General features: G+C 40.0%; 1 protein-coding gene and 2 non-coding genes across 3 annotated transcripts; 2 read left to right on the top strand and 1 right to left on the bottom strand.

The window, feature by feature from the left end:
• Nucleotides 1-6,443: 6,443 nt before the first annotated feature.
• LOC128857495 (E3 SUMO-protein ligase ZBED1-like) lies at nucleotides 6,444-8,396 on the bottom strand. Its single transcript, XM_054093247.1, has 3 exons — nucleotides 8,366-8,396; nucleotides 6,687-8,296; nucleotides 6,444-6,632 (listed from the first exon to the last, which is right to left on the bottom strand). The coding sequence occupies exons 1-3, from the start codon at nucleotides 8,394-8,396 to the stop codon at nucleotides 6,444-6,446; spliced, it is 1,830 nt and encodes a 609-aa protein (XP_053949222.1).
• A 24,979-nt stretch (nucleotides 8,397-33,375) lies between these two features.
• Trnag-ucc (transfer RNA glycine (anticodon UCC)) lies at nucleotides 33,376-33,447 on the top strand. The gene has a single exon. It is a non-coding gene; the product is annotated as a tRNA-Gly (tRNA).
• Nucleotides 33,448-38,670: 5,223 nt separating this feature from the next.
• Trnas-uga (transfer RNA serine (anticodon UGA)) lies at nucleotides 38,671-38,752 on the top strand. Its single transcript has one exon. It is a non-coding gene; the product is annotated as a tRNA-Ser (tRNA).
• The last annotated feature ends 33,337 nt before the right edge of the window (nucleotides 38,753-72,089 follow it).

Below are 72,089 nucleotides of genomic sequence, written 5' to 3'. Positions count from 1 at the left end.
AGTGCAATTGCAGTGCATACTCGCCCTCGTTTGTCTATTACACAAAGAGCTCAGCAGTGAGTATATGTGGGTTGTTAGAGAAATTGATAGCCACCTCAAATGAATAAGTTGCAATACGAGGTATTTTCAAAAAGTAGCGCGAATTTTGAATTTTCGATTTTTTTGTGGCGATATGTTGGTACTCATGTCTCTCACTCATGCCGACGAGTTCGGCCATTTGAATGTTCAGTTAATTGTTGACAGCTGCTTTGCTTGCACGTGTTTCGGCTCGTCTTCGATTTTTCGATTCAAAAAGATGGATCAAAAAACCTGTATCAAATTTTGTATGAAAAACGAAATTCAGGGCGCGGATGCATTCCGAATGTTGACTGTGTCATACGGATAAGCTACTTTGGACCAAAGCAACGTTTATCGGTGGTACAAAATGTTCTCAGAAGGCCGAGAAGTTGCTGAGGTCCTAAACATGCTGATTGGCTCATGCCATTACATTTTTTTTAATGATTTGGGGATGGTAGGGGTCGCCGCAAAATTCGTACCCAAACTGTTCAATTTCGACCAAAAGCAGCATTGCATGAACATTGCTAATGAGATGTTGGACTCTGTCTGCGATGACCCAAATTTGCACCAGAGGGTCATAACTGGGGGCGAATCGTGGGATTATGGTTATGGTTATGGTGGAAACCAAAGCTCAATTATCTCAAGCTGCCGCACGAACCAAAACCAAAAAAGCGCGCCACGTTCGGTCGAATGTAAAACTTTTGCTTACCGTTTTCTCAATTGCAGGGGCGTTGTGCGTCATGATTTCTTGCCACAGGGTAAAACGGTCAATGAGGAATATTACCTGCTCGTTACGCACTTTTTGAGCAAAGCAATCCGCCAGAAAAACCCGGATTTGTTGAAGAACAAAAATTGGCATTACGATAACGCCCCTGCCCACACGTCGTTGCTTGTGCGCGACTTTTGGCCAAAAACCGTATTTCCGTTGATCTGGCCCACTGTGACTATTTCTTGCTCCCGAAACTGAAGAGGGCAATGAAAGGACGACGCTACGCTACGATTGACGAGAAGAAGACGGCTTCGATGCCGTGGAGGAGCTGAACAAGATAAAAAACAATTAATTTTTGAAGTGTTTCGAAGATTGGAAAAAACGTTGGCACAAGTGCATAATATCTCATGGGGATTACTTTGAAGAGGACAAAATAGATATCTATATATATAAAAAGAAGTTACATTTCCTTGGTAATCTTATAACTCAAGAACGGGCTCACCTATCCAAACCAAATTTTTAGGCTTTGTTTGGACTATACAGTAGATGGTTTGTGTTTTAAAATTTTAAGAATCGGATACCAGGGTCTCGAGAAATAGGCCAAAACGTGAACCCGGGTAACCCTAGGATGTGTTTGTACAATATGGGTAGCAAATGGAAGCTGCTGATGATTCTATAGTATAGAGTATTTACATATAATGCCCCTCCGTGATTAGGGTCTCGAGATATCGCCCAAAATGTGGGCAACGATAACTTAAGGATGTGTTCGTACAATATGGGTAGCAAATGGAAGCTGTTGATGAGATCTATAGTATAGAGTATTTTTCATACCGTTCCGTGACTAGGGTCTCGAGATATCGCCCCAAATGTGGACCCCGATAACTTAAGGATGTGTTCGTACAATATGGGTAGCAAATGGGAGCTGTTGATGATTTCTATAGTATAGAGTATTTTTCATACCGTTCCGTGACTAGGGTCTCGAGATATAATCCAAAACGTGGACCCGGGTAACCCTAGGATGTGTTTGTACAATATGGGTAGCAAATGGAAGCTGCAGATGATTCTATAGTATAGAGTATTTTTGATGCCGCTCCGTGACTAGGGTCTCGAGATATCGCCCAAAATGTGGACCCCGATAACTTAAGGATGTGTTCGTACAATATGGGTAGCAAATGGAAGCTGTTGATGATTTCTATAGTATAGAGTATTTTTCATACCGTTCCGTGACTAGGGTCTCGAGATATAATCCAAAACGTGGACCCGGGTAACCCTAGGATGTGTTTGTACAATATGGGTAGCAAATGGAAGCTGCTGATGATTCTATAGTATAGAGTATTTTTAAAGCCCCTCCGTGACTAGGGTCTCGAGATATCGCCCAAAATGTGGACCCCGATAACTTAAGGATGTGTTCGTACAATATGGGTAGCAAATGGAAGCTGTTGATGATTTCTATAGTATAGAGTAAAATTTAAAAAATTTTAGAGTTCTTTTCTATCTTTAAGGAGGTGGTTTGTGTGAAGTTTGATTGAAATCGGTGCAGCCGTTCCTGAGTTATGATATTTTATGTGAGTAATGGTTTCCTCTCATACGAAATGCCTGTATGGGAAAACAATAACAAATACACAGCCGCTTATGAGCGTTTCTGTTGTACTGTTGTGGTTGTAAGTGTATTATGTTAATATTAATTTTGGGCGAAAATATAATAAAAACTGGAGCATTCAAGGAACTGGAAAAACATTTTGAACTTTATTTATTTTAGCATAATTTATTTAGCGTAAAAAATTGAAATGGAAATTAAAGAATCAAAGTATAATTACAAGTTTTTGTCGGCTCTTTCACCTTACCTGTATATAGGTGACCACCACAATCAAATTTTAAAAAAGTACAGAAAAGGCTATTGTGACATCTTTAGAAAGTATGTTGAATGAAAAAAATCAACTAATTCAACTGTTTAAACATTTTACGAGTTCTATAAAGAAAACTTAATATGAAAAATTTCTTGCGATATAAAAAAAACATTTTATGTATGGTGGTGCGAAGCCCACTGGGTGATGCTAGTTAATGAATAAAAAAAAAATGCTTGAAAAAACACAAAATTCGTGATACTTTTTTAGCACACCACGTATACGTACTCGTAGTTTCGGTGGCCTGTATTAACAAAACTCGCGTTTGCTGGAAGAATATTGAATAATCCCAAGGATGATGGATTACAAGGTTTGGCCTGCCGAATCAAAATTGTGAGAGTAACTTAGGCTTCCGCTTCATCGGGACTTGGCAGCAGAATTCACACTCTCACCGAATCAGTCGTGATTCAGACAGCAACGATGGCTGCGTTAATTTTTTTCGTATATCACCAAGACAATGTCGTTCTTTTCACAAGCAAATCGTTGACATAGCCCCGGTTTCATCAGCAAATCAGTTGATTACTTCAAAATCGCTGAGAGCCGATTAACGGTCTGATGTTGGCCACACCTTTGCATTCTATGCATCATGAAATAACTGGCCCTTAAATCTTTTAAATAACTTTCGCAGGGAAATCGGCTGATACACGCGCTGCAATCAGATTGAGGTGTTCGGGCCACAACCTAGACTTAAGTTACGGACATTCAATTATTCTTAGAAACTTAGAGTTCATACCCATGGTTCTGGATCAATGTACACCCTCGCTGGACCCGAGTTGTACTTGTTCCATTCATATTCCCTCAAGGGAGGAGTGACCGGGTTTACAACATTTGGAGACAGATCTTAGCAAACATTTTAAAGGATGGCTCGAAGTTGGCAGGCGGCAATTATGGCCAGATTTAGATATGTGGGCTCTCACTCCATACACGTCGCAGATGTCCCGGGCTGTTCCGGCAGCTTTTCCTAATGCTCTCATAGAGCCAATAAAATACTTTAACCGAGAGGTGTCACCCTTAACCAATGGTCCCTTCGCAGCAATAAAGTAGCATTGATGCCTTTATTGAATGCTGATCATAAAAAAGCTTTCTAGGTTAGATTTGTGTCCGAGATCAGGGCCTTGTACTTAACTTTATCAGAAGGCGCGAGTGGAATATTGCCGAATAAAAGAGAGAGAGAGTTTAACAATAGGTATTTTATATATTAGCGCCTTGCTAGGATCAACGATTAATCTGTAATAGGAAGTCCAGTTTACAAAAAAAATCGGGCGCCTCTGCATTTGGGCATACAGAGTACATAGGAAGTTACCCGAACAACAACTGCAGTATATTCTCGAGTGGGCAATGGTCTGGTAGTTCTTTCTCTTTAGTTCCTGCAACTGATCGTTTTTTACAGTGGCATATGGTATAAGCGAGAGATGGCGGTAGATGGCTCATTTTAGATCTATTTCGCCTGCCAGCCTTAATGAGAATCTAATGATTGCCAATCATTCTCAGTATGAAAAAAGGCACACATTACAAAGCCGTTGCGGTTTAAAGCTATGTTTCTTAGATTAGCTTATCCAAAATTGTGTGCCGAGCTAGAGAGCTACGTGAATGAGAGGATGTGTCAGCTATTGCGCTTTTGTTGCGGCTCGAATTTCATAGATGATATAATTTGTTAGCGTACACCAAATTGATGAGACTAACTACTAATTATCCAAAACCTTGAGTCCTACAGCTAAGTGATCATATGAGAAAAGTGCTGCTCTTATGAGAAAGTTCATGTTGCAAGAATTATGGCTCCAGTACGCTTTAAATGTATCATTTCCTAAGCCATCTGAGAGGTGCAAACACTGGCGCAAGGCCAATGAAATACTAATCGAAAACCTTTACTGGTCGCATACGAGAAAAATGCGCATAAACTGTAAGCATTTTGTGAATGCGACAAATATTAATTCTCTGTATAGAATAATCAGCCTCTCAGTTGCTTTTAGAAGGTAAGCAGAAATAGTGAATGGCCTGAAATCCCTAGCATTTGCGAGAGCGCTCTTTGGTGATTTACATTCCGGTCTCAATGATGCACCCTATATGTTAACTATATATGTATGTATGTGCATATGTCTTACACACACATATGCATACATAAACACATATTTAAATTTACGATTGAGTTAACAAGTAACTTCACTTGCCGTCTTATTACTTTACTAATCGCCAGTGGCAGCATTAATCACCCAATCAAAATAAACTTGTAAAACTTAATATTCTCACTAATCACTTACAACCGACTAATCTCGCACAATAGAGAAAAAAAAACAAAAAAGTTAATAAAAAAACTGAAGACTTTTACGGCCATCATCTGAGTTAATAGCTAATGAAGATAATTAATCAGGGCGCTTTAAATGGCTAGCACGGGAGGTGGAGATGACTACTTCAAATTTAATGCCGGTTGACTTGAGGTGAAAATTGTTGTTTTTGCTCCGTTAAACTCTTTCCGTTTGTAAACTGTTCCAACCACTTTGAATTGCATTAATTTTTCAATTTCACAGGCAATCAGCGTTCGGCCTGCCAGCAGTAAAGCGCGAGCAAGCAGAAAGAGGCTCACCCCAGCTAAATGATCCCAATATGAAAATAAAGAAAAAAATAAATTAAAAAAAAAATATGTTTGCCTACATTGTGAGCTCAGCTAAAGCGCCTGCGCTATTTTCCCCATTTAATTTACCAAATTTCTGCTGAAAGCAGGCAGTCTTCTTCTTCTTCTTATTCCACTTCTTTTCCTCCATTCATATAATCATTCAGCTGAAATCGGCGCGGAACCGCCGCAACTTCGCATAATTCATTTGCAAAACAAGCGAATGCAAAACTAAGTAAACTAAATTGTTGTAGGCTGCGCGCACGCGCAAATGGCGCACTCAACGCGCTCAGCATGAAGCATTTGGTCAGCCAAGAGATTATCTTAATTCACGTTGTGGGAGACAACGACAACGACAACGACGACGATGACGATGATGACGACGACACAACTAATGAGTGCAAGAAACCGTGCGCGTCGTGGCCACCAAATGAGACGCAGATGCGCCAGCGTACAGTCATGTCTTGGGGCACATACTCACACACACTCGCATGTATGTGTGTATATGTATAGGGGCAAATATTTAAAGGCTCTTAAATGACTGACTGATGATTGGCTTTTTGACTACTTTGCCTGCAGATTTTAGTTAAAGGTTGCTGGTTGGCTGGCTAATCAACTGTGTTACTTACAAATGCAACAACAAAGAATTTCGATGCGTTAATGAACGTCGCGATAGCTGGAGTTAGCTGCCTTCAAAGTGAAACAAAAGGAAAGAATTTATGTAAACTTTTTTTTTTTTGCCTGTATTTTTACACCTTTTTTCACATGTATGTGTGTATGTGTGTATGTATCCGCGTTCGGTTGCGTGGTGCGTGCGGTGCATGCAACTTCGCAGAAGCGTAGCGCAATTTTTTAATTGAATTAGTTGGCAGTACAAACTGCGTCTCCCAGCATAGTGAATTAAGGGGTATCGGTGGTCTAGTAGAGCTGCAAAACTATCGATGGTTGCAACATTCAATAGTTTCGATGGTTTGGCAACAAATATTCAATAGTATCGATAGTACTATCGAAAATATTTTCAAATTCAAAAACTTAATAAACGCATCCTTAACAATAAAAATTAACATTTTAATAAACATTTCATATGTTTCATATGTTTAACATAATGAGATCCTTCATGGACATAGTAAATCAAAACAAATTTGAATAAAATTAAAATTAAGGATCAGTCTTCTGCCAAGATCCGAGAATTGTGACTAAGAAAAAGGAGCATGTCCACATGCTTAGCTTTTAGGGCAGCTCTTCGTTCCGTTATAATTTGTCCAGCTTTGCTGAACAATCGCTCCGACTCTGTCGATGAAGCAGGAATGCAAAAATATTTCGTAGTAAGGTCTTTTATACTATTTTTGTTATGCTGTAAATACGGAAACATTAAACATTTTTGAAGAATTTTTGTTAAGCTACATACCTGCCAATATTTGAGGGGATCAACATCGCCCAAGGAGTGATGTTTCCCAATATATTGTTGTAAATCAATTATTGCATCGGAGCGCTTGGTCCTAGGCAAATTTTCTATGTTGATTTTTACAAATTCATAAAGAGGATGTCGTGTTGGTTTTGGTTGATCAATTGGTGTTGGTGGCTCTGAGGTGGGAGCTGAAGACTTGCTCAGATGAATAAGTTCTTCAATTAAAAGTTTTTCAGCATTTTTGGCATTGTATTGCGAACGGAAACCTTGTTTTTTAAACCTTGGATCAAGCAATGTAGAAATGCTAGTTACTGTGCGATCTTCGTACTTGTACAACCTTTTGATTACGCAATCAATTAAAAATTCGTTTACTTTAAGGCCAACTTCGGTAAGAAGATTTTTTGTGCTATTTTCCAAGTTGTTTAAGATGCCACAAGTAACTGGAATAACTAGTGATACTGTGACTTTAGAATTCGATGACACTTCTTTGGAAGCAATGTCAAAGGGAGAAAGTATTTGTGACAAGTCTTTTAATATGTTGATTTCGTCAGCTGTGAGAGGCTGTGGCGCTTTCGACAAACTTAGAAGTGTTATATTGATTGCTTCATGTGTTTTTAAGACTCTTTCAATCATTAGGAATGCACTGTTCCATCTGGTGGCAACTTCCTGTATTAGACTATATTTAGTTTCCGTCAATTGAGAATCTTTAAATTTCTTGTAAGCAATCGTGCTACTTTTAAAAAACGCGACAATGGACTTGCAGTTTTTAAGTAATTCTTTTGTGCAATCCAGCTTAAGGCAATCTTGCACCACCAAATTAAGTGAGTGTGCATAGCAGGGTAAATTCCTTTTTTTAAGCAGCTCACACGCTTTGATCATTGAGCTTGCATTATCGGTCACAATTGCAGTTATTTTATCAAAAATTCCCCATTCGTTGCAAACAGCCTGCAGGGTATCTGCTATATTCTTAGCAGTATGATTTGTTTCATCAATTAGCTTATTTGTTGATAAAACAGCAGAGCGAAGACAGTAACTATCTGTAATAAACGAGCATGTGACTGTCATATAAAATTCATTTGCCAGGGACGTCCACATATCAGTTGTGATGGCACAGTGATTTATTTTGCTGAGCAAATTTTTTAATTTAGGTTTCTGCTCATCAAATAAATTTGTCATCATGACATTAGAGAGGGTAGTCCGCGACGGTAGTTTGTAGCGTGGGTCGAATAGTTTGATAAAGTCGCGAAACTCAGGATCCTCAACTATAGAAAAAGGTTGCTTGCCTTGAGCTACAAATTTTATGAGTCCTAAATCAAGCTCTTGTTTGCGCTTTGACGTAGATTCATATGTTGTGTTTAAATATGTATCTATTTTACCAGAAGTGATTGACAAATCGTTAACACGCTGACCGGGATGCGCACGCTTTAGGTGGTCAAATAAATTTGAGGTATTTCCGCTCGTCTTATACATTTTGCCGCAAGAGCGACACTTTGCCGACATACCGTTGTTTATTTTTTCGAAATGGCCCCACACCGATGATCTTCCGACTCGCTGCCTTTTTGCTAGCTGGTTGTCCTCCTCAATTGCCTCAATGCTACTGTCTTGTCCATCTTAACAAAGCACATGCATACATAACATAAATTAGTTACTTGCGTTGCTGAGCAGTAAATGAAACTTACCCTGTGAGTTTTTCAAGAGAAATTTGTCCATCCTTCCGCCACCAACACCAACGAAAATTTACCTACAAATAAACACTTATTTTAATATTTAATTACCTTTTACATATAAATGTATTTCTTACCAAAATTTGCTGCCGACCTGCAAAGTTGCGCCAAAACAAGCGATGTGCAATGTATGGTAATGCCACTATCGATAGTGAACAATAACCATCGATAGCGACGAAAAAATATAAAAATTCGATATATCGATAGTGCCATCGATAGTTTTACAGCTCTATGGTCTAGAGCTCGAAAATTTAGAGTATTTTTAGGCTTTTTTTCACAATAAAATAAATGAAAAACGCTATTTAAATTTCTTAAAAATTTTGTAATTTTAATAATTTAAAAAATGGCGCTGAAGTAGACCCTCCTGCAAAATTGGACCTGGATAGTGTTGTCCATTTTGGCTCTTCTATTCAGCTGAAACAACAAAACCAAAAAAAAAATATTAATCAGTATGACTGTAGGTATGTCCCACTAGCTATGTTCCGCCATGTCCCACTAGAATAAAATAACAAAAAAAAAAAAAATTGACAAAATGGCGTGGTTTTGAATTTGACACTCTAAAACTGGTTTTTTTTTATCAAAAAAAAATACGAAATAATAATATTAACGGGCGATAGTCATTGATGTCGTGAACAACAATTAAAATTTCAGATGATTCGATGAGCCGAAAAAAGTCGTTTCAAGATAAATGAGTTTAAAGTTTGAGGTACAGGAGCTCGCGGACCGCTCTCTACCTAGTTAATGGGTAATAGGCTATAGAAGCTATAATATTGGGAATTTCCGCATGAAAATTTCACAGTACATTCTTAAGGTACTGTACTTTCGAAATATCGAAAAAACAAAAAATCGATTTTTTTTTTATTTTCTAGACCACCGGGTACGGGAAGTTTGTAATGAAAGCGAGATGAAGATTGACATGAAAAACCAGTTTCTAGAGATGTGAGAGAATCAGTACCGAGTTTTACGCCCACAACTTAACGAAAAATAACTTAAGAAAGACTTAAGGGGCTTAGAACAAAATCTTCTTCAAACATAATTTCTTGCAGCTACCTCCAAGGGGTTTATTATTGAAGTGATTTTGTGGTAGATAGTTTTTTTATTTTCCCATCTCCCTTTGGTTGCCCGACTCGTGTGCATGCAACATAGTAACTTACTTACCTCATTGGCCCCAACAATCCGTTATCGAGTTACAGTCTGCCGAATAATGTCTCGCCTGGTGTCTCGGTTGGCCGCACACTTTTTCCTTTCCAATGCCTTAAGCCAAGAGAGGCTAGGCCATCTTCAATTTGGGCCTCCTACCAGACACGCGGGCGTCCTCTTCGCTGTCAACCGCCTATTACCGCTTCAAACCCCTTTTTCGTCGGAACAATTCCTTCCATATGGACGACATGACCGAGCCATCTTAATCGCTGCATGGTGAATCGTTTGGCTATGTCAATATGTCCATGAAGCTCATACAGCTGGTGGCTATTCCGAATGCGTTAGCCGTCATCTACGCGGGCAGACACAAAAGTATTGCGAAGTGCTTTCATCTCGAAAACTCCAAGAGCGGCTGCATCAGATTACTTGACTGTCTATGCTTCAACGCCATAAAGAAGCACCGAGATGTGGAGCGTCTTGTAGGGTATTGTTTTCGTTCGTCGAGAGAGAGCTTTACTACTCAATTGCGCAGTTAGTCAAACATAGATCCTGTTGGCAAGAGTTATCTTTGGCTTGATTTTAAAGCTGACATCGTTGTTGCTGGTAACAGCGGAACCAAGATAAATGAACTGCTTGACCACATGGACTTTATTGGGTTTGATCTGCAACCCTTCAAAACACCGCACAAAAAATTGTGAAAAACCTGCGCGTAAGTCTCGATACTCCGTAAAACAGCGATAGGACTTGTCGAATTAATGGTCATAATGTCCGAATGCTTCTTCTTCTTAATGATATAATCCTATCAATTATTTTGATAGAAGGAGTCAATTATTTCTTTTTAAGTGTGCTAAGCGGTGCCATTTAGAAACTTCTAGTAACCTTGACTTAACCTCTCATTTTGATAATTTTTACGCAGAGAAGTCTTTCTTCTTTCACGATCAGCGCGTGCTACATTGAACACATACTGGGGTATATAACTAAGCTATAACTTATTCGCATGACGTGCAAACGCTCATACAAGTGACTCATTTTTGTGTCTTCTGTCATTTCAGAAGCCGCCTCTTTTTCTTGATTGGCGCGTAGCTGCTTAAGCGATTTTGACCGATTTCTTCCCCCTGCTAACCGTCGCCAATTCGACACGGGAAATGAAGCGAAGTCTTCCTCTACCTGATATTTTCAACTGATAGCAAACCTTCCTCTGCCATCACCAACAGGTATCGCATGGAATACTTTCAAAGTCGCTGGAGTCGCTGAATCATTAGCTGCAATGTGGCCATGCCGCTCCATCTTTTGGAGAATATTGCGCTCGAACACTTAAGAAGTCTCTCTATAACAGAAAGTTCATGGTGAAAGACTTAAGTGCCATCTCGAATCTTTAATATCGCTGTTGAGAAAATATGTAAGCAAGAAAAAAAAGGCTCGCTATGTTGTTCTTGTTGTTGTTGTTGTTGTTGTTGTTGAAGTGGTTGAGTATTTCCACTGGAATAATCCTAATTAGTGACCAGCACCGCTTTACTAAAACTGTCCTCGTGTGATGACGTCTTTTTTTGGCTTCTAAGTCAGATCCATTTAGTGTAGTCCAAGTATAGCAGCAAATTCTTCACCTCGATGTCTGAGATCTCATTAATTTGCTGCAAGAAAGGCTTACCAAAGGAGCGGAGTCGTGCCCTAGCTTGTCCTGGACATTCACATAAATAGTGGAAAAGACTTTCTTTCACCCCTTCCGCTTGATAGCTTCAGCAGATGGGATTGAAGGGTAGCTCGAGTCTGGCTGCATGATCCCCTACTTTCCAATGACCTGTAAGGGTTGCAGCGATGCGTGAAATGTTTCGTCGAGAACATCCTAACAGGTGATTCGACCTTTGAATTTTGTATGACGGCCATGTGTTTTTTGTTGTAATACATGTAGTTAATTGCTTCCATCTTCTTTCGGCTAAGGCATGATAGTGTGAAGCAATGGATGCTGGAGACTGCCACTGCCCCTGCAATGTCTATCGCCGAACCTTTTCTTGCTAGCTCATCCGCTATCTCATTACCCCGGGAACCCATATCAGAGTAATTTCAAGCCAACGACTAAGCGCTTCCAGCTCCTCTCTACACTATAAGACTAGTTTGGACGAAATGGAGTTGGAGTTTAAGCCCTTTAAAGTCTCTCCATTCGTGGAACAACATCAAGACGAACACCACAAACAGAGGGAGGAGCTCGGCCAAACACCCAAAAAGGGTGTACACGCCAATATATATATATATATATATATCTTCCAATCACCTTCCCTTTGTTCCATTCGGCTCTCGGTGGAAAACGTACCGTAAAGCCTTTTTTGAAGTTGTTGTTGGAGGTCGGGGACTGTGTAGTCTGATCTGTTTATGAGCTGCGAGGGTCCCTGTAGGAGGATCTTACTGTGACCGTACGACCTTGTTGTCCAGCTTCCTATGTCTCTGAGTCTCGCCGCTTTGTAAGTAGCAATTGTTTTAATGTGTAAATCTAATGGTAGCAGATGAGTTAGTAGATTGAGCGTTTCAGTAGGACTGGTGCTAAGCGCTCCTGTAGTTAAGATACACGCTGTTCTTTGTACCCTGTTCAGCTTGGTTTGATTGCATTTATTTTCTGTTGCGGGCCACCAGATTAGTGCCGCATATGTTAGTATTCGCCTTACAATGGCTGTGTAAGACCAATTGGATAGTTTTGATGGGAGACCCCATTTTTTACACAACATTATATTACACGTGTAAAGTGGTATATTCGCTTTCTTTTCCCTGTACTCTACGTTGGACCTCCAGCTGAGTTTGGGATCTAAGATGGAACCTAAGTATTTTGAGTGTTGGGTTAACGTAAGACTAACGCCGTTTATTTTTGGGGGATTTAAGTTTGCTATCTTGGTTTTCTTGATGAATAGCATCAGTTTTGCTCGGGTTTACACTAAAACCACAATATGTGGCCCAACCGCTGAGTAATACCAGAGTTCCTTCCATAATCTCACTGATTATGATTGGAAACATTCCTGAAACCATGAGCACTATGTCAACTGCGTACGCCACTATTTTAATTCCCTTTCAGTTGAATTTGGTAAGGATATTGGTGACAACTAATAACCACAGCAGAGGGGATAAGACGCCTCACTGAAGGGCTCCACTGTTGCCAGATTGTTTTACTGTGCTGCTGCCTATCTCACCGATGATTATTCCAGTTTTAAGCATGTTCTCTACCCATTCGTTGAGACCTAACCTAAGCTAACATATTAAGAGTCGCAATTATGGATCTTTTGCTAACATTGTTGAACGCATTGTCGAGGAAAGCGACTAGTGAGTGTTGTTTGCATTCTATGCTCCTCTCAATCGTTCTTACAACCTCATGAAGAGCTGTCTCTGTGGATTTTCCTTTGAGGCAGGCATGTAAATTGTGGTTTTTTTCAATACTGAAAACTGGTGCTATGAATTTTCATGTTTCAAAAAGTCGATCAGCTTCACATTGCTTGCACAAGCCAACAAGCGCGTAGAGGTGCCATTTTGTAGCGTTTCGGCAATTCTTGCGGCAAATCTGCTCTCCTAGGAAATTCGTCAAACCATTCTCAGTATTTTATAAAAGTAACGACTCCCGATAAAACCGTTAGTTGCCCCCTCACATACGCCTCAGTATCTGCATAGTTTCTCACCTTCGCATTGAACTTGCTTGGCTGGAACGTCCAAGGTGCAGTTTATCAGTTAGCCGCCTCTTGTTTTGTGTCATCTTAATTAGGCATAAATTTCGTCCTGTAGCTTTACGGCAACAACAATAATACTACGCACATATAAACTATAGAAGAACATGACGCGCATGCAAATAGAAACAGCAGGAACAAAAGTTCTAGAATTTTTGTAATTTTCAACTAAAAAAAGTAGCAATTGTTACATGCGTGAAATACGCTCAATGAACAAAACAAAAAAAATTACAAAAAATAACGAGAACAAAAGTTTAATTTTACTCAGTGCAAGAACACACGAAAGTCTATGTGGCTCCGTTGCCGCCATTGGTCGCCTTGTTGACCGATTTTTTACTGCCTTTGCTGTAAGTTTTTATGGTCAACATGAACACATAATCTATTGCGCTGTAAGAGCAGCGGCTTATAAGCGTCGCAGGCGAATGCCACCACCGCATTTTATGTTGCATATAAAATACGCAAAATTATCTGCTCAAAGTGTAGAGTAATGTTGCAAGTTGCTGGCTAATTGAGTCATCTTGTTAGTGTAGGCGCTGGTGCCGCCAATGTAAGTCGCGCTGACAACAGCCTGTACGCATGCACACTCACACACCCACATACACTCATCACTCATACACACACACGTGCATAAGCAAATTTAAATATATTTGCACTTTTTTATGCTTATAATGAGTCTTGGCAACCTTACCTTACAACTATGCCACATGCAACAAGCTTCACACAGGCATTCACACCCGTACGCAGCTGTGTAGTATAGCCTAACCAACCGATCGCAAATCACAAACAGTGCAAGCGCGAAAAGTGGGTGCCTCAGTTAGTGTTTTTCCCAGCCGGGTTTGGGTCGCTGAAAAATTAATAATTTTCACAAAATCTTTTGGCACTTTGACATTTCGGTTCGCTTTGTTCCATAGCATAGCGCTCACTTTAATTTGGTAATTTTTCTTGGCCACCCTCTCGCCGTCCATCTCTCAACCTCCCCAAACGCCTCGACATTCATGGCCGTTGCACCCACCGGCTATGCTCGCCACTTTGACGCCCACTATGTAGTATTGCAAACGAGGGCACACTCTTCCAATCTTCCTCTATCCATTCCCTGCCAGTTGTGGCTCTTTTGGTGTCGCTGATTCATTTTTCTTGTTTCCTCAGTGACGCGTCTTGCGTGTCGGTTACACTTTTTCTGCTGTTGTTCGTTTCCTTTACTTACTCAACATAGTAGTTCCTTCCTTTGTCAGCTTATTTTTGTGGATTTCTTGTACTTGGTTTTGTTTTTGTTTCTGGTTTTTGTTATTATTTTGGTTGCACTTTTCACTGTGCAATGCAAGTTTAGCCCGAAATTTATCCAAGATGGCGCCAAGAAAAATGATATGTCATAATTTGTTGGCATTTTCTGTCAACTCTGCGGGTGAGTCAAAGTGAACAGCAAAGTATAATGCATAGTAACTTTGCCTCTGACATGTCCTTCAATAAAAGAAAAAACCAAAAGGCAACCGAACAAATAGAACAAAGAAAAACTACAGCACAAAATTATATAAGGGGCCATGCAATGACTTACAATGCAATTTTCGGAAAATCATTGTGAGAAAATCCAACTTATGGAATGATCCAAGAAAATTGATGGCATCATTCATCGGAATACTATTGGTATGGGATTAAGTTTCCGCACTCGTAAGGGAGGTGTATATGTGAGGTCTCGATCGCAGTAGTTGACTTTCGTTTGAAGCGTCAAGATCCCTTTTTATCTGACGTCAAAAATGCCTGTGTCCGTTCCGAAAAAACAGCATTTGCGGGAAGCCATACTTCATTATTACCTTCTAAAGAAAAGTGCAGCTGAAACGTGTCATATATTAGTCAATATTAACGGTAATCAAGCTCGATCAAATACAACTTGTAAATAGTGGTTTTGACGCATCCAAAGTGGCAATTTCGACGTGAGTGATAAAAATCGAACGAGCGAAAGGGCACCGAAAAAATTGGAAGATACTCAACTACAATAATTATTGGATGAAGACGCATGTCGAACCCTTGATGATATGTCTATAGAGTTGGATGTTGACAGATCAACCGTCGGTAAACGTATGCACGCGATTTGAATGGTCCAGAAAGCAGGTAACTGGGTGCCACAACAATAGAATGAGAGGGATATCGAGAGACGTTTGGTGAGGTGTGAGATGCCTCTTGAACGGCAGAAATGGAAAGGTTTTCTGGATCTATTATGATAAACTAAGCGCCTGGAGCCTGCCAGGTGAACCAGATCCATCAACGGAAAAAATTATATTGAAGAAGCTTAAAGCTTAGCTTAACTAAAACCGCTCCTGCGAGAGGGGGCGCTATTGCGTTGGACCTGAAGAAAGCTTTCCATACAGTCAGCCATTCCACGCTACTAGATGATATTTATCAGTCAACACTCCCGCCAGGGCTGAACGGGTGGTCCGCAAACTACCTGAGCGGTCGTCACTCGTCAGTGATTTTTCGAGACCAAATATCAGAGGATAGCAGAGGAAGATTAAGCAAGGTGTACCGCAGGGTGGTGTCCTTTCACCCTTGCTGTTCAGCTTCTACATCTCGAAGCTCCCCCAACCACCAGAGCGAGTCTCTCTGGTTTCATGCGCTGACGACTGCACGATAATGGCGTCGGGCAATGACATCGATGGTCTATGCTCCAAAGTGAACAGCTACCTCACCGACCTTTCTCGCTTTTTGACTGCGAGGAATCTCCAGCTTTCCCCCGCTAAATCCACGGCAACCCTCTTTACCACCTGGACAAAGGAGGCCAAACTGTCCCTCAGTAATCGTAATCGAAAAAGTTGCTATCGGCATTTAAGGCCGATTGCCCGGCCCGTTTTAAACTATGCTGCGCCTGTTTGATCGCCTGGAACTAATGACACGCAGTGCACAAAGCTCCAAACTGGCCAAAACACTGCTTTTCGGACAGCGACGAGTTGCCTCCTGATGCCTCCTCTTCAGCACCTTCACAACGAGGCACAGATGCACAATAAACTGCTCAGCAAGCAGATTCTCCTTGGATGCTATCGCAGGTTTCACCCTTGCAGACACCTGCTTGAGCCAGAGCCGCCTCCTATGGCACGTCAGGAGACACCTTTTAAGCTATGCCGACGAGATCCAGGACAAAACTGACAGAAATCTACTGGACCAGACACTGTTTAGACAGTCAATAAACGACATTCACCGGGAGACCGTCACCACCTTCTTAAGCTCCCGCCCTGTGAATGCCGTAATCGGAGACCGATCACCACCTATTGCAGATGAAGAGCTTCAGCTTCCCCGTGAGACACGCGTAACACTTTCACAGTTACGTTCTGGATACTGTAGCAGGTTAAACTCATACTTATCCAGAATTGAGCCAGACATACCAAACATATGTCCGGCATGTGAAGATATCCCGCACGACACTAACCACCTTTTCACATGCCCTCTAAAACCTACTCATCTAACACCCCTCTCCCTCTGGGTCCAACCTGTCGAAACAGCATGTTTCCTGAGCCTACCATTATGTTGTGCATATGGTGCGATCAGAAGGGTGCCATCTATTATGAACTCCTTAAACAATCTGAAACCATAACTGGAGCTCGTTACCAACTGCAGCTAATGTGTTTGAATCGAGCTCTCAGAGAAAAGCGGTCGGAATGGGACGGTTGACATGACAAACTGATTTTGCTGCCTGACAACGCCAGGCCACACGTTGCTAAATCGGTCCAGAAATATTTAGAGGGACTGAATTGGGAAATCTGACCCCACCCGCCGTATTCCCGAGACATTGCACCTTCGGGTAACCATTTGTGCGATCAATGCAGTCAGCCCTTATTGGAGAGCGGCCCACTTCTTACGAGAGCATCGCAAACTCACTCAATGAATGGATTAAGTCAAAAGAAATGGAATTTCTCGTCAGAGGATTCCGTATGCTGCCTGAAAGAAGGAGTAAAGTTGGTAAAGCAATAGAGGTAGGCTCCCTGAAAGATAGAGTAAAGTTGTAGCTTCCAATGGCATATACTTCACATAATATCATGAGGCTCTTACTGATACTCTCGCTAGCCAAATGGTACGGGACAGCATAAGCTGATGAGTAGAAATATGGCCGGCTAATTGATAATTGAATGCCTCGCTCATTCTTTGAGGACCTGAATAGTTTAGGCACACTCTTACTGAACCGCTTGATTAGGTTCGCCAAGAGATCGAGATATTTTTGGAGCTAGCAGTGATGGAACAGTGAAAACCTTTCCTGGGCTGTCTAACCAAAACTAGTCTAGGATATTTTTTCTTTATAATATATATTTTTAGTTAAATTCCATACTATCCATACAAAGTGCCACAGTAGCGATGCTTGATATTTAATTTTTTTCGCTTTCGTGCCCAGTTTTTCATACCTTTTTTAAACTATTGGAAGGTCATTTCTAGAATATTCCCTATTTTTTATTCAATGCTTCAATTCATCGCATCTCAATAGTGACGCTGTGGCATTCTTAATTGGAGTCCATTATGTCAGCTCACACATCGCTCACAGCAACACACATTCGCACACATGCACACATAGATCACTCAGTAGATGGCCCAACGACACCACAAACGATACGCAGCTTTCGGCTTGCGCTTTCGGCGGGCTGTCAGCGACCCACTATCTACACGCGACAATACGCTCTCATGTCTCTTCACACTGACCGGCCTCGATGCGTCTGTCAGTCAATCCATCCGAAGCAACATTCATTCAATACTTTATTGCCGCGGAGCACTTATCTGTCCGTCCTTGTAGTGGATCAATGCAACACAGTGGCATTGATGGCAAAAGACAATCAAATATTTGCCAATTGAAACTGAAAATGAAATTGAAAAATTTCACAAAGCGAATCTCTAAGGTCGCATCAGCGCAAGTGACAACAAAACAAGTGACCGCCAGAGGAGACTGGTCTACCGCCATTCGGCGGTCAGCGGAATAGTGCGCATTGCATGCGAGTGTGATGGCAGGTAGGCAGGCAGTTTGGCGATATGGCAGATACCCTCTCTGCGAGTGGGGTAGAGAGGCGGTGGAACGATAGTTGTCGGCGGCGATATGTTGATAATGATGTGGCGAGTGGCAGCAGCAACCATGTTGCTGTCGTAATTACGTGGTGGCCAACGCAGCCACCGTCGCTCTGACTCTTTATTATGCCAGCAAGCGGCTTTTTTTGCAGCTGTTCTGGCAATAGTCTAATAATGGCACTCGTGTTGGCGGTGGTCCTATTTTGACTATGCCTAACGCAGCGCCTGGCTACATTACGCAGTGCGCGCATCAATTGAACTATCGACTGCCGCCAATGTCGACGCCGACGCCACACGAATTTTGCATTTTGCATGTTGCAAGTCACGCGCTCAGCTTAAAATGTATTCGTGTGTGTTCGGCAGTTGTCACTGTCATTTGGTGCCTTGTCAGCATCAATGCTGGCATTGTTAGACAGAGAGTGGCGGTGATGCTTGTCGATTTGAAGCGCCAGTCAAGCGATGCTCGTATAAGTGGTGATATGTGCAACATAAACGCGTAATTTTGGTTGCAACTACTTTCGTTTGTATCAACGCAAATGCAATGAAATCCATGCAACTCTGCAGCAAGTGCCTGGTGGCACCACTGCGTCTGTCTATCATCATGTCAACGCGCTGAATGCGCGTGTCAATCAAGATGAGCCACAACGATATGGCGATATGCGAATTATTGCCGCTTCTGCAATTGTAACTGCTGAGTCTACTGGTGTTCACTGAATGCGGTTTTCCGCCGCACTTTCCCACTTTCACTACTAAAACTGGCTCAGGAGATATACACAGCGAGTGTTCGATGATAAGATGTGGTTAAGGATTTCTTTGGAGAGTTGCCAAATTGCACTAATATAAAGCATAGAAGAAAATTGCTGTCAAAGTATATGCCACGTGTGAAAAGAAAAAATGTGGCATACAGATTTGAAATTTATTATTATTCACCATTCATGTCTATGTACAAATTCATATGAAGGATGGTTAAATTTCATGGGCCGATGTTTAATGTGAACCACACCTAAACGTCAAGTTCTTTGTGCATTCCATTTGACATTTTTCAATTTTGGACTAACTCAATTTGAACCATGGAAAGACACACAATCGAGCAACGCGTTAAAGTTATTCAGGCTTATTATGAAAACGGGCGTTCTAATCAAAATGCATATCGAAGAAAATCATCTTCAGTGATGAGGCACATTTTCACCTCACTGGATTCGTCAATATGCAGAATTGCCGCATTTGGGCGAATGATAATCCAAGAGTGATTGCCGAAAAACCAATGCACCCACAAAGAGTGACTGTTTGGTGCGGTTTATGGGCCGGCGGCATCATTGGGCCGTATTTCTTCCAAAATGAGGCCGGTTAGGCAGTTACTGTGAATAGTGTTCACTATCGTGAGATGATAACGAACTTTTTATGGCCCGAATTGAAAGATATGGATGTGAACGATATGTGGTTTCGACACGACGGTGCCACTTGTCATACAACTAACGAAACAATGGCTGTTTTGCGCGAAAAATTTGATGGTCGAATAATCTCACGACGCGGCGATATCAATTGGCCGCCAAGATCATGTTATTTGACACCGTTGAACTTCTTTGTTTGGGTTATTTGAAAGAAAAGGTGTACCTCGATAAGCCAGCAACAATTCAAGAGCTGAAGGATGAGATAATTCGGCACATTAACGGCATAGAACCTCAATTGTGCCTCAGCGTCATCGAAAGTTTCGACCATCGGTTGGAGGTGTGCCGTCAAGGCTGCGGCGGTCATTTGGCCGATATTTTGTTCTATACGTAATTGCGCCATACCAATATTATCATAATAAGGAGAAATGACAATAATTCCCTAAAAAAATTGTATTTTATTGAAAATCAACACCGGCCCTTGAAACTTAACCACTCTTCACCAAAAGTAGAATTAGAAATCTGAAAAATTTGCATAAACAAGTTTTCAAAGCGTGGCACTCAAAATTATCTGCTTGAATTTTAAGCAAGTCGCATTTTTTGTTTATTATTTCACTCACCTAGCAAACATTTCTGCAATTCTCAATGGGCTTATGCAATAATTTCTTTAAAGACCATCGCGTGCTTTTTTCTTATAATCCCTAAACTTAAGAGAAAGCCTCTATCCAAAGATCTCTCAAACCATAAAGATCATTTTTTTGAATGAATGGGAATTAGCCACACGAAGTGCTATCATTAAGCCCCTATCTCCACAGTTCTCATTAGACATCCTTATAAGGCGAATACCAGACAAATACTGTCGTAACAAATACCAGAGAAATCAATGAAGACATTGGGTAAACTCATTGTAATTAAAATGGAAAACCATAGCCGGCGTGCCAAATGACCGAAAAAAAACTTTTTATCTAGGCAAAATCTATAAAACTACTGTGTGTCCTCCCTGTTATATGGAGGCGTATGTTGGCCTCTAAAAAAACTACATGAAAACAACTTTAAACGACAGAAATGAAAATGCTGAGATGGTCAACATCGGTCACAACGCTGGACAAAGTACCGAACCGATATATCGGTTGAAGCCTTCAAATAGCGCCGATTGAGCAAAAAATGCAAGAGAGCCGTCATCGTAGGGACATAAAGAGCGTGACTTCGATATGAAAAATAAAGTTTTGGACATCGGTACGGCGCCGAGGAAACCAGGGTGACCCCGAAACTCAGTTAGAAAGCGGCATGAAACGTGCGAGTTCAAACACCGGGACGAGCGAAAATCGAAAAATTCTGGCGATTACGCACGAGGAAAGCTGACCCCAAGTAAAATGTGAAAGAAGCAAGGCAGAAGAAGAAAAATTGATATCTATATACAGGGTGCATACGCCATTTAAGGACAGGCAGATATGTGGCTATAACCCCCCAAAACCATTATTTTTCTTTTAGCTCTTTTTCAGATAAGACATGGACGACTACCTACAGCAGTTAAACGTGGCTTTATGTGCAAATCACACCGATTTAGAAATCTCTAATTTTTTAAGTGTCTCCATTCATGAGGTTCGCCGTGAATTAAAAGTAATAGGCGGCGATGCAAAACACAAGAAAGACGAGGAACGTTCTGACGCTGTCTAATCTGCAGAATTTATTCAATAAGCGCAAGCCATCATTGACGAGGATCCTTCAAAATGAATGAGTGCCTTTGCGAGAGAGCTTAAGCTTAACGTTTCTGAGAGTCTTAATCGTCGAGTTGTCCATGAAGGTTTCCGGTATAAATTTACATTATGCGCAATAGACAGTTCATGTCGGAGCAAACACGAGAACGGTGAGTTATCCGAGATCAAAACATCTTCAAAACAAAATTAAATCAACTCAACCATCTGAAATGTTTTCCTGATGAAAAAAATGTTGGCCAATACCAAAAGGTTAACCGCAGGAATGTCCAGAATGACAGAAGACTATGTTCCAATCCTATAGAGGCTGCCGCTCTTACGCTTACGAAGTTTCCTGCCACTGTTATGGTTTTGGGTATTGTGAGCAACAAAAGTCAGGTCGTGCCCCCACTCTTCTTTACTCAAGGTTTCGGAGTCAATTCTGCTCCATATATCGAGGTTCTGGAGATAGTAGTGAAACCCTGGATTGAAAGTGTACGCGACGGTGATTGCAAAGCGGTGATGACACAAGATTGGATGGCTGAAAACTTTCACGGCCACATAACACCGAACTTATGACCGCCTGCCTCTCCATACCTTAATACTCTGGATTACTACGTATGTGAAGTAGTCGAGCGTGAAACCAATATGCATCTTCCTAGCACCATATCTTTTCTGCATACTGCAACTAATACCGTTATGGTCATTATGAATAAGGAGCATTTAATTGTTACCGGACCCGAATCGATGGGACTATTGAAGAATAATATGCACCCTGGAGTATAGATAAGTATTTACAAGATCAGCCACTAAAATTCAAAAGAAGTGGAGGCCTGTTAAAAAAACAAAATTGTAAAAAAACGCGTTTAAAAGTTCGAACTCAAAGTTTTTACTCAATCAACTCCAAGTTTTTACTCTGAGTTGGTGGTGTTTAAGTCTTGTAAATTTTATACGTTTTCGATTATTGGAAATTCAGCATATTTTCAATATGTTTAAGTCTTGTAAGTTTTATACGTTTTCGAATATTGGAAAATCAGCATATTTTCAATATTTTAAATCTAAATCTCTTTATGAATAAATCGATAAGGAATGGTAAATTGAAGACTTTAAGGCTGGCTTCCCTGTTAATTTGATCTCTTGGAATATAGCGTTCTTCCAGTAAGCATGCGATATTATTCGTTGTGAGTTTCCTTAGTCCGCATTTATACAGGGAAATATTTGGAAGGGAAGCATTTTGTTCGTGGGAGAAAGACGGACTCGGAAGAGAGAGTAGTTTTTGTTTCTCGCACTAGCGACACGCCTTGAGCGTCTTATTTATACTGTCCAACGTAAAGAAGTAAACATCAAAAGCAAAGAGTGTTACCGAAAACCATTTTGCTCTTACGACCGCGAATGAAACACCAAACGAGAAGTTCCAGTGTCTCCCTTACAGATGTCTCTGTGTGTAAATCGGTAGGTAGGTGAAATGGTTGAAGTGCCAGTCTGGCACTGCTCAAGTAGCACTAAAGCGCCGGTTTGACACCATTATGAGACCTCCAACAGGCAGATATCTACAGCCAGCCAGAGCTGTTGATATAATGGAGATGATTAATGGGATTTAGGTTGGCGCACTGCCTCAGGCTGTCGAAGAAAGGAGCATCCAGTGATCTTAATCGTCTAGCTGCCAAACCCGGACATTTACAGAGAAAGTGTTCAACAGTCTTCTTCTCTGAAAGGTCCCCACAGCTTCTGCAATGGGGATTAAATGGTAACCCCAGCTTTTCCGCGTGCATGCCGATCATCCAGTGACCGGTAAACACAGCTACGAGTTTGGAAACTGAACGGCGAGGAGTCCAAAGAACTTTATGAGTCTTTCGCTTCATCTTTTCTGCGCTTTGCTGAGTAATAATTTTTGCAGTTTCCCTTTAATAACTGTCAAGAGGATTTCGATTACCTGGTAGGAGGTCTCTGAGACCAATTCAGTCCCCTTCCTGGCAAGCTCATCAGCAATTTCATTTCCCTCTATGTTCCTATGTCCTGGAACCCAGATCAGAGAAATGTTACCTGCACTCCCAAGAGATTTGATCTCCTCCTTAAAGGATTTTACTAAGCATTTTGCATGCCTGCAGGATCGCACAGACTTCTGCTTGAAAAACACTAGCAGTATTCGGCAGTTTAAAGGAAATAGATAAGTTGGCTTATTTAGAGAAAACCGATGCTCCGACTCCCGATTCCATCTTGGTACCGTCAGTAAAGACAGAGGTGCAAGCTTCGGTGCAGATTTTCCTCCCGATGCAATCCTGTCTATTTGAATGATTGCTGAGATTGCGCTAGCACGGCCCTCAAACTCTAGTTTGCGGAGAGAGAGATCTGTTCGCATTTCGGAGAAATATGGTGTTAACTGCCCGAAAAGCGTACCATGTCTCTCCAGGGGCCAACTTCATTTAATCTGATTGCCCTTTGAGTAAGTCTGGACTTAGAATCAAACTTATCAAACTGCATCAAGGAAAAACATATTCCTGCAAATTAAAAAAAAAATACAAATGCATTAGACCGGGTCGATTTGTGGGGAGGCAAAAAAATCGCCCATTGCTCTGTGAAAGTCATATTCTAGGGATCAAAATAAGAAACTTTGCCGAAGGAACCATACCTCTAAAACGAATTCTGATGTCCCCCAATTTGGGTTTTCATGTAAAGGCCAAAAATGGTGATATTTTGAAATGATTGTATAGGGAACCCCCAGGGGAGTTTTAGGAGGTGTGCCACTGACATGGGTGGATCGGCCGTCCAAAGTTAGTGGGGGTCGGTCATACATTTGGACTCGATTGGAGCACTCTAAATGGGTCAAAGTGGGATTTTTTGTTCGACCCAAATTGGGGGACATCAGAATTCGTTTTAGAGGTATGGTTCCTTCGGTAAAGTTTCTTATTTTGATCCCTAGAATACGATTTTCACAGAGCAATGACCGATTTTTAAATCGACTCGCCCTAATATGCAGATACATAAATATTTATTTTGCACATTGCAATTTTTCTTGCTCTATTTTGCCAGTTCACGCGCCTTGTAATCTCGCTTGCATCTTGAGAAAAGTTGAAGTTGTCATGTTTTTATCGCATCACGGCACCACTTCAGTGTCGGTGCTGCCCATACAACATACCATTTGCTACTTTTGTTGTTGTGAATAATTGTTTATTAAAGAAAAATAAAGAAGCGGCAAGTAAAAAACAAGTCAAAAACTATACGGAAACATAAAGAAAGTGTAGTGATATCGGCAGGCAAAAGTCAGACACAAAAATTGCAACGAAGACATAACGGCGCCATACGCTACTGCAAACCAAACAGCTTCTCCACCTGTCGCATGAAAGGAAAGAAAAAAAAAACAATCAAATAACATAAATACCGCCAGAACGTGCCACTGGCATTGGCGCAAAACACGGCGTTGCAATGACGTTTGTTCTTGCCAACGAAGACAGAAGTCCGTAATGCCTACCTCGCAGCTTTCACTTGCCGCTTGTCGCCTGCCGTCTGCTGATTCAATAACACAATGCAAAGCACACTTTAGGCCATTTACCGGGTCCATATTTGCAAAAACACCAAACATCGAAAACTTGAACGTCGTCATCATCCATCGGCGTCTTGACTCGCGGTAGCGGCAGTGGAGCAGCAGGTATGATGGCGCGTGTTTTTCGGCAATTCGACAGTTGCTGCCTGGTGCTGGGTGCTCGTTGCGAGTTGATTGAGCCTGCAAGCGCGCGCGCCACTTGCTTGCTGCCTTTTGCTTAATAGTTTCGGATTTTTGTTTCTTTTTCTTACATTTACTCGTAATAGCTCTTTGACTTGTTTCTCCCTACTCCCTTCCTTTATTACATTTCACTCTTTTATTATTATTATAATTTTTTTTTTTTTTAATCCTTCCATTGGCCTTTTTTTGTCTTTTGGCAATTGTACGCTGTATCGACCCGCCGCCACTCGCTATTTTCGAAAACGCAAAGCTTTGCGGGTGCGGGTGTGGATGCGGGGAGACGTCCAGCGTGCTGCACTACTTCACACTCCTCCCCGTCACACCTTAGTTCGCTGCGCTGCGCCGCGCCGCGCCGCTTTGTTTATTGGTGGATTTTACATATGTCAGCTATAAACGTAAATTTTACTGCTGAATGACGTCTAAAGTACGCGAAATTTTTGGCAATTCCACTCAAGTGCTCGCGCTCGTGCTCGTCCCAACGCACGCTTATTCCTCCTCCGCCGTTGTTAACGGTGGCTGCGCGCTGCCATTTAGTGTCTCAAAAATATTTTTGGGCCGCTTCCATCGCTCCACACTCGTACTCACACACACACCTTCACAGGATTTTTTGGATTTTTTTTTGCTACGTTCCCCCTTTTATTTGGTTGTTGGCATTTTGTAATCCTTTTCCTGTTTTGGCGGTTTGGTTTCATTTGCTTACAGTCGCTTTGGTTCGTTTCAGTTTGGTCTGGTTTCATTTGTCGTCTGCTGTTGTTGTTTCCGGATTAATTTTTGGTATTCCGTTCTGTTTGTCCGCCAACCCGCGCTTCTCCGACCGCTCTGCAGCGCTTAAGAATGGGCTGATTTTATTCCTTTTAATTTAGTAAAGTGGCTTATTAAGGCATATCACGACGTTCACTACAACAACACAAATGACACTACATTGGCGAGTATGGGTACGAGGACGAGGACGACAACGTTGAAGACGAGGACGACAAGGCTTATCGCTTGCACCATTACCATTTTACTGTATGCACACTCACTAAAAATATTCTCTGTTCTATAATTTTTATTTCCAACGTTTTGTGACTGTTGTTTGGCATTTGTGTTTATTTTTAATTTTTTTTTTGTATTTTTTGTTTTTCTTGTAGCTTGTTTTGTTTTCATTTGGCTTTGTTATTTTTTGTGCAAGTTTTGCCAAATATTCACCGGATAATGTGTCGTCGTCGACATCGCCATTGGCTGCCTAACGAAGGTTACAAAAATCCCAAAAACCACAAACTACAAGAAAATGCGAAATGAAACCAAAAGAGGGGGAAAGTAAATGATTTAAAATTGAAGTGCCCCTCGAGGTATGAAGACGTTAAATTATTACTATTCAGAAAGTTCTTTAAGTTCAGACGTAATAAAGTATATTTTCAGGTGGAAAATGCAGAAATTCTCGAAATGATTCAGAGTTTCGTGAAATTTTACGGGCTTAGCTTGCATGCCGGCGTGGCGAAATTTGATGGATGAATATTACTTAGATGGATTAATGAGAACGAAGAGAAACTGCAGCCCAAAATTTAATATTATTTGAAGGTAATAAAGATATGGAATACAACATTGCACCAAGGCGAATTCGTTAAAGGGGTGTGGCACTAGGGCAACAACCACATTTTGTACATTGGAATGTCACGGCAAAGTAGAAAAAAAGAAGTTATTTGTTCGTGAAGGCAAAATAGAAACAAATAATAAATTTATTTTAAGGCGCTTTTATTAAAGGTGGTGGCACTAGACCAACAACAATGTTGTGTATGTTTGATTGTCACGGCAAAGTATAGGAAAGTAGAAAACAAAAAATTAATTCGCCTTGTTTTATTCTGTGCTGACAGCCACATGGACACAGCGAAAGAAAAACAAATCAGCTGATTTGCCAACACCACCTCTAATAGATTCGCCTTGTATGGAATACAATATTGGACCAAGGCGAATTCGTTAAAGGGGGGTGGTACCAGGCCAAAGTAGTAAAAAAGAAGTAATTTGTTCGTGAAGGCAAAATAAAAACAAATAATCAATTTATTTCAAGGCGCATTCATTAAAAGTGGTGGCACTAGACCAACAACAATATTTGGACGTTTGATTGTCAAAAAAAGAGTATTGGCAATGAAGAAAACAAAGAATGAATTCGCCTTGCTTCATTCTGGGCCGACAGCCACATGGACACGACGAAAGGAAAAAAAAACAAATCAACTGATTTACCGACCTTTACCACCTTTAATAGATTCGCCTTCATTTATTTGTAGTGCTTCAAATTTCAAGTAATATATTTTTTAATTAAATTTTGTGCTGTTATCCGAATATGCACGAGGAAAGAAAAAAAAAAACAAATCAGCTGGCCTACTGCTAACACCTTTAATAGATTCGGGTAGGTAGGTAGGAGAAGCGGCAGTCGGTGTCTAAGCCAACTCACGTAGACCGTTGCCGATCTATTGTGATTCAGCGGTTAACCTGCTACGCCTCGTTAAACCACGTTAGACGTTTTGTTTTAAGTGCAAACCCATTAATCTGGCTAAAACTTATATCCGTAAGGTCATCAGTTTCATTCAAGAACGATGAGAAAAAGTATCTAGAATTACTGGCATGCCACGGGGAACAGTGAAAAAGGGAGTTGTCTGGCAGACTCTTCCTTCTCCTTATTCTTGCAGTTCCTGCAATAGTCGAAATGAGGTACATTCAATCGACCTAGAAGACAGTGGCCTGTGATCAAAGCAACTAACATGGAGACTTTGTTTCTTGGCCGATTCAGTAACATGACGTCTCACACTGGCCTGATGTCTCATGCTGGCCTGACGTTTGTAGGTTAAGAAGGGTATACCTGCCTACCTATGTTCTGGTACCCATGTCTAGTTGATGCGGAAACATTCCACCATCTCAGAATTAGTGAAAAAACCACCAAGAGCCTTATACGCCGCTTGGCTATCGGAGTGGTGGATACTGATTTGTTACAGTACATTTCCCATACTCCTCCAACCAATCGTTGTTTAGACGAAGTGACATGGGGAAGACTGCGATTTTTCTTAAGACCGACTTTACCAAATTAAAATTCAGAGACGCTATTGCAGAAATATGTTGAAAAAAACTACCACTTATGGTGTCCGGTGGCAGAATTAGTAATTGCAAGCTAAATTAAAAAATAATTACTAATGATAAAAGTTTATTCAATGCTGATTTTAAGTTTTCAAAATTACTTCCTCTAAATGGAGGGGTGTTATCCTCGCTGGAGGGGTGTTATCGGGATGACATTAATGTTGCGAACAATATTTTCTTTCAGTGCTGAGTTTTTTGCAAAAAGTCCAAAGGGATAAGATCGGGGGATCTGGGTGGTCAGGTTACGTCACCGAAACGGCTTATAAGTTTGTTAGAGAAGAAATCACGCAGTATCGCCATGGTCTGGCCATGTGGATGCGTCTCGCCTGAAGGCGGGATATCCTCTCATTATTGGCAGAAAATAATAGTTCAGCATGTGCCGACAAAAGACAACTTTCACAGTAATTTCTTGCCCTCGGCAAAATATGGAACTATTCCACTGGTGGAAAATGCGCACTAAACCGTCACTTTGGGATTGTGTAATGATTGATATTTTAGTAATAGTAGGTCCTGTCCTTTAAGTGATCAAGAATGGCTCATGGTGATTTTTTCCGTATACCACCAACACAATCTCAGTTTTTTCGTAAATAAACCGTTGTCATAACCCCGGTGGCGTTAGCCAATATGCTGTTTCTTTCCAATTCGCTAAGTGGCAGTTAACGGTCTGCTATTGACCACACCTTCTGAATTTTTTCACAATGAATTCAGTGCATCAAAGATGTGAAGAAGTCATAAAACAAGCCTGAGGTGATAAGAAAAACCAAATTAATTTTGCATATGCAAAAATTTGTCTTTTTTAAACAATCATTATGGTAAAACTTTTTGTTTCTATTATTTTTTCCAGGGTACGTTTCTTAAACTTGAAGAAATTTTATTATGTTGTCGTATATTTGGAGAAGTCGATTTTTTTTTTATTTGTAGTAATTTTTTTAACTTCTAAGGCGCAGACATTTCAAAGAAGTAGAAGTAAAAACACTCTTCTTCCTCCTATTTCTCGACAGGTGAGTTTGACAGGCAGTCGAGTGTGTGATGGTGTGAGTGCTTGGTCTTTTTGCTTAAGGCATTGGCAGGGAAAGTCCACCATCGACCAAATATTCACAATACGCCAAATCTTGGAAAAGACCCATGAAAGGAGAATCGACACACACCATCTTTTCGTCGACTTCAAAGTTGCATTCGACAGTACGGAAAGGAGTTATCTGTATGCCGCGTTGTCTGAATTTCGTATCACCGCAAAACTAGTATGGCTCTGCAAGATAACGTTGCTCAACACCAGCAGCGCCGTCAGAATTGGGAAGGACCTCTCCGACCCGTTTGATACCAAGCGAGGTTTCAGACAGTGTGACTCGCTGTCGTGTGACTTCTTAAACCTGATGTTGGAGAGCATAGTACGAGCCGTAGAACTTAATCGCTCAGGCACAATATTTTATAAGAGCGTACAATTGTTGGCGTATGCCGATGATATTGACAGTATCGACCTTAACACCCGCGCGGTTAGTTCTGCCTTCTCCAAACTGGATAAAGAGGCAAAGCGAATGGGCCTGGTGGTGAACGAGGACAAAACGAAGTACCTCCTGTCATCAAACAAACAGTCGGCGCACTCGCGTATCGGCAACCACGTCACTGTTGACAGTTATGATTTCGAGGTTGTAAAGGACTTAGTAGCATGAGAAAGAAACGACTGGCGCGCTTTGTTAAACTCGGTCAAAATCGCCTAAACAGTTATCGCGCCAATTAAGAAGAAGGAGAAGAGAATTGGCGGGGTTGCTATGCCAAATTAGAATTTTTATGGCAGCATTACGAATAGAACATCATCAAAAATAAAATAAAAAATAATATGTTTGACTTGGAAAATTTACAGTAACAAACATTTTCAATATATTTCTTAACATAGCTTTTTCATTGAGAAATGCCTGAGGTTTTTCTTAATTTGTAGACTTTTTGATATGATTTTCCATGAAATTTCATCAGTTTTTATGCAACCATGATGCCCTATGTGCCTCGCGGGGTTAAAGGCCTGAAGAAGAAGAAGAGTATTACCTAAAATAGTGTTTTAGAATCAGGTGATCTCAGCTGTGGGCATTTTTTGACAACCACCAGAGAGTGTTTTTACTTATGGATCTGCACAATGGACCTAACATATATGGAGTATTCAAAAAAAAAAAAAAAAAACTTGTCAGTAATTGCATGAAAATATTTATTTCTATTATATTTTCGAAGTTTATATACACATGCCCCACAAAGTCTGCGTTCACCCTACAATAGCTTTTTAGTGAATGAAACACACAACCTGATTTTATAATTTTTATAAATTTGTATATATTTATATGTTTATTATATGTTTAAGTTTCAAAAACAAAAATTAATTTCAAGATTCCTCACATAAGTTTTTAGATAACGGTGAATAATGGTTGTAACAAGTAAATAAACGCGACCATAAAGTCTGCGTTCAGCCTTAAAGTCTAATAGAAAAACATGATATGCTATATGCAAAAATTAAATCTAATATTTGGCATAGAACTTACTAGTTTCTCTGTTTCCTCTGCTGTTATCTTCCTCCATTCTGCCTGCATGACACTCCGCAAAACCTCTTTACTAGTAATCACTTGCTGACGAATTCTTTTTTCCAATAGATCCCACAGATGCTCGATATGGTTAAGATCTGGGGACTGTGGCGGTGTTTTAAGCTGTTTTGGGGCGTTGTACAAGAGCCAAAGCTTAACGATTTCGGCTGTGTGCTTCGGGTCGTTATCTTGTTGACACCAAAATGTTCTTGATAAGCTGAGATTTTCTGCACTTTGCTTTAAATTCCGTTTTAGTATGATGAAGTATTCCCATTTATCCATCGTCGAATCAATAAATTCTAACTGACCCACCCCATTTGCCTCCATGCAGCCCCAAACCATAACCCCGCCACCTCCGTGCTTAACCGTGCCAACAAGATTTTGCTTTTCAAAAGCAGTTCCAGGTTTTCGCCAAACAATTTGACGGCCTTTTATTCCGAATATACAAAATTTACTTTCGTCTGAAAATATTACTTTTTTCCAGAACTCGGGAGGCTTATTTATGTATCTACTCATTAGCAAACTGAATCCGTTTACGTCTGTTCACAAGAGAAATGAAAAACTTTCAATGTGCGACTCTACTATGGTATCCAGCTTGACGTATAACTTTTCTGGCAGTGTCAGCGCAAATATTTTTTTTAAATGTTTGATTTATGTTTTCAACTAATTTTGAGGATGTAATCCGGGGGTTAACCTTTGCCAAGTTGATTATAGAACGCTCTTCCCGGGTCGATAATTTTTTCGGACGCCCTGACCTGGGCTTAGATGTAAAAATTCCAGTTTGTCGAAAATTTGTTACAACTCGCTGAATAGAGGAATAGGTTCTCCCAATAGGTTTTCCAATATTTTGGAACCTTTTTCCGTCTTTCCACATTTTTATAATTATTTTCCTCTCAGAAACGCTTATTTCTTTTCCCTTTCCTTCCATGTTCTTTAATTATCTCCAGTTATAAATAAAATGTTCAACAAAGCTTTCTTAATATTCAGTCGAAGTAATGCGCAATCAAAAATTAATATAAACAAGGAAAAATATCTTAAAATTAACGGTATCATTAAAATAAACAGGCTGAACGCAGACTTTTTGGTGCCACATTTACATGCTGCTGAAATTATTTTCCCGTTATCTAAAAAGTTAAGTGAGGAATCTTGTTTTTTGTTTGCCCTTAAAAGCTGGGAATGTAGTGAATAAACAAATTGTAAAGATTTCAATTTAATCATAATACTCGTATTCTATTTTGTTTTTAATAAATTTAAGAAGGCTATTCGGGTGAACGCAGACTTTGTGGGGCATGTGTACGTACATATATATCATGATTCAATAATAAAAGGTTTGCTCAGTAGGCAGCTTTCTCGTTTCCTCTTGACAAATCGGCTCCCTTAGTAAGACACTGGGTTGCAAACACCAGAAATTTAGAGTAAAGTGTAGGAAAAGTATAATATGTAGGGGAAACATTTCGCTTTCAGAAGGATGTGCTTATGAGCAAAAATTTGCTCGGTACGTTGAGGATCAAGATACATCAGGATATCATAGATGGGGCAATAAGCGTGAAAGATGGACATTTTGACAAACTGATTTGTTTTAATCCATCATACCAAAGCCCCATATAGTACAATAGGTCTTACCATTTGGGTGTAGATCCTTTGGGTTTAGCATGTTGCTTACCCATTTTACAATTGCTGGGTTGGCTCCTCTATTGGAGAGTGCCAGTTCTATTGCTTGAAAGTTCACCTTTTCAAATGCCCCCTCAATGCCCATAAAAGCACAGAGGGCTATTTCCTTTAGGCCAAGGGCCTTTTCTATATCGCGAACGATTGTGTGTGGTGCTGTAACTGTGGATGTCCCTTTCTGATATGCAAATTGAAGTTTATGGAGTGGGGTTATCGAGATAACAGTCCAGTAGCTGTTCGATGGTTTTCAACATGAAAGGCATAAGACTGATTGGCCTATAGAATTTGGGAGATTCAGGAAGCTTATTGCCTCTGTTTAGTGAGAATAATTCCTTGACCTCCCGTTAGGAATAATAACCCAAACCAAGACTTGAGTGGCCAAAGCATAGTAAAATTAGGCATGAGTATGTTCAAAGTTTATTTTTAATCAACTAAATTAATGATAAATCCATTTCTTCTATGAAAGTATTCATTAGGGTCATAATGCTTAGGCACCACAATAACATCATATTGACGAAACTTCGCGATCAGTTTTGAGTTTAAAAATGCATTCATAAAATATAATTCTATAGTCCTTTATTTATAATTAAAGCAATTTTTACCAAAAACGTATTTAATTTTTCCACTTTCTTCGCCATTTTTAAATGCGACCTTTTGTGAGGGAGTGTCAGATTTCTAATGTCACAACTGAGCAAACCTTTAATAATTGAATCATGCGTATATATGATCTTTTAATTTAATGTCAAAAATGTCTGTTTTAAAATCCTATATAGCCTATATCTGTACATATTTATGTATAAGTACATAACTATCGCTGTTTATAATTGGATAGTACCCATAAGCGCCTTATTTTCTTTTTTTTATTATGTATGACGATGCAAATATTAATATTATATTTAATATAAAAAAATTATAGTTGTAGATTTTAATAAACAGGTGATGGAGTCTCAAGAGCGTCGGTGGTGTAATGGTCAGCATAGTTGCCTTCCAAGCAGTTGATCCGGGTTCGATTCCCGGCCGACGCACAGTTTTTTTTTAATAAAAATCGGGTAGTTTAAAATTAACCAGATGTGGGGAAAAAGAAATCAATATTTTGGCGCTAATCATTCAAAACTCGTTTAGGGTCGAACCTTACGCCTTTACGAATACGAACACGACGCTCAACTTCGATTATTTATCGACTTTTCAACATTATTGACATTTTCTTTAGCAGCAAAAATGCCTGAACGGAATCGACGAAAATAAAATTACACGTAATTAGCTGTCACTGTATCGGCACCATAAACTGCACTCACAATTTCAACGGCCTGGCTTGCATTTTCGCCTTTATCAAAGAAAATCTGTAAAATCAACCAAGTTTTCTCTTTATGGGCTTCCATTGTTAACACCCTGTAACTCTCAACTGTATGGAACAAACAAAAAACAGCAAGAGAATATTTTTAGTGTGAAATGTCACCTTAACAAGGAGCATAAACTTTGAATTGTTTGATCGATACCTTACGATATATCGCTCACTACCGCCATTTACCGCGAAACTACTGGATCTCTTTTTCCCTAAACTAATATTATTATAAGGCCTCTTCTATTCGCCATTTCCCCGCTCGCATGTTCGATTAACATGACGAAAAATTTGCATGCCAAAGCAAGAACAAAGTTATCGAGTAAGATTCGCCGCTAGCGAATATGGCTATACATCATTAGACGGGTATAACTCACTGGCCCTTATTATAAGCAACATTCGATCTTCAACTGTAGTCGAAAGTGCTGATCGAACGAATTTTCATTTGGTATTATGGTGCTCATTCGCTGAAGAATAGGACTATTGTGAATTTCGATCGCTCGACTCATTTACAATAGATAATTTTTTCTCAGCTAGAAATTCTTTGTAAACAACATTTTTAAAAGTTAAAAAAAGTATTTTTTGTGAAAATGAGTACCACGGAGTTGTGGTTCGACGATTCATCGGGCGATGACGGATTAGTGGAATTAGCTAGAAGTATAAAAAAACGGTTGAGGGACGCATGCAACGCCCTAGAAATGGTTTTCACTGAGTAAGTTTAGAATTTTCAAAATGTGTTGACGTACTTAATATTACAGAAATTTCCTTACAGATTTTTAAAGAACTTTAAATTATCTAAAGAAGCGTTTATGAACCTACTGTCCGGTACAGAAAACCAGTTGCAGCACCACACCCGAGCCAAATCCATTCCAAATATCTTAAAGCTAGCCACAGTTCTGCGATTTTGTGCTCAGGGATCGTACCAATTGAGTATTGGTAATGAAGGTATGCTAGGACTTGCTCAACCCACTGTGTACGATGATGCTGAAGATATTGAAGTGGAGTCAAATAACGGAGAAGCAGAAATATAAGAAATGAAATTCTTAGAATATTATAGAAAAATCTAAAAAGTATTAAATAGAAACCTTTACACCACAGTTTCTGTTTTATTTTTGTTATACATTTTCTTTATTCAATTATTCGTCATTCGAAAAAAATATGTATTTCAGTTCCTCTACGTATTTCAGCCCCTGCCTGCCAATGGAAAATAAAAATTTATTTCTATAAACATCACAAAAAAAAACCATTATTAACCTTAATCCATTTTGCTGCCGTTCTAACTGGTGGTCCCAAGCAATTCAGCTCCGTCGTAAACTCCTCACATTTCTTTGCTGCTTGAACTTTGGTGCAAATCCCTTTTGCGAATTGTGAATTCTCTTCCATTAATGCAACCAGCCTTTTTAATTGCAGTTTGGTACTCACGACTTTCGGCCTGCATAAAATTAACAAAATTAGTATATATTTATTATTTGGTTACTATAAAACAATAAATAATCGCAAACAACATACACTTTAACAAATTTTCCCACAATACGCTAAACAATCGAAAGCAAAATTGCATTCGACTCTGGTATACAACGAAAATTTCTACTGGGTTGCACCGCTTATAATACTAAATTGACATTCGATTTTCGATCTTCGACAACCAGCGAATATCGAATCCAACTCATAATAGGGGCCACTGCCTTACAAACACATGTAATTCAAGGCAGCTCTATTCCCACTTTGCCAATATATGCTCATTTATGGGGTTAAGGGTAGTCAGAGGCTTGAAAAAATGATGATTTTCAATATTTTTGATTTTGCTAGTCAGTTGCTTTATTTTGCAAAAATGAAAACATAGCATTAATACATCCTGGTTCGACTTGACTGTAGCAAAATTAAAAAAAAAAATTAATTATCAATAATTGTAAAAGTTATCGCTGGTTGTGTAGAGCCCGTTTCTCCAGAAGTTCCATGTGGTGATCATCACAAGTCCTTGGAGATTCATTTAAAATCAATCGGACAAGAGAAATTAATTTTATTAATAGACAATCTTGTGCCTGATCGAAGCTTTTTTTGTTGTCAAAATTAACAATATGGCGGCCTCAGAAAATATTTTTCAGATTTTCGAAAAAAAACTGACAATTAATTGTTAAAAAAGATCGAAATTTTGGAAGAAAAAAAATTCTTGGATCAAACACGAGTTTTATATGTTTTCAAAAGCAGTATAAATTTTTTTCAAATCTGCCAAGCGGTTGTTAAGGGGACATATTTTCCCTGATTTTCATTAAAATTATTTAAAATAAAGAAGTCAATATATTTTTTTTTTAAATTGGCATACAGTATATTTATACATTAAACTAATATAAAACTTTTTTTTATTTATTTTAATCACTTAAAATGGCGGATGTACACTCAATTCTTCCAGATAGTCGCAGCGGGGCTTCTCAATCGGCGGGCATTGTGGCATCGGCGTAAGTAACCTGAATACAAAAAGCCAAATATTTTAATTAATGCCATAATTTCTATATGAATTAAAAACAAATGAAGAAAAAAATTCGCGGAATAAAATCCTTCAAACAAATAAAATGAATTTTGGAGCAAATTTTCCTACTATTTTTGCTTCGAAAAAATTATTTTTTCGAAAAATTTTCGAAAACTTGAAACACATAGAAAGTAATATCATAAAAAATATATGTGCAAAATTTCAGGGAGAGCGGTCAATAACTTTTCGAGTTATCGCGTACGCCAATTCGAAAAATATAGTTTTGAAAAAAACGCGTCTAAAGTCGGCAACGTAACTATACCTCTTCCAGCGCTCGAACGCAAAGTGTAGAGTCGTCACGGGTGACGATCTATAATATAAGAAATACTTAAATTTACGTTCTAAATTTTGTTTTAAATATTCTTAAAGGATTATGCAGCGCACGCTCGATAGTGAACGCTCTAAAGCGTGAACACCCCAAAACGTGAACAGACATTTTTGTGCATTGACTATTCTAAAACGTGAACAAACCCAAAAAGCTCTATAACGTTAACAATAAACGTTACAATTATTTGAATGTAGTTTACATTGATCTCAAGTATTCTGAAATTGGCGAATCCCCTAATTGTAAGATAGGCATTTTATTCGTAATTGCATGTAAGGAGTAAAATATTTCAGTCGCGGTTTAGGTTTTGCAAAGAGTATTTCGTCTTATGTTTTCTGGTGAGAACGAGTTCTAAAAAACCCGTGTACTTGACATTAAAACAAAAGGCTAAAATTCTTGGCTTTTTAAAAAAAAGGCTATTCTGTCACGATTTTAGCAAAGAAATATAATGTTGCTAAAGCAACAATTTGTAACTTTAAAGCGAAAAAGCAAGTGATTTTAAAATGCGTAAACAACACGTATTGTGGACCTGGAAATAGAAAAACACTGCGAGATAAAAACTGGCCAGTAAGTGCTCTAATGTTGAAACAAAAGGCAAAAACACTCCATGCAAAATTTAAAGAAAATGAAGCAAACTTCTTCGCTAGCAATAGCAGCGACAAAGTCTGATTTGCTCGAGTCGTTGAAAAAAATTTACTTAAAAATAGCTATACATCTTTTGGATGCGGCTTGGTTTCGTGTTGCTGAAGCAACATTAGCTAAGTGCTGGAACAGTATTTTAAATTTTGCGGTAAACAATGATGATCCCGAAGATAATGTTCCGTTGGCGGTTTTAAAAGAAAAATGGAAAGCTGAACTTCGCACCTTGATTAGCAACACCGTCGATCTCCTTAGTATCATAGTTTAAATCCTGTGGTTCGTTCGTGCTCGCAGATATGCTCAAAGATACTATATATATGTTGGTTATTGAAAACACTATTTTTTATTAAAAATTTCAGATTGAATTCACGTTACCAGCCATTCATGAATGGAACGAAGATATCGAGGAGGGCAATGCACATGACGATCATCAACAAGTTGACGAATCCGATGATGACAGCGTATCAGAGCAACTGGAGAAAATTAAGCCGACTGAAGCAGTTGAAATTTTCAACAAGGCATTAATATGGGCTGGTCATGAAGACGTCAATCAAAATGATATGAGGGTGCTAAGACGGTTAAGGGAGAAAGCTGTGCTTCAAGTTTTAGAAAAACAGAAGATACAAAAAAAGATGACTGATTTTTTTAAATAAAACCATCGTATGACTTAATTTTCAATTAATATGCAACGAAAACAAGAATAAAATGTGAATTTAAATGTGAAAAAATATATTTACTTAGTCTTTTTGGGCATTCCAAAACGTGAACACTTTTGTTAACGTGAACTGCCTTGGTTTGAATTAGTTCATGTTATCGAGCGTACGCTGTATTAACATTTTATGAAGAAAAAAAATTTGTTTTTCGTAATTTTACAGGTATCTGTCCCCTTAAGTTACAGTGATCACCAGTTCATTAAACATAGCTTTGAGAAAAATGCATTTAAAGTTTTGCTATCGATTACCGGAGCGCCTAAGCGCCGTTTGTTAATTGTTGAATAACTCGAAAAGTATATCAGTATACCAGTTGCTTCATCTATTCGCCACTTGCTCACGATTGGCGAAAAGAAGACAGATGGACCACCCTGTACAAATGTATGTACGTACTGTTGTTGTGCATGGAAGAGTGAAAAAACACCCAACTAAACATTTATTAATATTTTCTGTGCTTAGCAACAATCTAAGTTCATATTAATGTGGACCAAAGCAAAGTGCGAACACGTGCAAAATATATACATACATACATACATACACACACGTTCGACTATAGGCAGATATAAATTTTTAACAGAAAATAATTTATTTATCACTGCTAAAACATTGCTAAAAGCCATATATTTCGTAAGCTAGCACGCACGCATACACACACACACACACACGTACATTGTGTGAAGTGAACACTTTGAAAAGTACCGATCAAGAGCTGCGGTGTCCGAGTGGTTAAGGAGATGGACTTGAAATCCATTGGGTTCTGCCCGCACAGGTTCGAATCCTGTCCGCAGCGGAGTTTTTTTATTTAAAATATAAGCCAATTTTGAATAGAGCAAAAGGTAAGCAGATTAATTCCATAAAATAGTGAATTTTAATGTTATAGAGATATTTTAAAAAGCAAATATTACTAATTATACGAATAAGCGAAGAATTATAGGGGGGCGCTGACGTAGATATGTCTCTGTCTCTCTCGACACCGCTCAGCTGTGTTAATGTACTTACATATATGCATGTGAGATATTTATGTATGTATGTATGTAAGTGTATGCAGCTCTATTATATAGCAACATCTGCTAAGTTGCGCGTTTGGCCAATATGAGCGAAGTAACGACAAAATAAAGTAAGCTATAAATATTTAATATTTACACGCGCGCATGTTTGTCTACGCTTATTTGTCGAGTGGCTTTTGAAATGATAATACCTAAACTACGACTATAATTGGTAGGCGGTAAATAAATTTAAATTGTAAAAACAAGACTTTGAGTGGTTTCGGCTTTAGCATTTCGTTATCAATTCAAAATTCATTATCTACGATCAATTATGTTCAATTCAATATGTCAAAATTAGCAATAATTGTTCAATCCGATATTTTGGGAAATTTTGAACTTAATTTCGCGATACCGAATTCGTTACGACATATATGTAAATGTCTTACATCTTACATATATATAAAATGAAGTAAACTTTTTGTGAGTGTTCGCTAACCGGCCGTGTCTTTGCACCAAATTAAACCAAACTTACACACATTGTTAAGAAGGTCTGAAGATGGTTTCCGTATAGTTTGGATACCTATTGGTGGATAGGGTTCGAGATAAAGGTCAAAAGGTAGACCCGGGTAACCTTCGGATGTGTATGTACAATATGGGTATCAAATGGAAGCTGTTGGTGAATGCTTTAGTTCAGAGTATTTTTCATGCCGCTCCGTGACTGGGGTCTCGAGATATAGGTCAAAACGTGGACCCGGGTAACCTTTGGTTGTGTATGTACAATATGGGTATCAAATGAAAGCTGTTGATAAGTGCTTTAATACGGGGTAATTTTCATACCTATTGATGACTAGGGTCTCGAAATATATGCCAAAACGTGGACCCGACGTGTCTTTGCACCGAATTAAACCAAACTTACACACATTGTTAAGTAAGTATTGAAAATGGGTTTCGTAAAGTTTGGTTGTAATTCGGAACACTGGCAACGGGTACAGCGTTCTTTTGAACCAGCCATAATGTCGCTTACTTTTTTAAGGGGGTAGTATGGTTAATTCGGTGTAAAACAAGCATATTTTTCGAAATTTTTTTTGTCGACACAGTTGATTTATTCAAAATTTTAAAATTACTTCATTATAAAGTCATATTTAAAGAATATTGTGTGAAATTTTCATTGATTTTTATGAAGAAATGAGTTGGTGGCAGCGAATCTTCGCGGACGTCTCATAAAAAAGTTTTATTGCGGTGTCCCTCAGAACTCATTACTGGATCAACTAAAATCAAAAAACCAAATTGATTTCATCAGCTAATAAAGTTTCGCAGGAACAACGTCGAATTTTTTTTTTTGTTTTTTTTTTTTTAAATTTTTTAAAGCGCTTTGAAGTCAAAACACCGATTTTTCATAAAAAAAACTTGAAAACTTTGTTGTTTTAAAATATGACAAAATTTAAAAAAAAAAAAAACTCGACGTCATTACCTCGTAAATAAAGTAAAGAAACAAAAAAACCAAATTTGAAAAGAATCGGTGCAGTAGATATGAATCTACAGTGGACACCGACCGTAAAAAAGGCAAGTGTGAGAAAAACGCGTTTAAAGATTTGTGAAGATTTTTACAGCGTGAAATCCGGTTGGAGAGGTAGATACTTAATCCTTTGTGTCTTTGTCAATTTTACTCTAATGCACTTCAAACTTTCACACAATAATCTTAAGATGTTATAGAATAATTTAAAAAAGAAAAAAAAAAAATGAAAAAAAAAAAAATACCATACTACCCCCTTAACGCTTGGGGTGGAACTGAACTGTCAAATTGACAGTGTGAGTTACAATGTGTCAATATTTCTTTCTGATTTGGATGCCATAAGGAGAAGACGTAAGAGCAAAGTGTTAAAATTTTTTGTGAATTTTTTTGTGAATTTTTTTGGAGTGGATTTTGGAACAGTGAATAATTTCTTACGAAATTTGAGAATTTAATGTGAAATGAAATTATGTAATTATGTAATGAAATTATGTGTTCGTGGAAAAAAAAAATTGTTTCGTTTTTTTTTTTGAAAAATATAAATGGATAATGGTTAAAAAAGCTCCAGTGCTTAATAAAACATATAAATTGAAACGAAAAATTCATGGATGATCAGGAAAAAAGACGATTGTTTCTTAGTTATTCATTTGCGTTGATTTGAAATTTAAAAACAATCTTCTTTTTTCCTGATTTTCAATTTATATTTTATATTTACTCAAAAACAAATAGAAAAACCAAAAATATTGTTTATGCCAAAGCGCTTGAATAAAGAATAAAGAAATAAATAATATGAAAACCATATCTTTTCTGTTCTAAACCATATCTATTCTATTTGAGTGTGCCCAGCGAAGCGGGCCGGATTTGCTAGTTTAATATAAATTCATATAATAATGTATACACTCTGTCATAAAGTACCGGGAATTATTCAATAAAACGCAAAATAATTGCTTAATCATCAACATTTATTTTGTCACCTTCCAAATAGGCTCCATTCGAAGCAATACACAAACAAGTATTTGATTAGTCCAGTCATCAAAGCACCTTCTAATCGCGTTTGAAGAGATCTAATTCAGCTACAGCAGCGAATTCTTCTTAATGGCCTTTATCGACTGAAAGTGGCGACCGCGGAATGGCAGTTTAAGTTTTGGCAAAAGGAAAAAGTCACAGGGGGCTAAATCCGGGGGACACGTACATAGGCTGTTCGGATGATATGTGTCGAGTTTTTGGTCAAAAAAGTGTTCACAATATGAGCCTTGTGAGACGGTGCGTTATCGTGGTGCAAGATCCATGAGATTTCTTTCCACAAATTGGGCCGTTTCCTACGCACATTCTCTATCAAACGTCACACAACTTCCAAATAATATTCTTTATTTACCGTAGAACATTTTTTGCTTTGAAAGGAATTTCTTAATGAAAAACTCTTCTAGACTGAAATGGTAAACGCTATTCATGAAGCCTTAAAGTGGTTAAAGATAAGCAGAACATCATCAACAGATATCTGCATTCTACGAGTATCAGACAGCCAAGCTGCCCTACGGACGCTGAACGCTTTCCAAATAACATCAAGGAGCGTCTTATAGTGTCGCCAATCTCTTAATGACATGGCCAAACAATATCGCATCATCTTATACTGTTTTCCAGGCCACAGAGATATACCATTGAACTGTAAAGCTGAGCAACTTGTAGGAGTTGGAATCAATTCAACACCTTTTTCTCCCGGCTCTAGCCAGAAACAGGATATTTGAGATCCTACTTTTTGATGAATATACAATAGATAATCTATACATTTTAGGTATCAACAACCTTTTACGCTTTGTCAAAAGCTCAGGACGGTTCAATAAGGAAAGGGAAATGTAATCCAGCCACTGCGGCTCACGAGTAGCATGACCTTCACTTCTGACCGACTTTGTCGTGGTTTTTTGGGTTCCGGCTCATATGGATAACGCCATTCAGCCGCCTGTTGGCTGGTTTGCATGTCACGTCTCATCACCTGTTATCATGCGCTGGATAAACTTTGGGGCCTAATTTGCATGATCAAGCATGGCTTCAGCCACCTTCTCCCGATGAATTTTTTGAAAGAAATTCAACTCTCTTGGAACGAGTCGAGCAGCCACGCGTGCAAAATGTTGCAAATATATTCGTGAGATATGCTAAGGTCACGTGTTACATCCCTTAGACTTAAATTATGGTTTTCCAGTACCATTTCCTTGACTTTGTCGACGTTTTCATTCGGTGAAGACGTTGATGGGTGTTTTTGATAAATCACACTCGCCATAGGCTTTCTGCAACATTTTCAACGATTCGGCACACGAAATTTCGTTCAAAACACAATTGAAAATCGCTGAGCCCACCTGCGATTGACTGATATAACTAAATGCCAGAAGCAAACTAATTAACAGATCACGCTTGAACTCTACGCCTCTATAGAGGACAGTTGTACCAACATTCCAGCAAGAAAAAATTGAGGCAGGTTACCGGATCATTGCAGTGTGTTACAAGCAGAGAAGGCCACAATCAAAAGGAGCAGCTTATTGGCTACTCACTTGCGTGGTAACTGCGTAAAAAAGTAAATATTTACTTCTATAGACAAGCGGCAATTAGGGCTGGCCAGAGAATGCCTGGCTTCTCTTTCGATCGCATCCGAATACTTCGCTCATCTGGGTACCTGGTCATAGCGACACTGCCGGAAATCTCGAGGCGGATGAGCTAGCAAGACAAGGGACCTGTGAGGTAGTTACCCAGCGAAAGGAGAGTATTGAAAGCCCCTTGACCACCTGCGCTCTACTCCTGGTACGCTGGGCTTTGTGTCAACCCATGCATGCCGTTGGGCAAGTATACAAACTTATAAGATCGCGAAATCCTTCTCGACCCGTGTGGATAGGTGACATTCGAGGGAGCTTCGGAAGATGACAAAATCTCAGCTCCCAGTTTCTCTTAGCTGTCCTGCTCTCGTGGGAGTAAAATTTAGGTATCTTGGTTCTCACTTCTTCCTGTGGCTGCAGATATAGCTGATGAGCTTCATCAGCAGCATAAAGCGGCTAACACAACCGTAACTCAGTCGTCGTTCGTAATCCACAAAATACTCAGCCCCTCCTTCGCCCACCCTCTCGTCTCTCTCCTTTCATTCTATCGGGTTTCATCACCTTATTTCCCTGGCAATGGTATCACAAAGGATGAATTTGATTCTTCGTCCAAGTGTGGCCACTCTCTGGCCCATTCTAACCTAACCTAACTTAGCAGACTGAAGCTTCTTCACAATGAGATTTGATATGCCGAGCAAAATCTATCTATCTATCTATCTAGTATTATGAGGAAGTTCACTGTGAGAACATTTGGGTACCCACTTATGAAACTTGAATTTTTATTTTAGTTTTGCAACCACTTCACATTTTGGTGTATAAGAAGGTCTTTTTATCGAATCAGACTTGACATGAAACATATTTGGCGGAAGTATCAGCGCGAATAGTTCCTTCATTGATAGATATTCTATTTAAGAGGGTCCGGATCGCAATTTCGACAAAAAATGAGAACTTCAAAGGAGCTAAAAAATGCCCAAACTTAAATAATCCCCTTATCCTTCACAAGTACTACACTCATATGCCGCTAAGCAAAAACTTTTTTCGTGAAGCAATTCAGGCTTCTGGTCAACGTATGTGCGCAGCAGCTACCAATCATCCGTATGCCAATGGATGCTCCAGTTGCGCGTAAAAATACACACAACCCTGAATAAATACGAGTACATACACCAATACCACGAATGTGGAACTAAAACACCCAAGAGGCCTTTGGTTACGTGTTGTCCATATTGCCCCATGTTGCATTTAGTACTTACCAATACATGTGAAGGCTGCTGACATTTTATGTTGTTGCTGCTGCGACAACACAAAAGCTGCCAATATGCATATCGACAGCCGGAAAGAGCCAGTGAAAAGGAGTGAACAAAGGTGCAGAGGCAAACGCAGCAGTACCGGCAGCGGGCAGGGGATGGCTATTATTGAAGGGACACAAATTTCGATGAGGTTGCACTGCGTTGTGCTGTGCAACAACCCCAGGGAGGCCTATTTGCTGTGTCAGCAGCTCGATTTTATCCTCTTCCGTGCGCTTAGCGCTCGTGTGTGTGTGTGTGTGTTGTGTTGTGAATGTGTGCTGCTGTATTTGAGGGCACCTGCATTGGAATTTGCGCAGAGATGCTGGTCCTTCACGGCACAAACACACAATGTGATATACGCATATATGTAAGTATGTATGTACACACAGATGCAAGTACATGCGATTATGCCACACAGCCGATTTGGCATGTGTTGCACATCGATTGTGGGACTCGGTGGCGCAACAAAGAGGGATTGCGACGCAACGGACAGGCCAACTAACAACGCCAAAGTTCAAATCTATGAATATGCGCACACACATACATGCGCACACTCATACGTATGCATGTTTTTAGATTCGTATTGTGTTAGGTGAATTCGACGCCGCCACCGCCACGGCCTCTCCCTCGACGCTTACATTTTTCGCTGGCACACACACACAAAATGTTGCACGTGCGCACAACAGAGAGAGCAAATACCTATGTAAGTGCGCAACAACATGTGTTAATTAAGCCAAAGGTAACCCCGCCAAGCAACCGAAGGGAGCGGAACGACAGGCGAAAGCCGAGAAAGAGACGAGACGAGCGGCCGGACGCTGGACAAGTGTAGGCAATGCGGCAGCAATTGACGGCAAGTGGTGGGTTGTGGGGTTAGTGCTGTTGGTATTGGTGTTTGTGTGTGTGGAGCCCATTGCTGACTCACAACGAATGTTAAGTGCGTCTGCATTGCAAGCTTTCGCACACCCCTCTTGCACCACTAGTTACTCAGTTACGCCTACGCTTACAATTCGGTTTGATATTATACAAAGGGCCTACCAATGCGTCGGACCTTTGTTGTTGGGCGCTAGGTTAGGTGGGACTATTGGCGGTGGTTTCAACGTGGCAGGGTTGAATGCCTCTGCAACGGTTGGATGCTTGATTGGATGGACTGACTAGCCATGCAACGGCGTTGAGTAGTGGTGATGTATGTAGTGGTATGATTGTGTAGGGGCATCCACTTTCACAAACACATACTAACATATGCATATGTGCTGTATGTGGATGCAGCAACAACCGAATCGATAACAATCAAGCAGAATAATTCGAAATTGGAAACTACACACAAAATGGTGATGTGATAAAAAATACAAAAACAACATGCATGCAAAGCACAAGAAGCAGCATAAGAACAATGCTATAAATAGGGAATGAAGTGATAAATGATGGGCGCAGACAATGGCGTAGGTGATGCAGAAATGAAAGTTGGATGGAGTGGAGAAATTATTGGCAGGAAACGGAATGATTCTATGCTCGCACTCATTTGTATGTGAACGAATGTGCTTGAGAGTAAGATTATAAGTGATGCTCGAACATGAGTATACAAGTATGTATGTGTAGCTTTTGGTATGCACCATTTTTTTTTGGATTCTTCCGATACCGTAATTTCGGGACCTCGTTATTACAATCCCGCAAGCTCGCGACTAGTTCCGGGATTGATTTATTCATTATTTTGCAACAAAAAGAAACTCTTCTGCCACATAATAAGCAAAAAATTAAAGTACTTAAGTAAAGTTCCGCAATATAATTATGTGCCGAGATTTGAGGATGCAATTAAAATGAATCCAAAAGCATTCTGGCGGTATGCACGGGACCGGGGAATAAGTTCATAGCCTTTTTATACATATGTATATTATTAGGGCGGGTCGATTTAAAAATCGCTCATTGCTCTGTGAAAATTGTGTGCTAGGGATCAAAATAAGATGCTTTGCCGAAGGAACCATACCTCTAAAACGAATTCTGATGTCCCCCAATTCGGGTCGAACGAAAAATCCCACTTTGACCCATTTAGAGTGCTCCAATCGAATCCAAATGTATGACCGACCCCCACTAACTTTGGACGGCCGATCCACCCATGCCAGTGGCCCACCCCCTGGAACTCCCCTGGGGGGTTCCCCATACAATCATTTCAAAATATCACCATTTTTGGCCTTTACATGAGAAAAGAAACTAAAAAGTTCGATCCAAATTGGGGGACATCAGAATTCGTTTTAGAGGTATGGTTCCTTCGGCAAAGTTTCTTACTTTGATCCCTAGAATATGATTTTCACAGAGCAATGGGCGATTTTTTTGCCTCCCCACAAATCGACCCGGCCTAATGTGTATATACCAGAATTGGTACACCCTTTTTGAGTATTTGGCCGAGATCCCCGTCCTATTTCTGGTATGTGTCTTGTTGTTGTTCCACAAATGGGGGGTCCTACGGTTTCAAGCCGACTCCGAACGGCAGATATTTTTATGAGGAGCTTTTTCATGGCAGAAATACACTCTGAAGTTTGTCATTGCCTGCCGAGGAGTTTGCTCTAGCCTTTTTATATTTTCTTTTGTTTTACAACGATTTGTTTGCTGTTTGACAAAGGGTTAGTATTCATTCGATACAACTCCTTTTGCTCTACAAAACTATACCAATTATATCTTTGAGTTCTTTAATCTTTTATGCGTATCGGCACCCACGTCACTGTTGACAGTTATAATTTTGAGGTTGGAAAAGACTTCGTGTATTAAGGAACCAGCATCAACACCGATAACAATGTCAGCCTTGAAATCCAACGCAGAATCTCTCTTGCCAACTTTGGACTAAGTAGGCAACTGAGCAGTAAAGTCCTCTCTCGACTAACAAAACTAATACTCTACAAGATTTTTGGACCTTTGCACGTTGGCAACGGCGAATATCGCATTCGATGGAACGATAGCTGTATGAGCTTTACCACGATATAGACATAGCGAAGCGAATAAAGATCCAGCGGCTACGTTGACTGGGTCATGTCGTCCGAATGGATACAAACGCTCCGGCTCTGAAAGTACCAGCTGGTGGTAGCAGAGGAAGAGGAAGGCCTCCTCTGCGTTGTAAAGATCAGGTGGAGAAGGACTTGGCTTCACTTGGTGCGTCCAATTGGCGCCGGTTAGCACGAGAAAGAAACGACTGGCGCGCTTTGTTAAATTCGACCAAAATCACGTAAGCGGCTATAGCGCCAATTAAATCTTTTATGAGTTTTGAGGCTTAGAAATGGAATACTTAGAGGGCGAAAATCAACATTTTCGTCACCTGCTTTTCTTTGCAGCGAGGTCAAAAAGTTGCCGAAGCAGTCCGGGACATTTGCGACGTGTATGGACAAGGTGTCATAGGTAAGTCTACAGCACGGAAATGGTTTGCAAAGTCTCAAAATGACTACTTCGACGTCGATGGCACGTCCCGCAGCGAAAGGCCTTTTGAATTCAATGAAAATAATTTTTGAAGGAAAACGGTCGCCAAACCAGTCGAGAACTGGCGAAAAAAGTGGACTGCGATCATAAAACGATTCTCAATCACCTTCATTCAATGGGACTTATCGAAAAATTGGGAGCGTGGGAGCCTCATGAGGTCAACGAAAAAACCTAAGAAAGTCGCCTTCAAATTGCAACTCAGCATCTCGCCCGCCATCGAGCAACATGCGGTCATAAACAGCACTTTTTATAGCGAAGCGTCACGGGAGATGAGAAAAGGTGCCTATACATCACTATGAAGCAAAGAAAGGAATGCGTGGCTGCAGAAGTCACGTCGGATCTTCATCCAAAGAAGATGATGATATGTATTTGTTGAGGTTAGAAGAGCATGGTGCACTGGGAAATGCTCGAAAAGAATGTCATGGTCAACGAGGAGCTCTACATTGCCCAGGGACATCGCGTGAATGAGGCTATTCAATTGAAAAGACCTGTTCGATACGGTCAAACCAAACTCCTTCTCGACAACGGTAGGCCCCATGTTGCAAAAGTCATCAAAGCCGCACTCCAAGAGCTCCATTGGGAGGCAGCATGCGTCGTATTCTCCGATTCTCCGGACCTTACACTGACCGATTACTACCTTTTCCGCTCCCTGTCAAACCATATGAAGGGCGTTACCTTCGATAACAAGGTCGTTAAAAATTGGCTCAAGAACTTCTTTGACACTAAACCAGGTAAGTTTTGGCGGAATGACATCAACAAATTGGTCGAGAGGTGGAAAGAGGTTGTAAACAGCAAAGACGAAAATATAATCGATTAACTTATTGATTGTATTTTGTTTAAACAAAAGTCTTCGGGAAAAACGCAGCGAACTTATTCCCTCCTTCGGTTAATTTTGGTGCTTTCCAGTGAACTGTTGATGTAATTTGGAATAGTATTCAACATCAAAAGTTGAGGGCAAGTGGATGTTGATGGGTTATCATCTTTTTTTGTCAAAAAATGTTCTATTCACTTCTGCTAATCTTTAATAAATCGTTAGCTTATGGCCACTTCATACATAGATGCTTGGAAGTTACTTCTATCACACCCATATTCAAAGTTGAGAATAGAAAAAACTGTCACTAGACTTGCTGTTTTTTCCTCAGATTTCGGTTTTCAATAATAGTATTTAAGTTGTTGCGGATTATGCAAATTCTTCCAAGGCTTTCGATAAAGTCTGCTAATCAACCTTAATCGTAAAATTAATAAGTTTAGGTTTCGTTCTATTTTCCTTAAATGGATAAAATCGTACCTTTTCAATCGTGACTGTGTAGTCGTTGTCGATTATGTATCTTCTTATCCTTTTATTGCTTCTTCGGATGTCCCTCAGGCAGCATCTTTGTAATTCTTATTAATGACATTTCTAAATGGTTCCACTTCTCTGAGTTCTTTTATATGCAGACAACTTAAAAATATTAAAAACTGTACTGAGCCTGTCTGATTCGTACAATCCTCAATCAGACCTCAACAACTTTGGGACATGGAGTGATAGGAATTTACTTCAACTAAATATTGAGAAATGCTCTCCCATTTCATAAGTCTAAGCATTCAATCTCTACCTCACATTTTATGAAGAACTCGCGTCTAAATTCTCCTAATGAAATTAGTGATTTGAGGGTAGTCTTCGACACCACTTTTCAGTTTCTTTTGAATTTTGTCATTGACAAACCGCATTCTACATACACTACATACATACAATGGCCTTTATACGGGGCTTTGCTTCCGACTTTTCGTATCCATACATTTTAAAGCCACTATTTACTTCACTCATAGGATCCGAGCTGGAGTATGCCGTATCATCAGTGCAAAGACAGTAGTCTTGGACGTATTCAAAAGAAATTTCTTCATTTTGCACTCAGATCTTTAAACTCCACTGATTCGATTCTTTCATACAATGCAAGGTGCGTATTACTAAATTTAAAATCATTACAAAAGAGAAGAAGTAGAATTTCACTCTACTTTGGGGCAATTGACTCGACTTTACTCTTAGAAGGCATCCAATTTCACTTAACTCGAAAAAATCCTCGAAGTAATTTATTCTTCCTAGCGCAGGTTATAATTGCTTATGCCCCGAAAGCCCCTTTGATTAGAACATTGAATGAGTTTAATCATATTTCAAGTTCTTTCGCTTTTCGCTACCTAAATAAAGGGTGCTTAATTTAGAGGTATCAGATTTTAGATTGAAATAAAACAACGAAAATTCAAATTTATTGGGCAATCTTTATTATTTTTGTGCAGAACCATTCATGACATTTCATTTTTAAGGACAATCCCCTTCAAATGTTGGCCACAACTGCGCCGTAATTCGGCTATCCGCAAACACGAACTTTGAATGACTCGCTGGAGGATTTCGGTGGGTATCTCGTGAATAACTTTAGTAATGTTTTCTTTCAATGCCTAAATCGAAGCTCGTTTATCCTCAAATCATTAGACTTTACATGCCCCCACAAATAAACGTCCAGAGGTGTAATATCACACGACTTTGGTGGCTAATCCACTGGTCCGAGACGAGAACGAGAGATAAATTGCGCACCGAAACGACGACGCAGTAACTCCATTGTTTCATACTATAGGCTGTATAGCAAGGAGCGCCGTCTTGTTGGAACCAAATGTTGTGGAGATCACAAGCTCCGATTTCCGGGGTCACAACGTCATTTATCATGGTGCGCTAGCGTTCGTCGTTGACTGTTACATTGGCGCCAGCATCGTCTTTGTAGAAATATGAGACGATGATTCCTCCAGCTCATAGGCCGCACCAGTTTTTTTCAATGGATGTAAGGGCTGTTCTTGAATGGCTTCGGATTGCTCGTCAGCCCAAATACCTCAATTTTGCTTATTTTCCATGCTTGTTTTTCATTTGCTTCGCAAGAAATTACAAATGCCGAAAATCTCGGGATTGTAGACAAATAATGCAGGAATTTTCGGGACTTAAAAAATACTCTAGTGGCCTCCCCAATGCAAATACATCTAAGCACACAAGTCCGTAGCGTTCTGATAATAATTTAGCAGGAAAGCTTAGGGGAGTGGGGCAGGACTAGCTACTTTGCAAATCAGCGGATACTTCCAGCTGTAAACTTGAGAACTTAAGCAGATGTCGACTTGTACATTCTGATGTACATAAATACATTTGTAATAATGATTCAACTTATCTTACCTGGCGCAGTGCTTTGAATTTATGCGCAACATAATTTCTTATCTCGCAAAATCGTCAATGGCGTTGATACAAAGTCGAGTGCATTACACACTGACAGGAAAAAATGAACGGAGCGTATCACAAAAAAATTCCTAAACTTTTGATTCAAAAATACCACCTGCAATTAATGTAATCCTCCACGAGGGTGGGTACTTAAGTCCTGTCGAGCACCTGTCGTTGCTTAGGAACAACGCCATCAAACTGTTTAGAGCGCCATCTGTGTTTCACATTTTTATGTCAGAAGGATCACACAGATGTTTGAGGACTTCGCTAAATTTTGATGTATCTACGCTATTATCGCGATTGCCCGCTTCCTCTTGCTGGCGCCACTAATGCAATGTGTAACTGTGTCTTTTTCTTTGTCGTTGTTTTTTTTTTTGTGTTTGCTTGTTTTAGCAGCCACAGTGAAAGTAATGCGCTGACTTTTGTGCGAGAGGAAGGATAAGGTTCTTGGGCTTGAGGAATGATTGTAAGTTTTGGAAAGAAAAGAAAGGAAAGAAGGTAAGTTTTTGAAAAGTGAGAACACCGTGCTTTACGTGACATTCCAACCCACAACCTTTGGGATGGCAGGCTAGGCTACCTAGGCATTTTGTATGCACTTGAACCAATTTTCAAAGCGCTCACGCCAAGCTTCTTTTTCAGGGATTGTTAAATTATGTGGTACCCAAAATGCACAAATATTTACTCCAATGACCTCCGTAATGCAAATGCTCGTTCAAGTGGAGCTAATGCCCCGGCATAGCTCGAGCTCACGATATGTCACATTACTATATTCCATTCTCAGTTCACGCCCAGCATCGATTTTTTCTGGGACAACAACTGTTTTGCTCTGAACTTTACGAAATTTGTTTCATAGCGGAATTTGCCCCATAGCGGAATTTGAGTGGAACTGTTGATGTTTGGAAAATTTCCAGGCACTCAGTATTCATTGTGCTTAAAACCTTGAGCAACTTCCCAGACGGTTTGTCAATGCCAAAACAGTGTAGTTCGTTCGTTCTCAATACATTCAAAGCTGGCAAAAGCCAGACAGCGACAGGTAAATGCCCTGCACTGTCTTCATTCTCCCTATAAGCAGTACTCAGTGGATCGTCGAATATGTATGTGGTGATCATATGCCACCCCTATGAATTGTGCCTCGTAATTAGTCCTACTAGAGCTCGTAGCTCATTCCTTCCCGTTCTGAAAAGGAATTCTGCAACCTTGCCTTTTTCGGAAACATTTGGTTATTTTGCAGGTATCAGTACTGTATAGCAACGTTTCTCATGAGCTTTATTAATGAAAGTCTTCACGTATCTAAAAGTACCCTCAAATTCTCTTTTTTCCGCTTAAACAAAACTAGAGTTTTCTCTCTGTGGTATTCATAAATCTTATTCAGAGACCTCTATGATTTCATACAGATCTTCCTGAAAGATTTTCTTGCTGATAGCGCACAACCATCAACCCCGCCCCGTAAGCTTTGCTGTTAACGAAGTCTTACATTTCTGTGAGTAGGCAATCAGCTACCAAACATCACAAGAGAGGTACAAATGCCAGTTTCCTGCCCTACAGTTGGCAGTTTTATAGATAGCATGACGTGAATCCACTTTATTGTGTCTTTCCTTCCATGCCTCCTGATCGTAGAGTACAGAGAGTTCAAGTTAGTGTTGCCAAAAGTCCCTCAGTAACAGAAAAAAACTCCCTTTCTAGTCTTTATTCGATTTTTGTCACAAGATCATGCAGAGCTAAATGACAGTATTTCTTTCAGCATGAAGGAAGTCTGAGTGATAGGTCTGAAACTTTTTGCCAGTACATAGCAAATTTCACCGGTTTGAAACTCAATACCACACAGACTTTCCTGCAAATAGTGAGAATGTGGCTAAATACCAGACACATTCTAAAATCTTATTAGAGTTCCTAAACGCTTGAAAGCGCCGTCCTGCTGTTCACTTCTATGTATATCTCGGCCTATGCCAAAAATTATTTTGCTACCTGGAAAATGAGATTCAAAGACAGTGTCTCATGTGTCCAGCAACATACTCCCCTGACGCAGAACTAGTTTCATCTGATACTGGGTTTCATCCGATATTCGCGGTTCTTCAACCATCTCACTTGCATGAGGAGCTTGGCAAGTGGGCAGTTGGATCACGCGTGCGGTCATGACCATTTCCGTTCCAGAGATTCTCATCTTCTTTGCTATGCCATTTTTGCCTTCTGCTCGCATAAACCAGTGGTTGGCAACGGGATAGAGTTGCTGAACAGTCGAATTTCCGTTGTCATTTCGGGTGTGGGGCAGTGGCTAATGGATATTGAGTATTCACCTTGGCCACAGCTGCAGCTTTTTTCTCATTTTTATCTCCTTCTCTTCAGTTGTATTGTGGTTGGGCTTTCGCCCATTTGGGGATCACTAAGGCGGCCGCCGTAGCCGAATGGGTTGGTGCGTGATTACCATTCGGAATTCACAGAGAGAACGTTGCTTCGGATATCGGTGAAAGCAAAATTAATAAAAACATTTTTCTAAGAGCGGTCGCCCCTCGGCAGGCAATGGCAAACCTCCGAGTGTATTTCTGCCAACAAAAAGCTCCTCATAAAAAAAAATATCTGCCTTTCGGAGTCGCCTTGAAACTATAGGTCCCTCCATTTGTGGAACAACATCAACACGCACACCATATATAGGAGGAGGAGCTCGGCCAAACACTCAAAAAGGGTGTACGCGCCAATTATATATATATATATAAGGAAAGATTTAATACCAGGCTTAACCGTTGTTGGCTTCATCTTTGATATCAGTGTCCGTCTTGAAGAAGTACGGGGACCATCTAGCATCTCCATACCTTACACAATTTTGGTTGCGTACTCTGCCTCTCAAAATCCGACTCTGTATTGACATCATCATGTGCGTTCAGCCACAAGTAGTTTGTTTCCACCGATACTCTGGAATCTGGGTGCCAATCTCAGTCATAGTGAACGACGAGCTCTGGGCTTGCCCATCCGATGCCCAGACCGCCGTCCACTTGGGAAGTATTTCTTATTACAACATTTAAGTGAAAAAAATTAAAGGAAAGTAAGCTTGTTAAATTTTCATTGACTCGATTTTATGGACATTTCGTTTGAGTAGTGGTCTAAAAAAACTGTGACTATGTGCTGCATATGCTATTATCTGTATTCGAGACAAAAAAGCAGTGTTACTTATGTGTACATGCATATGTACATATGTAGGTACCCACACTCACATTAGCAAATAAATGTCGAAACAGTAAAAAAAGGGGAAAAATCATACCATAAAATATATATTTACATATGAATGGATGTGAGCTTGCACAAGCACATACCTAAGTGCATACATCCGACACGCAAAGGCTTCTATTTCGTTAACAAGCTTAAAGCCGCATTTGTGCAGTCGTCTTCATTTTGGGCGCACAACCGATGCGACGCACCAACAAATCGGTGAACCAACTCACAAGCCAACCAAATAACCAGCCAACCTACCAACCAAATATAATCCACTAACGGCTCTTAGCTTGCACATTTCTACAATGCAAACATACACACACACACAAGAGTGCACATAAGTATGTATGTATGTATGTATGCATGCACATATACGCGTACGTAATAATACAACAACGACCACCTACGCAACGCATGGAGCCAACGTTGACTCTGACGTTGGTGGCTAAAAGGGATTCTACGAATCATCAACAAACAACTAACTGTCGAACGGCAAGGAAGAACGCACCAACTCTGTACGTCAGTGCGGACGACGGGTGCGCGTAGACTAACGGCGACTTCTCTGTTGGTGCCTGCAGTGCCGGCACTTAACTGAAATATTTACGCTCCCACTGCGCGCCCATAATCCTTTACACAAGCAAAGTAAGTAAAAAATACTTTACCATTTAGTAGCATTGCCGGCTGGGTGGTTGAAATGGTCGAAAGGCCAGTATACTGGCTATGCTGAGTTTTGTTGGTGTTGGATTGTGCTGTTGACCAGTGCCGCACAAGGCAACTTGCCACTCGGCCTGACTGCCTATATGTACATACATATATACGGCACTAGCCTGCTAAGCTCGCTTCGACTACTTGACTCTCGTATTCGCATTTTTACTCACTTGATGGCGTTTTTGTAAATTTCCGCTCATCATGCTTTCCTTCTTCTTTTTGTCACGGGCAGCGCAAAGCTATTTTTTTTGTTTTGCTATTTCGGAATATCCTTCATCAATATCCTTTGCTTTGCTTTCATTGCTATTTTTCTTCTTTTTTTAGTTTTTCTAATCTTGTTGTTGTTTTTTCGGTAATTTGTTTTTGTCCACCGCATACGCAATATCGTTTCAACTTTCATTCCCTAGCGTGGCTTGACCCCTTCTATGCTTGCAGCGTTCAGTTGGGCCCTTAAACTGTGCGTCTCCTCTCCTCCTAGCGCTTTCAGTTGACTCCGCGCCGTATACCGTGCATGGGGCAAGTATTATTTACTCGCCCACCCAACGCATAGCGCCGCACTGTGTTCCTCGTTTATCACAACCCCCATCTTGTGCTGGCACCCACTAGCCGTCGCTCTGGCGTTCTAAAACTACCTACACGGCCTGCGCTCGGTTGTCGTCCCATCTTTTTCCATACATTCTTTGATTCCTTCATCGCATCTATGTGCAACACACACGCATACATACAATTTCCTCAAAAATCTGTATGCGAAAGCGCACTTCCTTTTCGATGTGTCTTTCACTCTCCGCCATCCACTCATCCGCCAAACTTTCAACAACCTCTCTACTCCTGCCGTCGCTGCCATCAATAATCCCGCGTTTTCCTTTTTTCTGTTGCAGTTTACAAAGGTCGACTGCGTTTTTGGACAAAAACAAAAATCCGAAATCGTTCTGTGCGCAACCAACTAGTCGGCTGGCCAACCTATAGCATACCATTCCACCCATGTCGCAGTAGTTCATTCCATTGCACAGTCACAGCCCCCAACTGACATCGCTTCCGGCCCAATCTGATCCTATGACCGGCTGTCCGTTCGTCTGTAGTGTCGCCTGACGTTGCGTTTTCGTAAACGACCCACGCACACACACACACACACACCCACCTACTCGCAATAAGCTAAACAAATATCATTTACCGTTACTACGTCCATCAAATGCCCGCTAGGCCGGCTCTTGCAGCCGAAAATTCGGACTGCGCGCACCTTCCTCAAAGTATAGGGCACCCGGTCGCTGCTTAGCTTCGCACGCTCCTAACACGCCGATGGCCAATCGAAACTACGCCTCTTGCGTGTATGCGCCCGGTCGTAGGCGTGGCCATGTGCATTGCGTGCTGACGGCATGTAGGGATTTTCCCCTACTCAGCCACCTTACGCCACGCTCTGTGTTGTTAGTTGTACAGCAGAAAGTTTTTTTTTTTGGTCGTCGATAGTCCATCATCACGTAGGGGCATTCGAAAAGGATTCCAAAGCCGCCTCGTACTTTGGTTAATACTTGACTCCAAAAATCGTTGAGTAGTTGTGGCGCTCTCCTATCATAGTTGTTATTTACAAATTACTCTCTGCCTCGAACTGCTCATCGCAGTCTGCAAAGCAATGGTGGACTGCGCTCTAACAGCAACTGCGGCTGCGACTGCGACTGTGGCTGCAGCTGTGGCTTTGGCTGCGACTGTAAGTGTGGCTGTAGTTGCGGCAACAACCATGCAGAGGTTGTAGTTTAACAGCAATTGCGGCTCGAACCGAGCAACCCCACTGCATTTGACAAACATTCGGCTCACCTAACTTGGCTGTTGCTCTATACTTCGCGTTCTAGTGCTGCAATTGTCGTCTGGAAGGTCTCTTTTTCACATCTATGGCGCTCTTAACTGCACTCTGCTGGTGTTATGTAGCATGTTGCATGCCATTGTTCGCTTGCAACAGCCTGCTGCACAACTTGCGCGCGACGTCACAGGTGTGTATGGCTGAGTGAGTGTTTGTAGTAATAGCTGAGTGCATCTATGTTCAGCGTGCATGCCTCTTTTTCACTCACTCGGATTTTTTGCAACCGGCTACCAGCTGTGTGGCGCTTTGGACTTTGGGAATCGCATATCCTTGCATTTTTTTTTGTACTTTTTTCTTTTCAACCTTTTTGTAGACATTCTGGCAGCAGCTAACCGTCGGCAATTGAGATTTGTTTTGCCGTCGGAGCTTTCGTTAGTAGTAGTGAGTTAGATTTTTTATTGTTTAAAGTGAAATTTCGCAGAAAGTAATGCAATCTGCATTTGCTTAAGAATATACATACATACATACATAAATAATAATAAAATGGTTTCAAAATTTAATATCGATTACAGCATGCAAAAAAGTATGAGCGACAAGTTAGAAATGCAATAAAACATAAGGGGTGCATTCTGCGGCGCACAAAAAGCCAGTCAATTTCTCGTTGATTTCCTCCCTTGATTTTCGATTTCCGTTCGATTTTTCCCCGTGAAAAAATTATGTTTAATCTCAAGGTAACTTGGAACATAGCTCGTCTAGTAATTAATGGACACTTATGTGCTTGAGAGGTGCTTGGTACAAGTTTCTTCTCCGATTCGTGGTCTGCTTTCTGGTGTTGTCGCACAAAATGGATGGACGCACTATTTCATGCTGCATCCCAAAGCCAATTGGTTTTTATGAAAGCTTTTTTATGGGAGAATTGCTATAGGCTAACTTTAATGCCTAGACTGGTGGTGGATCAAAAGGTCTTCTGCTGCTATGTCCGGTATGAGCTTGCTTTAATTAGAAATGTCACAGTTTCCAGTCATCCATTTTCTTCAAATGGACTATGGACCCGCTGAGGTTTCCTTGCTCAAATGTTGATCCAAATATGTGATTCTTTTAAAAATTGGAAGAAAAAACTGGGACAAACTTAAATTATTTTGCGGTGTATTTTGGCCGCCGTAGCCGAATGGATTGCCGCGTGACTACCATTCGGAAGTGCGGAGGTTCGAATCTCCGTGCATAAAACTCTAAAATGATAGAAACAGTTTTTTCTAATAGCAGTCGCGTCTCGGCGGGCAATGGAAAAACTCCTAGTGAATTTCTGACTTGAAAAAGCTCCTCATAAAAAATATCCGGCGTTCGGAGCCGGCTTAAAACTTTAAAAACTTAATAAACTTAAAAACTTTATAAACAAATATAGAAATTTTTTACGGATTTAGAAATAATGTGCAATAATAAATAAATGTGCAACACCGTCAGAGGGAAAAATGATCAAAACTTAATGAAAATTTTGAGCCGCTCACACTTGCATTTTGTTATACTAAAATTTCATGGGCAATAAAACTACGTACTCACATTTTTTTGAAAATTCTGAGGTTAACATCTTAGTGAAAATTTTTTGATATCTTATGATTTTTGCGTAAATTTTTTAATAATTATTTATTTAAATGAAAAAATAATTTTATAATAAAATAATAATAATTTTATAATAAAATAAAATAATAATAAATAAAATATTTTTTTTTATTTATTTAAACCAAAATTTTAATAAATATTTATGTATTTATATAAAGAAGAACTAAATAAATTTTTATCTATTTATTTAAATAAAAATTGTATTACTAAATATTCATTTATTTATTTAAATAAAAAAATTTAAATCGATTTATATGGCTTTTATAAAAAAATAATGAACATTCTAAAAAAAAAGAAAGAAAAATGTTATCAAAAAAGGTCAATATGTTAAGATGCTATAGTTGTTTTGCGGCCCATTTCCAAATTACGTAAAAGATCAGGTTCAAATATTTATTGAAAATATTTATCTAAGCGAAATGAAAAGACTTAAAAAATATAATTAAAAAACATAAGCCGATAAAATATTTTTTGGAATCATCTCATCACCGGCTCCACAGCAGTCCCGCTCTGCTTTTACGAGAATAAAATTTATTTCTTTTCAACAAATCGGGAAGTCATAATTTTACACAGACTACTAAAACCAAAGAATAATGAAAATATTGTGTACAGGGTCCGGCACTCGAAGTGTGACCAAGTAAAAAGGCCTTACATTTATTTTGAAAAATTACTTTAACACAATTTAAAGTAAAAACGTGTGAAAATTATACAAAATTTAGAATCAATTTACTTTTGCTCGATATGACCACCTTTTGCCTTGACTGTGGTCTTGAGATGGTCTAGAAACGAATCGCAAGCTGCCCGAATATGAGTTGCAGGTATTTTGGCCCACTCGCCGACAATGGCTTTTTTCAGCGTCTGGTGAGACTGGTGAATCTTTCCATTCGGACCTTGCTCTCTAAAACGGCCCAAAGAGAATAATCCACCGGATTCGCGTCTGGTGAATTTAAGAGCCATTGTGTGGATGTTATGAAATTCGGAACGTGGTGTTTCAGCCATTCTTGGTTCACTCGAGCTTTGTGAGACGGTGTCGAGTCCTGTTGAGGACTGGTCTGCCACTGAAATATTTGTTTGCCCACAGCTTCCAAACAATCTCCAGAATACTTTCCCGATAATATTTTGCATTTACCTTAACGTCAGGCTCGTTGAAAACGATTCGAGAGCGCCCATCTGCGCTTATAGCAGCCCAAACCATTACCTGTGCCGGGTGTTGCCTCCTGGTGACCACACGATGACTCAATCGTTTTGGGAGTTTACGAATTTGCTCAATTTGAAAACTTTTCTCGTCATAAAACACAATGTACGGAAATTGACCGCTTTCGGCCAAGCGAAGCAACTCCTTCGCTCTCTCAAGTCGGACTTTTTCTGCTTTGGTGTGAGATCATGCACCTTTTGGATCTTGTAAGGTTTGACTTTGAGATTTGATTTGATTTTTCAGTATGAGGTGGATGCTACGGTCAGATATTTTCAGTTCTTTCGCCATTTGATTGACACTTCCTCGGGTATTTCGGTGAATTCGCTTCTTCACTTTTTGAACCATTTCACGTGACGTTGCAGTCTTTTGATGACCACCTCCATGATGTTCCGCGAAGCTACCAGCACCATTGTAACGAGTAACGGTGCAATAAACAAAAACTTTATTTACTTTTCGGTGCTCAAGCTCACGACTAATAGCTGGTTGTGATTTTCCAGCCAAATATAATGCAATCCCACTATTACGTTAGAAATCTATTACTGATTTTCTGTTTTCGCGTTTACTCTTGGCAAAATGCTTCCGTGCGCCTGTAAACAATACTCTGGGTTGCCGTTTGGCCAACTAACAGACAGATTATGCCCGTGCATCAGCTGCATGAGCGGTCTGAAGTTGATTACACTTCGAGTGCCGTACCCTGTATAATCATTAACTCCAACAATAATCGCAATGTGACCAGATAATAAAAAAAGTACAAACTAAATAGAACTGACTGAATTATTGACCTAATTAAAAAACAAAAAACTATATTTTACAAAGTTATCACATTTAATTAGAAGAGGCTAGAAAAATGTCAGGAAAAGAGAACAAAAACTAAGAAGCTAGAGAGCACAAAAAAATGCTTATTTGGTCACACTGATCCCCAGTTAGGCTAGTGTAAAGACATGTAAATCAGCTGATATTGTCGAATTCGCTGAGAGCAAAGTAACGGAACCACGGTAGGTGCCACCTCATTATTCTCTCCATCGTTTTTATACATAACTTTTCGAAGGGTACAAATTGGTTGCAAAACAAATCATAAAAAACTTTAATACTTCCGCGACTGCCATCCGTATTAAGGACTTACTATCCTTGTGTTGGACTAAAAAATCAAAATGTTTTTTATGGCATATTCTAAAAGTACATCATCTAAAAAATATAAATTCAAAAAATCATAAAGATCGGAGCACTAGAATCAAAGTTACAGACCGTGGAAGCGCGCGACCTTTCTTGGAACGAGAAGTGCACGCAAAACTTTAGACGCGATTATCTCGAAGTCGTGTTTTTTGAAAATTACCGTCGCGGTGATCATTATTTATCAAAAACTATTTGACCGATTTGCATAAACTTTTTTTTAATTATTCGAAGTTACAACCTTGGAATCCGAACGGTTCACTTTTTATAAATATTTGCATAGTTCGCTGGAATTAATTTTTTTTTAATTCTTCAACCCCTCAAAAATCGTTTTTTTGGTGCAAACGGTTTTCATATCGAGAAAATTTTTTTTTGGACAAATAAACCGTTCAGATTCACTAAAAAACATTTTCCTACAATAAGAATTTATTTTTTTTGATTTTAGTTCAGCTGCTCATGCGCTACCGTGATCACCGCAACCCTCTTCTAAAAAACGGCGTTTCGGGGGAGGGGCGATATCAAACATAAATAATAACATTTTTTAAAATAAAAACACCAAAATGTATTCTTCGAGAGTTACCATTCAGTATGATATATGGCTCATTTGAATAAAAGTTCTAAAACATATTTCAAAAAAAATTATGACAATCGTGATTTTTTCAGGCTCGCAAGGTATAAAAAAATAAATAATTGGCGCGTACACTTCTGTTAGGTGCTTGGCCGAGCTCCTCCTCCTATTTGTGGTGTGCGTCTTGATGTTGTTCTACATATGGAGGGACCTACAGTTTCAAGCCGACTCTCCGAACGGCAGATATTTTTATGAGGAGCTTTTTCATGGCAGAAATACACTCGGAGGTTTGCCATTGCTTGCCGAGGGGCGACCGCTATTAGAAAAATGTTTTTATTAATTTTGCTTTCACCGAGATTCGAACCGACGTGTGAATTCCTGTGAATTCCGAATGGTAATCACGCACCAACCCATTCGACTACGGCCGGCTCACAAGGTATATAACCCCTTAAATACTGTCGTATTTTCATATACTTACACTAGAAGTTCAAATTTGTACCCAAAGAAGCAAAATCAAAAAAAAAAATTCAATTGCAGAAAGAAATTTTTTTAACCAGCCTTTCCCATCCGTGACCATCAAATTTCGATAGTTCTTACCGCTCGGTACTAAACCTTTTCGCTGCCAATTTAAAGACCAAAGCACCAATTCTAAATACATTTCACAGCTGTTTCTAAAATCCGTGCAGATCTTTTGTAGTTTACCGCTTTGTCGCTCGCTCACCTTTCACTACATAAATCACTTCGTAACTAATTTCAATTATACGATTTAGTAAATAGCGGCAATTATCCATTTATGTCTCCTTTTCAATATTTAACAGTTTGTGTGCCTAATTGACTTCAATTGCTGCCACATTAATGGTAAAATTAATTATTAAATATGCAAATATGTTGGTGGCTTGGCAAAATCTGGCCAAGAAAATGCGGTAATAAAATATTAAATCAGAGAAAATTATGCTCGTGTATTAGGCAGTCAAACTGGGCAAAACAAGGAACTGCATAAATAAAATTATAAGTGGAAATTTATTGATATTTGTCAAATACGTTTGTAGATGTACAGGGTGTCCGGTGGTGAACAACGTGCGCTCGCATCGAAGCGTATTTCCACTCCAATTATTCGTGTGCAAATGCTCGTCGTGGATTTCCCAGAGGAGGAGAAAATTTTGAATTTGCACCGATAGCAAATCAGCCTTGGACGCCATTAGGAACCACACAAGCGATAAATCACTAACTAAACGGTGGTTAAGTTTCAAGAGCCGATGTTGATTTTGAATAAAATACAATTTTTTTAGGAAATTATTATCACTTCTCTTTATTATGATAATATTGGTATGGCTCAATTACGTATGGAACAAAATATTGGTCAAATGGCCGCCGCGGCCTCATCAGCACACCTCCATCAGATGGTCCAAATTTTCTATGACGCTGAGGCATAATTGAGGTTCTATGCCGTTAATGTGCCGAATTATCTCATCCTTTAGCTCTTGAATTGTTGCTGACTTATCGAGGTACACCTTTTCTTTCAAATAACACCAAAGAAAGAAATCCAACGGTGTCAAATCACACGATCTTGGCGGCCAATTGACAACGCCGCGACGTGAGATTATTCGGCCATCAAATTTTTCGCGCAAAAGAGCCATTGTTTCGTTAGCTGTGTGACAAGTGGCACCGTCCTGTTGAAACCACATATCGTCCACATCCAAATCTTCCAATTCGGGCCATAAAAAGTTCGTTATCATCTCACGATAGCGAACACTATTCACAGTAACTGTCTGACCGGCCTTATTTTCGAAAAAATACTGCCCAATGATGCCGCCGGGCCATAAACCGCAGCAAACAGTCACTCGTTGTGGGTGCATCCGTTTTTCGGCAATCACTCTTGGATTATCATTCGCCCAAATGCGGCAATTCTGACGAATCCAGTGAGGTAAAAATGTGCCTCATCACTGAAGATGAATTTTCTTCGAACGCCCGTTTTCATAATAAGCTTGAATAACTTTAATGCGTTGCTCGATTCTGTATCTTTCCATGGATCAAATTGAGTTAGTCTGAAATTGAAAAATGTCAAATGAAAAAAACTTGACCTAAATGTGGTTCACATTCAACATCGGCCCTTGAAATTTAATCACCCTTTATTCATTCTTTCTGCTCTACAAAACCATGTTAAATTAGGTTTTGAGTTCTGAAAATGTTTATTATTGTAGTTTTGAGGCTTAAAAATGGAATACCCAGGAGGCAAAAATCAACATTTTCGATACCTGCTCTTCTTTGGTTTTCATCGAGGTCAAAAAGCTACCGAAGCAGCTCGGGACATTATCGACGTCTATGGAGAAGGTGTCGTAGGCGAATCTACAGCACGGAAATGGTTTGCAAAGTTCTAAAATGGCGAATTTGACGGCGATGACACGTCTCGCAGCGGTAGGCCTTCTGAATTCGATGGAGAACGTCTCAAATCACTTTGAAGGAGAACGGTCGGCAAACTAGTCGTGAATTGGCGAAACAAAATGTGCTGCGATTATAAAACGATTCTCAAATATCTTTATTCAATGGGATTTATCGGAAAATTCGGCGCCTCGGTGCATCACGAGCTCAACGAAAGAAACATGGAAAGACGCCTTTAAATTGCCACTCAGCATCTCGCCCGCCATCGAGTAACACGAGGTCATAAACAGCGCTTATTGTACCCAATCGTCACGGAAGATGACAAATGGTGCCTGTACATCACTATGAAGCAAAGAAAGATGTGGATGGCTCCAGAAGATACGCCAAAACCGAAAGTCAAGTCGGATGTTCGTCCAAAGAAGATCTTGATATGTGTTTGGTGGGACTGGGAGTGCATGGTGCACTCGGAAATGCTCGAGAAGAATGCGACGGTCGACAAGGAGCTCTATATTGCGCAGTTACACCACGAGAATGAGGCTATTCGACTGAGAATACCTCATTGACATGGCTAGGCTCGACAACGCTAGGCTCGATGTTTCACAAGTCGTCAAAGCCGCACTCCAAGAGCTCGAATGGGTGGTACTTCAGCATGAGCCGTATTCTCCTTACTGTTCACCGACCGGTTACCATCTTTTCCGCTCCCTCCGAGAGTTGCCACCTTTGATAACAAAGAGGTATTTAAAAACTGACTCAACAACTTCTTTAACACCAGAACAGGCGATTTTTGGCGGAACGCATCAACAATATGGTCGAGAGATTGGAAGAGGTTGTAAACAGCAACGGTGAATATGTAATTGATTAACTTATTGATATAATTATTGTTTTTGGTTTAAATAAAAGTCTGCCGTAAAAAGCCTATCAAAAATAAGAAAAGTGTAAAAAATATTAGCAAATTTTGGCAACATTCTCAGCACATACACCAAGGACGCCGATCAAAACGCGGCCCCTCAGCTACTAACAATAAAGATATAAAATAAAAAATAAATGTATTTACTGCAATTTCCCCCATCATTTTCTGCGCCTCATTGCATCTTTTGTATGGCTTTGTTATTATGGCCCGCTGTTACTTACAACTGCTGCAGGGAGCTGTCAATGTGCAACAAAATGGCTATCGTCTGTCAAATAGTTACCTTACGTTTTGAATATCAATTGTCTGTTGTATTTACATTAATCGCCCTAATAGCCCGTTATGATTCCTTCTACATATGTATGTGTTTATATGCATGTTGATTGCCACTTAGCTGCTTTTGAAAATATAACAAGTACACATTTTGTTGTTGTTGTTGCATGTTATTGAAGCTTAGGCCGCCGTTTCAATTGCTACCAACCGAAAATCGTTCGCTTATTATTGTAATTGATTTAATAGGCTATTAGTTACGAAACGGCAATAACAAAAACAACTATTGATGATTACCAAAAGCAAAAATAATGAAATCACATGTGCACATGAAAATATACTTCTCAGGTGTCTAAATGCATACACATGTATATGTGTGTATATGTATATGTATGCATGTATGTGTGTGTGCGCTTGTGCGCAAATGAAGTACCTTTCAGAATTTGACATGCAAAATAAACGTGACATGCCAAAACGGAACAGAAGCAATAATACTAAATTGTTTGTACTCCAGCGGACAATCGACAAATACAGCAACCAAACTCACACACACACATCCTTGCATACTCACACTCGCGCACACAAATTCATTGCATATTTGCATGTGTAAGGACGAAAAGGAGACGTTTTGATTGAAACAAGCCATTGAGGTATGTTGTATGTGGCATGTGAGGCATGTGTGGCAGCAGCGGCGTCCATTTTGTTGCAGCACCAGCTCCTTGTATGCACTTTATTAATAATTTAGCAGCAAATGCATTGTGTCTCATCCCTGCTAACAAATCCTATCACTTCTGACTGACTTCAGCCACTTGAGGCAATCTATGACTGCTCCTGCTCCTGCTCCTGCTCCTGCTCCTGCTCCTACTCCTTCTCCTACGCCTTATTGCTGTTTCTTACAGCTCCGATTTGTTATTTTTGCCACCAACTGCCGCGTGAGCCTCACGAAACTATTGTACGAAAACATTTCCGGCACAGACATGGGTGGAGCAAATGCACAAATCGAAACGTAAACCCAAACAACTTGTCAAGTCATACGAAGTATTGAGTGCAGCCGGATTTCGTTGAAGGGGTGTCGGGGCAGTTGTGGCAGAGAGCGCTGGATTGCATTCGAAATACGATTACTCGTAAATTTGTTTTCAATTAGTGTGGAAGAAATAAATAACTCACCAATGAAATAAATAACGAATAAATTGTAGCAATTTGTGACTTTTTTTGTTTTTGGGTTTTTCGCTTTTGTATAGATTCCAGATTTTTACTACGTTAAAACTCACTCTTAGCTACCGACGCCAAGCTGCCTAATTTGGGCTCGTTAAACTTTTATTAGTAAACAGTTCAGTGGAAAATTTCAATTGGTCTCTCAATTACCTTTAATTGACATTTTATAAAAGATGGAGTTAAATTAATTGGATTTTCCATGCATAAATCAGAGGCATTAAAATTACGCCTGATTGTTAAATTAAATTTATATTAGCTGAATTCTTTTGTATACGAGTTGGAAAAGAATACTTGTTAAAATGTCGAGCAACAGAGTCCAACTCGCATGAGGGTCTACGGCTTGGTGTGATGTGCTGTCAAGTTCAATAATGGGGTTGGGGGTAGTCAAGATTCTCAAAAAATTGGGTATTATTTTTTTTTCATTTTCTTAAAGTATAATATCTTAAAAATATTCTGGGAAAATTTGAAGTGAATCCGACAAATACTTTTCGAGTTATTCAACAATGAACAAAGGGCGCTCGGGTGCTCCGGTAATCGATAGGTAATTCGATCAGCTACAAGATTATCTATTCATAAAACTAATTCCTCTAGTGCGACTGATTTTAGAAGAATCTCTAAGGACTTGTGATGATCACCGCAAGGGGCTTCTGGAGAAATGGGCTTCACACAAACCGCGATAACTTTTACAATTATTAATTTTTTTTGTTGAAATTTTGCTAAAGTCAAATCGAAACATGATGTATTAATGCTATGTTTTTATTTTTGAAAAATAAAGCAATTGATTAGCAAAAAATGATTAAAAATCATCATTTTTTCGGGCCTCTGACTACCCCTAACTCCTTATGGCACTATTGTGATTCCTCATGAAAGAACTTGTAAACCGTCATTTTAATTTGCTCTTGGCTCATTTAATTTTGTGCCTAAATGGCAGTTCACCTCAATACTGCCATTGTTGTGTTAACCGAGTAGCAACTCGTATATAAAAGAATACGGCTATGAAACGTAAATAAACTTTCAAATGTGGATATCCCTGAAAGATATTTGAGCCGAGTTGCTTCTATAGCTTCTGACGCAGGTTTTGATGTTGCTCTTCGAATGAAGAGACACACAAGTTTTTGCTACCTCCAAATGGCATATGACTTTTTACGAAAAAAAATTTTATGTTAAGGTGCACTGGAGCGGTATTCCCGAGAGGTCACACCTATTCGAAAACTTTTGTATTTATTTTTTTTTCTTGTTCACTCTACTCGGGAACATAGGGCCTCGACAAGACTCAGTCTTGCGTTGGTTTCGTTTCTATTCTATATTTTGATTTCTGCCCTCAAAAAGGTAAGTGAAATTGATCATTTAGTAAAATTTTTTCAGAATTCAAAAAACAAAAGATTAAACGGTAAATAAAGAATATTTTCGGGGCGTCAAGTGGCAGAGCTGTATTGAAATACAGTCGGTTCCCTTCTATAACCCATATTCCTGCAAGTTCTGCTGGATTCTAACTTCTTTCTATCATACGAGAGTCCTTTGAAAAATCTGTGCAAAACTAAAAACTACTTAATTGTACCATTTTGTTTTAGGTCTCCTTTTGGGCTCATACACTTCGTCCTACGCTGTCGTACCTATCGATCCCTTGCGAGTAATAGAATTTGTCCAAGCCTAAAAGCCATAGCCACTCGTTTCTGCAATTATCTCATCGTTTTTCTACAAATTGGAGAACAAATAGTAGATCGAGAGCTCCAAGTCTAGAGCCACAGCTACTAAGGTGCGAGCTGGTTCGTTGACGGGATGGGAAAAAAGAAATTCACTCGGGTGCATCGATTCAAATGAATGCCAAAAATTAAGAAATGTATCGACCTGGCTGAAACTTTGTGTGTTTCCTTCCGAGAGATACTACTAACTAAATACAAACAAGAGGTGTCTCTCTGTCTTTGCGCGGACTTTTCAAACGACCCTCGTATATATATAAATGGGTGTTTGGTTGAAGGTCAACAACAACACCAAGAGAAACACCACAAATAGGAGAAGGAGCTATTTGTGGTGTTTCTCTTGGTGTTGTTGTTGACCTGCACTTTTAAGCCGACTCCGAAGAGCAGATGATTTTTTATGAGGAGCTTTTTAATTGCAGAAAGCTCGGAGGTTTGCTATTGCCTGCCGAGGGGCGACCGCTGAAATAGACGCTCTAATCTATGAATTTCGTTGCAATTTCGTTTTGTCCTGTGAAATTACCAGTAATTAGGACAAAAATGTTATTAAGCCTCCTAAGATAGCTTCCCTAAAGTGTACTGAGTGCATCCGTGTGCCAGACTCTCATTGCCTCAGTTACATCCACCTTACACCAGTCGCCGCAATTTATGATACTTAATTTATTTCTTGCAGTTCGTTCGACCACACGACTGTTGACAGTTATGATTTTGAAGTTGTAAGAGACTTCTCTTATTAAGGAACTAGCACTAACACCAATAACAATGGCAGCCTCACAATCGAACACCAAATCTCTCGATGAACACCTTATAAATCTCTCATCATATCCAGTCCATTGTGTGGCGCAGAAGCTTGGACGGTGACAACATCCGATGAGGTGTGTGCGAGAAAGATTCTGCGGAAGATTCTTGGGCCTCTGCACGTTGGCGACCGTGAATATCGTTGGCAATGGAACAATAAGTAGCGTAGCGAATAAACATCCAGAGGTTCCGCTGGCTAAAGTATGTCGTCCGAATGGATACAAATACTCCGGCTACGAAAGTATTGGATGCGGTACTAGCTGGTGGTAGTAGAGGAAGAGAAGAACTTAGCTTCATTTGGTGTATGCAACTAGCGCCGGTCAGCACGTCTGAAAGAAACGAGGTGCGCCGCCTTGTTAAACTGTGCCAAAATCGCTTCAGTGGTTATTGAGTCAATCAAGAAATAAGAAGTTCGTTCGAGTAGGTGTCTGAGACCACTGTGCTGAGGTGGCTTAAGATACCGATGATTTTCAAATAGTAGTATATGACCTGTGAGTGTGAGCATATTTTCCACACTGGAACTCTGGGAATTTATATTATGATGATGAATAAGCCATTCTGGGCGATATACACCATGTTTTACCGAAAGAACCTGTGCAGATGAAAACGGTTCTCGTGGACTTATTGATTACAAGAACAAAGTGAGCATTCCAAGTGAGGGTTATGTCAAGCATCTCAGCAAGATCAGTTGGTTCTGTAGAAAAACTGACCACTGTACTTCGTAGTGTCGGTTTTATCATACATAGTTTCCTTCTCTGCGTGAGTGGTACCACGATTTTATTTTTCCAGATTTATTGAATGAATTTTATTGAAGTGGTGCACAAGGCTTACTGCATGAGGTTTATGTTGCATCACTCATCCCTGAGATGCAGATCCCCATAACGCTCGCATAACCTTCAAGTCCTTCATCCAACGCCATAAGTAGAAAGCGATAGAAACGGTTTTCTCTAACGAGCCCTGTTTTAGAATGGGCACTCTGGAAGACAAGTAATCAATACATTGCATCTGGCTGGTATGATCGGTGCGGGTGTCTGTGGGTCGAACTTAATAATATCAATATTGATGGGATGTTAACCTACAGTCTTTCCAGAGGATATCCATGTCATAGAAATCTATGGCAGAGAGTGCCTTTAGGGAGACACCACTTCGAAGCGTATCCGCATTTGGTCAGGCAGCCTTATGTTCACCGATGTCTCACACAATAACATCCGAGTTCGTAAAGGAAGTATTCACTGTCCCCAATGTCCTGCGACCAAAGAACACAGTTGATGTATGCTGGCATCGAACAAGTGAACTGCTTATCAAAATTTGGCACTGCTTCAAAGCTCCTTTCTCGGCTTACCAAAGTCCACATAAAGAATTAACCACACACTGGATGGGGAGTCCAGAACAGAGGCAGGCTAGACAGTTTATCCTTCACTCCAGAAGAGCACCAATTTTTTTCTATAAAGGGTTATGAGTAGTCAGAAATTTCTAATATCTTAAAAATATTGTGAGAAAATTTGAAGTGAATCCGACAAATTCTTTTTGAGTTATTCAACAATTAACAAAGGGTGATCGGGCGCTCTAGAGCGTTCGAGAGCAAGTAGCTAAGCTTTAAATGCGTTCTTTTAAAAACTATGTATTTTGAACTGGTGATCACTCTAACTGACATCCAGAGCATACTTAAATTATGGAGGGAACACTTGTCGAACCTGCTAAATAGTGATAGCTGCGCATGTCACAGATAATGTGAAGATCCCGATACACCAATCGACGACGACGGAATTTACGTTCCGCTACCCAATCATGACGAAATGAGAATAGCGATAACGCGTCTAAAGATCAATAAAGCCGCGGGCGCCGACGGACTGCCGGTTGAGCTATTCAAACATGCAAAATATGGTCGGATGGAAGCATGCCTTCCGATTGAAATTTAAGTGTGCTCTGCCCAATGCATAAGAAGGGGGATCCTGCAATTTGTGCCAATTACCGCGGGATTAGTCTTCTAAATATCGCCTATAAGGTTCTAGCGAGCGTATTGTGTGAAAGGATGAAGCCCACCGTCAACCAACTGATTGGACCTTATCAGTGTGGCTTCAGACCTGGAAAGTCCACCATTGACCAAATATTCTCAATACGCCAAATCCTGGAAAAGACCCATGAAAGGAGAATCGACACACACCATCTTTTCGTCGACTTCAAAGCTGCATTCGACAGTACGGAAAGGAGTTACCTGTATGCCGCGATGTCCGAATTTGGTATCGCCGCAAAACTAATATGGCTATGTAAGATGACGTTGTTCAACACCAACAGCGTCGTCAGAATTGGGAAGGACCTCTCCGAGCCGTTTGATACCAAATAAGGTTTCAGGCAGGGTGACTCGCTGTCGTGTGATTTCTTTAACCTGATGTTGGAGAGCATCGTACGAGCCGCAGAACTTAATCGCTCAGGCACAACTTTTCATAAGAACGTACAATTGTTGGCGTATGTCGATGATATCAACATCATCAGCCTTAACAACCGCGCTGTTAAATCTGCCTTCTCCAAACTGGATAAAGAAGCAAAGCGAATGGGTATGGTAGTGAACAAGGACAAAACGAAGTACCTCCTGTCTTCAAACAAACAGTCGGCGCTCTCGCGTATCGGCACCCACGTCCCTGTTGACAGTTATATTATCGAGGTTGTAAAAGACTTCGTCTATTTAGGAACCAGCATTAACACCGATAACAATGCCAGCCTTGAAATCCAACGTAGAATCTTTCTTGCCAACAAGTACTACTTTGGACTAAGTAGGCAACTGACAAGACCCCGTCCTAACGTATGCCCGTCCTAACGTATGGCGCAGAAGCTTGGACGTTGACAACATCCGATTAGGCGACGCTTGGAGTGTTCGAGAGAAAGATTCTGCGTACGATTTTTGGACCTTTGCACGTTAGCAACGTCGAATATCGTAGACGATGGAACGATGAGCTGTATGAGCTTTACGACGACATAGACAGAGCTCAGCGAATAAAGATGCAGCGGCTACGTTGGCTGGGTCATGTCGTTCGAATGGAAACAAACGCTCCGGCTCTGAAAGTATTCGATGCGGTACCAGCTGGTGGTAGCAGAGGAAGAGGAAGAGGAAGACCTCCTTTGCCTTGGAAAGATCTGGTGGAGAAGGACTTGGCGCGCTTTGTTAAACTCGGCCAAAATCGCGTAAGCGGTTATCGCGCCACTCAAAAAGAAGAAGATCGCTCTAACTTAAAAACCGCTTGGTAGATTTCAATAAAATGTATACTGCTTTCGAAAAACATAAAAAACTCGTGTCTGATCGAAGGATTTTTTTTTCAAAAATTTCGATGTTCTTTAAACAATTAGTTGCCGATTTTTTCCCCGAAATATTGTTAATTTTGAAAAAAAGCTTTCATCAGGCACAAGATTATCTATTAATAAAACTAATTTCTCTTGTCCGATTGATTTAAGATGAATCTCCAAGGACTTGTGATGATCTCCGCAATCTCTGGAGAAGCGGGCTTCATAAAAACAGCGATAACTTTTACAATTATTACGATGTATTAATGCTATGTTTTT

This window comes from Anastrepha ludens, chromosome 3, assembly GCF_028408465.1.
Source record: "Anastrepha ludens isolate Willacy chromosome 3, idAnaLude1.1, whole genome shotgun sequence".
Classification (NCBI taxonomy): Eukaryota; Metazoa; Arthropoda; class Insecta; order Diptera; family Tephritidae; genus Anastrepha; species Anastrepha ludens.
This window is presented reverse-complemented; position numbering and strand designations above follow the sequence as displayed.

Bases quoted from the DNA above. Each gene is read 5' to 3' on its own strand.
- LOC128857495 (XM_054093247.1), bottom strand. From the start codon at position 8,396: ATGGACAAATTTCTCTTGAAAAACTCACAGG. The intron at 8,297-8,365 runs GTAAGTTTCATT...TGCTTTGTTAAG, and splicing joins TCTCTTGAAAAACTCACAGG to ATGGACAAGACAGTAGCATT. The intron at 6,633-6,686 runs GTATGTAGCTTA...CCGTATTTACAG, and splicing joins ATCCCCTCAAATATTGGCAG to CATAACAAAAATAGTATAAA.